General features: G+C 46.5%; 1 protein-coding gene across 3 annotated transcripts; it reads left to right on the forward strand.

Moving 5' to 3' along the window:
* The first annotated feature begins 6,939 nt into the window (after positions 1 to 6,939).
* On the forward strand, positions 6,940 to 60,629 carry PRPSAP1 (phosphoribosyl pyrophosphate synthetase associated protein 1). 3 transcript variants are annotated; one of them, XM_075349578.1, is made up of 11 exons: positions 6,940 to 7,040; positions 14,432 to 14,616; positions 17,857 to 17,909; positions 17,997 to 18,063; positions 18,572 to 18,744; positions 22,143 to 22,258; positions 22,378 to 22,433; positions 29,168 to 29,313; positions 57,062 to 57,132; positions 57,227 to 57,373; positions 59,464 to 60,629. In XM_075349578.1, the coding sequence occupies exons 2-11, from the start codon at positions 14,453 to 14,455 to the stop codon at positions 59,620 to 59,622; spliced, it is 1,152 nt and encodes a 383-aa protein (XP_075205693.1). In that variant the 5' UTR covers positions 6,940 to 7,040; positions 14,432 to 14,452; the 3' UTR covers positions 59,623 to 60,629. The 3 variants fall into 3 exon arrangements, with proteins under 3 accessions (XP_075205693.1, XP_075205694.1, XP_075205695.1); XM_075349579.1 differs by having other exon boundaries at positions 14,442 to 14,616; XM_075349580.1 differs by having other exon boundaries at positions 14,513 to 14,616.
* The last annotated feature ends 1,740 nt before the right edge of the window (positions 60,630 to 62,369 follow it).

Raw genomic sequence — 62,369 nt, forward strand, 5'->3', positions numbered from 1 at the left:
AGATCAGTATGAATTCATAGATACCAAACATGTATAGCTTTTATTTTTCACAAATGTATTCAGAAATTTGTAAAAAAAAAAAAAAAAAAAAAAAAAAATCACCATTTTTGAAGACATAACATTTATTACATTTGGGATCTGGAGATGTGACGGCTTATTGTTTGCTCCTGAGCTGATGTTTTTACTGATACTCTTTTGGGGTACATGTGATGTTTTGATTGCCTCTCATTACATTTTATTAAAATGTGGTGGCCAAAAAATGTAATTCTGGTGTTTTTTATTTTTTTTTTTTCCTTACACTGTTTACTGGTCAGATTGATTTATTTCTTATTTTGATAGATCGGACATTTCTGGATGTATCAATACCAAATATGTATACTTTTTCTTTTTAATGGGGCAAAGGGGTGGTGATTTGAACTTTTGTGGGGGTTTTTTATGTTTTTTTAAACTTTTTTTTAAAAAACTTTCTACTGTATTTACAAGCTTCCTTAGGGGACTTGAAGCTACGATCATTTGATCGTGTGTGTGCGTTACAGAGCAATGCATCAGTGTCTACACTGCTCTGTACAGCAAAAATCATCATCTCCTATGAGGTGACGTGATCAGGGGTTACAATGGATTGCCATGACAGTCGGGGGTCTGTGCCTGTCTTGAACTTTCTCCTGTGAAACTCAGCCCGGGGCTGGCGTTCATAGGAGACTGTGATTTTTGCTGTATAAAGCAATGCTGCAGCATTAATGTCTATAGCACAATCAGATGATTGTAGGTTCAAGTCCCCTAAGTGGGCTAACAAATACAGTGAGAATGAGAAATAAAAAAAAATAAAATAAATAAAAACGTTCAAATCACCACCTTTTCCCCCAGTAAAAATAGAGAAAACAAAAATTTTAAAATACACATATTTAGTATCGCTGTGTTTGTAAATGTCCAATCTATCAAAATATAAAATATATTATTACGATCAGTAAACAGTGTAATAACCAAAAATATCAAAACGCATAAATTACATTTTTTTTTGCCAGCTTCAACAAGAAAAAAAAATGTAATAACAGGTGATCAAAATATTGTATCTACCCCAGAATGGTATCAATAAAACACTGGCTCCGGGTGCCAAAAAACAAGCTATCACACAGCTCCATATCCAAAAAATGGGAACTGTTAGGCTATGTGCCCACGGGACAACGTAACCGCGGATGTTTCTGCAGGTTTGTCCGCAGGCTTACCGCAGCTATCCATTACTGCAGTATATCTGCGGAGTTGTTGCGGTAAACCTGCGGAAAGAGTGCGGATTTCGTGCAGAATACCTGCGGAAGTCCCGGCCCCATCTTCATAGTGGAGGGGCGGGTTTCCGCAGCTATTTCCGCATAAATAATTGACATGCAGTTATGTGCGGCTGCGGGAAATCCGCAGCCGCACATACCGCAACATTTATACAGCACTCCCCAAATCCCATAGGGTAACATGGGGAGTGTTTGTACTTGCTAAAACCTGTGGATTTATCTAGAAAATCCAGATAAATCTGCGGGTTTTCCGCGGCAAAATCCGTGGGTACATTTTCCCGTGGGCACATGGCCTTACGGCTCTTGGAAAATGGTACACTAGCAAACTTTTTTTTTTATGAATTCCTGAATTTTTTTTCCACCACCTAAACTATGCATGTTTGGTCTCTGCTGAATCGTACTGACCTGGAAAATCATATTGCAAGCTCATTTTTACCATAACATGAATGCTGTAAACAAAAATAATAAAAAATCGCGGAATTGTCCCTTTTTTTTTCCGCTATTTCGCCGCACTTTACTTTTTTTTCCCTCACTTTCCAATACATGACTTAATAAAATGGATGGAGTCATTAAAAAGTACAACTTGTCCAGCGGAAATCAAAGCCCTCACACAGCTTTATCAGTGGAAAAATAAAAAAAAAAGTTATGGCTCTTGGAAAAAAGCGAAAGTACAAAAAAACTGAAAATCACCTGGTTGGGAAGGGGTTAAATATTCGGGTTCGGCAAGGATGCCATGGGATGGAAACCCACAGGTCAGCCTGTTTTCACGTGTGCTATAGCATAACATTTATTGACAGGTATACAATCATGTTTTGGTAATTATGTATAGCATTTCAGTTTGCCGTATCTTTTTGTATTGTGGTAGATTTCTTTTTATCTCTGTATCTATGTATATTGTATACATTTCATTGTCATGAGACGAGGATATGATAATCCCGTTCTTTTTCTAAATGTTAGCATCTAAATTATGGTATAAACTTCAAAGAAGCCGAGAGGATGTCATTATATCACTGGTGATCCTGAGATTAGTAATACCGCCTCCACACATCTAGTAATTGACATCTCCCGCTATATATATCCCCCGCCTCTATATATATTATATATTATATATACACACACAAACTCATTGCCCCATCCAGATTCCTTCTGCTTTTTGGATTTTTATCATAAATAACTGCAAATGTTAGTTATCCAGTACCATGCAAAAATAAGGGGGCAACGGGTCTATTACACAAGCTCAAGGGGCCGGCAGCATTATTTGTCATTGAGGAATTGAAAATGTAATGGTGGCATTTCCATCTCAGCCAGATGCTGCCACAACCGCAGCAAAAACGCACGACATGAACATAGCCTGAAAAAGAAGCACATTGGCCATGAGACTCTCATAAGACCACGGCCACATGTTAAGTATTTGATGAATTTTTTATGTCAGTATGTGTAAGGCCTCCTTCACACGTCCGTGTCTCCGGTATGTGCTTGGTCCATTTCCTCACGTACCGGAGACACGGGCACACGTAGACCCATTTAAATCAATGGGTCTGCGCTCACATGCATATTCTGCCATGGACTGTGTGTATGTGTGGAGCATACGTGTGCCCGTGTGCTCTACACGTAGACATGTCCGTCTTTCTCCGGCATCATGGGTGTCACACGGAACGGAAACTGACCACACGGAGGTGTTCCGTGTGACACGCGCAGGAGAAAACACACGTGTCTGAGAAAATAATAAAAAAAACTTTACTCATCTTCCCCAGCCCTCCTGTCTTTGCCGCTGCTGTCACTTGCTTCCGACCGCCGCTCATTATGCTCATTGCATATTCACTCCACTGTGGGCCGGAAGCAGCAGCAGTGGGGAGTCGGCAGGACCGGAGACCGAAGATCAGCACCACGGACAGCGAAGCCAGGGACAGGTTAGCAGAAAGTTCCCGTTCTCCGTGTGTTATCAAGGATAACACACAGAGAACACACGTGTGCCATAAACACGGCTCACGGAGGGCAAAACGCACCTTTGACACGTCCGTGAAAAACATGCGTGGTTTTTCACGGACGTGTGAAAGAGGCCTAAGCCAAAGCCAAGAGTGGATAAAAAAAAAAAAAAAAAATACCGAGTGGTGCCCATGTTTCTATTATACTTTTCCTCAGGTTGTTCCACTCCTGGTTTTGGCTACAAATACTGAGGTAAAAAATGCACCAAATCCTCAACGTGTGACTGTGGCCTTAGTCCCATCCATTTTTCTAGTACTATAAGGCCACATGCACAGCTTGAGTATTCGGTGAATTTTTACCTTAGTATTTGTAAGCAAAAACTAGGAATGGGAATATCAGAAGAAAAGTATAATAGAAACATGGGCACCACTTCTGTTTATTCACCCACTCCTGGTTTTGGCTTATAAATACTGAGGTAAAAAACTCACCAAATACTCAACGTGTTCACGTGGCCTAAGGCTATGTTCACACTAGAAAAATGATTTTTCTTAAGAAATTTCTTGAGAGTGAAGGATTAGCGCACCTGCGTTAAAAAACGCACCAATAACGCAGATGCGTTTTCAGTGCGTTTTTTTTCATGTTGGTCCCTGCGTTTTTTTAATGCCTTTACAGCAATAAAGCACATTGAAAATAAAAAAAAAAATAGATAATACAGAGATAGAGATATGATAGATAGATAGATATAGATATTTAGGGGAATAGATAGAGTATAGAGGGATAGATATAGATAATAGAGAGAGGGATAGATAGATAATAGATATTTAGGGGTATAGATAGATAATTGATAGAGGGATAGATAGATAGATGGATAGATAGATAGAGGGATAGATAGATAGAGGGATAGATAGATAGATAGATAGATAGATAGATAGATAGAGGGATAGATAGATAGATAGATAGATAGATAGATAGATAGATAGAGGGATAGATAGAGGGATAGATGGATAGATAAAGGGATAGATAGATAGATAGATGGATAGATAGAGGGATAGATAGATATATATTTAGGGGTATAGATAAGATAGATAGGATAGATGGATAGAGGGATAGATAGATACATAGACAGATAGATGATTGATCGACAGAAGGATAGATAATATAGAAAGATAGACAGATAATATAGAAAGATAGATAATAGATAGATATTTAGGGGTATAGATAGATAATATAGATAGATAGAGGGATAGATAGATAATAGATATTTAGGGTATAGATAGATAGATAGATAAATAATAGATAGATAAATAGAGGGATAGATAGATAATAGAGGGATAGATAGAGATAGATAATAGAGGGATAGATAGATGGATAGATAGATAATAGAGGGATAGATAGATAGATAGAGGGATAGATAGATAAATAGATAGATAATAGATGGAATTGTTAGATAGATAAATAGAGGGATAGATGGATAGATACATAGATAGATAATAGAGGGATAGATATTCCAGCTTTATTTATCATGTTTCCCCCCACACACTGCACTTCTCATGGCCGGTAGTGTGTTCACATCAGCGGCCGTGAGAAATGTCCTGTAGTTCCCCGCAGCCACGCTCAGGAGCCGCATTTAGCACTCGCTCACTGACCCGTGGAGAACTGTCACACGCGGCTGGAGCAGGGCTGGAAGCGCCGGGGGACATCGCTGTGGATTACGTCGGAGCTGTGTCTGGGAGGGGTTAATACAGTGGAGAAAGAGGGGCTTTGTCTTTTATTCAAAATAAAGGATTTTTCAATGTGTGTTTCTTTACTTTCACTTTCAGATTAGTGACGGGGTGTCATAGACGCTGCCATCACTAATCTTGGACTTAGCGGCAGCTATTAGTTGGCGATAACTCCATATTACCTGGATTGCCCCAGCATCACGGCATCTGGAAGAGCCGGTAACACGCCGGGACTGTCGCATAATGGATGCGACAGTCCCGGGGCAGCTGCGGCTGATATTCTCAGCTGCGGGAGGGGGAGGGGGCATTAACCCTGTCCCTCGCTCTCCCCAGCCTGAGAATACCGGGCCGCCGCTGTGTGTTTACCCGGCTGGAAGGTAAAAATACAGCGGAGCCCACGCTTTTTTTTTTCTCTTCTCCTTCCTCTTCCTGTCCTAGTGACATCACTTCCCTGCAAAACGCAGTGCAGGGAAGTACACTATGTCTTGAAAACGCGAAATAACGCGGGAATAACGCAGGAATAGCGCACATCACTTGCTACCTGCGTTATTCCTGCGCTATTTCATGATTACATTACAGTCAATGGAGTGAAATAACGCAGTTAGCTGCAGAAAAGAAGTGACATGCTCATTCTTTTTCTTAAGAAAATCTACTGAAAGAATTTTCTTAAGAAAAAAACGCAGTGTGTGCACAGCTAATTTTTTCCCCCATGGGTTTTGCTGGGGAATGTCTGCAGAAAGGTTACAAGAATTTCTCAAGAAATTTCTGCAGCAAAAACGGACCAAAAACGCAGGTCAAAAACGCAGTGTGTGAACATAGCCTAATAGTACCACAACAATGGATGTGACTTGGGCCACGTGCACATAATGAGTATTTGGTGAGTTTTTTACCTCAGTATTTACAAGCCAAAACCAGGAGTGGAAGAATCAGACCACTTCTGTATTTATCACCCACTCCTGGATTGGACTTATAAATACTGAGGTAAAAACTCCCCAAATATTCATCGTGTGCACATGGCCTAATAGTTTCAGGAAAAATTAATGGGAGTCAGGCAACATGCACACGATGAATATTTGGGGAATTTTATTTACCTTGGTATTTATAAGCCAAAACTAGGAGTGGGTAGAAAATACAGAAGTGGTGACGAGTTTCTATTATACTTTTCATCTGAGGCCATGTGCACACATTGAGTATTTGGTGAGGTTTTTACCTCAGTAGTTCTCAGCCAAAACCAGGAGTGGAACAATCAGAGGAAAAGTACCATATTTTTGGATTATAAGATACACTTTTCCTCCCAAAAATTTGGGAGGAAAACGAGGGGTGCGTCTTAAAATCCAAATGTAGCTTACTGGGGGGTGGTGGAAAGTGGTCACAGGAGGCAGGGGCAATGCTGTACCGGGGTTATCTATTCTGCTCTGTACACCTCCCAGCATATCCATGTTATAGAATTACAGAAGGGAACTACAACTCCCAGCATGTCTATGTTATAGAATTATAGGAGGGAACTACACCTCCCAGCATGACCATGTTATAGAATTACAGGAGAGAACTAGACCTCCCAGCATGTCTATGTTATAGAATTACAGGAGGGAACTACACCTCCCAGCATGACCATGTTATATAACTACAGGAGGGAACTACACCTCCCAGCAGGTCTATGTTATAGAATTGCAAGAGGGAACTACACAATCCCAGCATGTCCATGTTATAGAATTACAGCAGAGAACTACACCTTCCAGCATGTCTGTTATATAACTACAGGAGAGAACTACACCTCCCAGCATGTCAATGTTATGTAACTACAGGAGGGAACTACACCTCCCAGCATGACCATGTTATAAAATTACAGGAGAGAACTACACCTTCCAGCATGCCAGGCACTTGCCCCGCCGAGTATGCCTGCCGTGCTGTGTAGTCCTCACCGTGCGCTTTCATAGCCGACCACACACACAGGGCAATCCTCTGCATGCGGCAGCACCTCGCCCCTCCCCGCACGTGACCGGTCACATGACCGTGACATCATCGCAGGTCCTATAGTCCCTCCGCTCCGGCATCTGCTCGGGTTATAGGGAAGTTTGTGCAGCCAAACAGGAGGCTTGTGCCCGGGACTCCGGTAGGTACCGCCCCTCCCCGCCGTGCCCCCTCCCCCGCTGGCCTCGTCTCCACTGCGACCCCCTCCCCCGCTGGCCGCCCCCCCCGGCTCTGCGTATTCCCCCGCACAGTGCCCGTGCTCATTACCGCAACCCATCACATCTGTGCCGGACATAGAGGGGTCTCCTTCCAGCCCGAACTCCGCAGTGTGACCGCAGTGCTCCAGTGTGTGATGTCTGCAGTGCGGAGTCATCTCCTGTACAACTGCTCGCCATACAATTCCCCAAACAATGGCTGTCTGCTGTATCCAGTCTGGAGGGGCTTTACCACAGCTTGTGATCCAGGACTACAACTCCCAGCATGTGGAGCGCTGCCATGGCCACCCTCTGCCTGATCTAGGTGTAGGGCCCCTGTACTTTCTTAATGGGGCATGGATGTTGTGATACCCTGGGTCCAGCCACACAGCTGGCAGAATCAGCGCCATGTATACAGGCAGGACCACCACAGCTGTGTGGACACTTCTATGCCATGGGACTATATGAGTGTACACATCACATTAGGACCCTTCATTGGCTAGTGAAATCACTCACTTCATCTGCTCCCCAGATAATGCCCGCAGCCCCCTGCCAGACAACCCAAGGGGCATCCTGCTGTGTAGGGCTCTGTTCACATGGCCAGTTTTCTTCCATTACACACTTTCTGTTTTGCATCTGTTTTTGTCCTCTTTGTAACAGATCCGTATTTACTAAAGACGTCCCTGAACACCTCTAGTGTGCTGGGCATTGGTTAAAAAATGGATCCATTAACGAAGGATGACAGATGAGCAGCCACGATCATCCTTTCTCCTATAAACTTTAATGTTAAAAAATATATATATTTTTTTTGGGGGGGGGGGGGCTGGTTAAAAAAAGTTTTGCAGACTACTTATTTTGATCCAGCTGGATTGCAGTCAACAGGAGGACATTATATGGTCTTCAGTCAAATGAATGGATCCTATTTTATTTCCACATTTGTCATCCAAAAACGAAAATAACTAGTGGACGTGTGGCAACTAAACGTGGCATGAGTCTGTGTACCCTCTCCACAACATCTAAAACCACCCCGAGGAACAACATGTCCTGTTCACATTCTCGGGCTGTTGAGTTCTTTTTTTCTTGGAATTCTTGGGTTTTCGCTATGCCCACTGCCCAACAGGGATTACCCATAAGAAGATACTGGTAATTGTGGTATGACTGCCTGACTAATGCCATTAAGGTGACACTTACACAACGTGTCCCACTCTGTCATGGCATGTAGAGGAAGAACATAAGTTAGGCTACTTTCACATTGCGTGTTTCCCTACGTTCAGTTGGGGTATCCGTCCGAACCTCCCCTCCCCACGCAAAACGTGTTTCAGACGCATGCGCCGACGGAGCCATTGACTATAATGGAGCAGACTACGCTAGCGTGTGCTCTGTCTTGCACCATTTTTGGGCATATACGTATTCTGAAGACAGACACCCAAACGTAGTAGACTACGTTTTGGTGTCCGCCTGCAGAAAACGTATATGCCCGAAAATGGAGCAAGACAGAGCACACGCTAGCGTAGTCTGCTCCATTATAGTCAATAGCCCCGTCGGCGCATGCGTCTGAAACACGTTTTGCGTGGGGAGGGGAGGTTCGGACGGATGCCCCGACGGGACCACTGAACGTACGGAAAAACGCAATGTGAAAGTAGCCTTGGAATTGTAGAATCACATAATGTAGCATCACATCGCATTAATTCAGATGGTTTTGAGTTTGGAGTACTTTGGGTCCAAATTCTGGTGCAGTTCTTTTTAGACAGATTTATTAAACTTTTGACTTGCGTGGCACCCTTTCTTTTCTTTGGCTCAAATGTGGCTAATTTTTTAATTTGCATCACATATCTATCCATCTAATATAATATATATATATATATATATATATATATATATATATATAATATATATATGGCAGGGTTTTTTTACTATGAGGTTAGTAGCGTAATTGTGGAGCGTTCCACACAAGGCTTAGGCACGGGAGAGCCAGCAGTACTACACGTTTGTCAAAGCGACACTGCGATGAAGACCGATTAGGTCAAAACATCGTTCCCTGTCGCCTTCTTCTATTTTGTATGAAGCACATCTACAATTAAAGACTTGCTTTTTGAAATAAGAGTGTGCAGTGATTCTCTCCATACTGCTACTATTGGATGTAGTGTCAGAGTTTCTAATTACAACTCAGACAAAGCGAACAACCACTCCCTGTTTAACAGTGGCCAACTCTGTGAAAAAAATCTGGGTTGGAGCTGGATGGGTGTAATTTTCTATCTGAATATACAGTGGATACAGAGCAGTATATAAACACGCTGAGGTAATCTAACCCAGGATATTTACAGTCAACCTTGTTATCTTACCACTTTGTTCTCAGTGTGATAACATTCCACTCCTCTGGAGCACTCCTCTGCTCAATTTTCGTCACATAATGTATTGCAGATGGTCAGAATACTCCTCTCTGCAATATTTGGGTAGCGCTGATTAGAAAGCCCTTGACGAAGCCTGAAAAAGGTGAAACAGGTCAGCCATGGGAAGCAATTGACCACAGGTTTTTAATCGAGGTGGTGTTTTATTGATATAATTTTGTAAGTATAATATTAATAGAGGGCAGAGATTGTCCTATTGGGAGCTACGCTGTGCTGTCCTGCCACCTTGTAGTTCACTATGTTCTAATGAGCTTTTGCAGTGGCGCATGAAGATCTAGTGAGACACAAAGATCAGCACTATCTAAGCACATAGGAGGAACATTGAGCAGATAAGTGTGCTGGACAGAAGATGAGTGGACGGTTATCACACACGGAGCACGTACTGAGACGACAGCCTTAAATACCACCAAACGCTAATCAGTGACAGCCTAGTGTGAAGGAGACCCGACATGAGATTTCCAGGATAGAAAGTTCTCCCCTAGTAATAGGGATGAACTGGATCCTGACAATAGGGCTCTGTAGAGTTCAGGTGCTACGGCTCCATCTCTGCTCCATTCATTGATTACTAGAGATAGTCAAGTGCCGTAGTCAACCCTCTCGGCAGTCCCATAGTGAATGAATGTAGTAGAGTCATAAGCATCTGCTCTATTCAAGATAGGGCTTTGTGGAGGCACGTTTTGGGATGACTGCCATGGTCTTGCATCTGTTGAGCAGGTATTGGTATCAGACTCTGTACACAAGTGATGGTGTTAGATCTGGGCACCTTGGACATGTGCCCATGTGACTTGCGCAGAGGCAAAGGAATCGCTACTTTCCGTTGTACCACCAGATACCACAGAAGATCACCCTAGTAAATGTCTACGTAGCCAGGTGCTCACTAGTTCTAACCAAGGAAAAGACCCTCTGAAGACCCATTCTAATGGAGGACAACTTGTCTACCATGGTGTCCTGCAATCCATAGCTACTGCAGACCAGAGCAGTCAGTCTCCCTGCTATGTCAGGGCATGTCAGTTCCCGTCATGGCTATCATTCTCATTTCACCTGGCCACGCATGAATGGAGGCACTTCAGTGCGCTCTTACAGGAGAGGAACATGTTTGATGGCACCAAAATAGCAGTAAATAGCCGCAGCAATGCTGGAAGATTAGGTTTCTACATTGTGTCTTGTCCTCCTCAGATAGAGGCTCCTCATCTGCAGCACATCTCACTCTCATAGGTGATGTTCTTGTAGGCCTGCCCTGAGAGTACACACCTTGTATAGAAATACATACATCACATATGGATTGAGGAATGTCTCATTATCAACCAACAATACATAAAGCTGAGAGAATGGGCTGGGCAGAGAATAAAACTATGGAGAACCCCTCTAACACTGCGCAGGGTCACAACAGGAGATGGAGTGAGGATAGAACTATTCAATGGAAAATAATTTAAGGGGAAAAATTACCAAAGGTGTTGAGTAGACCTAACCTATACTAAGAATAGATGATCAGTATCTGATTAGTGGGGGCCAACACTGGGGCACCCCCTTGATCTGCAGATACCTGGTGCAGTGTCTGATGGAAGATCTTTGTATGGAATCAGTGCACCACAGCGCTTTATACAATGTAGTGGCCATTCTAAGGTACTGCAGCTCAGCTCCCATTCACTTCCATGAAACTGACTAGCACACATCCCTAAATAAATAATAAAAATAAATTAAAAAAAAATATATATATATATATTTTAGTCTGTATGCCAGCAATTAACATTTACAGCCAAGATCCCAACTCTTTGAAGAGAACACATTATTCAGAACCGCGCCACTCTACCGTGCCAGGTCGCACATGACGTTATGGCACATGAGCCCTGCAGCCGATTAGCCGCCATTACGCTCACCCTTCCTGACATATAGAAGGAGTCATAGCTGCTGCCACTCTTTAAAGGGAAGCAAACATCAGGATTTTCATGTATAAGGTGCAGCCAGTGCAGTACTGGCACTATCATGAACAGTGTGTACATACCATCAGGGGGCAGCTCGGGTGTTTAGTCAGTGAAATCCAACTTTATAAAGTTTGAAAATTCGTGCACTTTTTGATTGACGTGTGCACCTCTCTCCTAATGTCCGGGCGGGTTATGCACGTGTATCCCCGCCCCCCCCTTCCACCGCCTGTTCCTCCCTCTCACTGGCCGTATGTAAATTTCTCTCTTCAGAAACATGGCGCCGGAGTTGGCACCTGTGCACAGCGCTTATCTCCGGCGCCATGTTTCTGAAGCCTGCAGTAGCTAGTATTACCTGCAGCTACGATATCGTGCCGCCCCAGGACACCGTGACCGGGTCTCGCAGCACTGCCGTCACGGTGTCATGTGAGTCCATTGTGAACTTACCACACCTGACCCCCGATGTCGCTGGCAGGCTGCTGTCGGCTTTTTCCTGTGGCGTCCCGGTGTCCTAGGCGGCTGCTGTGCTGGCACGATGTCCTGGGGCGGCACGATATCGTAGCTGCAGGTAATACTAGCTACTGCGGGCTTCAGAAACATGGCGCCGGAGATAAGCGCTATGCGCAGGTGTAAACTCCGGCGCCATGTATCTGAAGAGAGAAATTTGAATACAACCAGAGAAAGGGAGGAAGAGGCGGAGGAAGAGGCGGCGGAAGAGGAGGGGGGGGGGGGATACACATGCATTACACGCCCGGACATTAGGAGAGAGGGAGGAACAGGAGGCGGGGGGGGGGGATACACATGCATAACCGCCCGGACATTAGGAGAGAGGGAGGAACAGGAGGCGGGGGGGGGGGGGGATACACATGCATAACCGCCCGGACATTAGGAGAGAGGGAGGAACAGGAGGCGGGGGGGGGGGGGACACATGCATAACCGCCCGGACATTAGGAGAGAGGGAGGAACAGGAGGCGGGGGGGGGGGATACACATGCATAACCGCCCGGACATTAGGAGAGAGGGAGGAACAGGAGGCGGGGGGGGGGATACACATGCATAACCGCCCGGACATTAGGAGAGAGGGAGGAACAGGAGGGGGGGGGGGGGGACACATGCATAACCGCCCGGACATTAGGAGAGAGGGAGGAACAGGAGGCGGGGGGGGGACACATGCATAACCGCCTGGACATTAGGAGAGAGGGAGGAACAGGAGGTGGGGGGGGGGATACACATGCATAACCGCCTGGACATTAGGAGAGAGGGAGGAACAGGAGGCGGGGGGGGGGGGGATACACATGCATAACCGCCCGGACATTAGGAGAGAGGGAGGAACAGGAGGCGGGGGGGGATACACATGCATAACCGCCCGGACATTAGGAGAGAGGGAGGAACAGGAGGCGGGGGGGGGATACACATGCATAACCGCCCGGACATTAGGAGAGAGGGAGGAACAGGAGGCGGGGGGGGGGATACACATGCATAACCGCCCGGACATTAGGAGAGAGGGAGGAACAGGAGGCGGGGGGGGGGGATACACATGCATAACCGCCCGGACATTAGGAGAGAGGGAGGAACAGGAGGCGGGGGGGGGGGGATACACATGCATAACCGCCCGGACATTAGGAGAGAGGGAGGAACAGGAGGCGGGGGGGGGGATACACATGCATAACCGCCCGGACATTAGGAGAGAGGGAGGAACAGGAGGCGGGGGGGGGATACACATGCATAACCGCCCGGACATTAGGAGAGAGGGAGGAACAGGAGGCGGGGGGGGGGATACACATGCATAACCGCCCGGACATTAGGAGAGTGGTGCACACGTCAATTGAAAAGTATTTGATTTTTCAAACTTTATAAAGTTGGATTTCGCTGCCTAAACACCCGAGCTGCCCACTAATGGTATGTACACAATGTGCCCAATAGTGCCAGTACTGCACTGGCTGCACCTTATACATGAAAATCCTGATGTTTGGTTCCCTTTAACTTCCACTAGATGTCCATTGCGTCCATAGGAAGTGAGGGAAGTGGTCTATTAGCGGCCACTGATTGGCTGCAGGGCTCACTTGACATAACGACACGCGAGCTCTGGGAGACCCAACATTGGAGAGGAGAGGCTGTTTTTATTATACCTGGGGAAATCTAGGAATTGAGAAAAAGATGGCTGAGAAATGGATAATCCCTTTAAGTCTTTTAGCATTGTAACAACCTAATAATCAGACAATCAACATCTGTTATTGGGGGAATTTCATGGTTCCTCTTCCCCAGTCATAGTTTGCTGATTTCGGCCCCTGCAGTAACAATGGCCGCTTGTGCTGAATGATTAGGTAGCTTCTGTGCTCGGTGAGTGTCTTGCATTGCTGCGGGGGTATCTTTGAGTCTACAGCTATGAGTAGCCAGGGGGCAGGAGGAGGTGAGCGGTGTAATTACAGAACTGAGAAGAGCGTTTCCTGGAGTGCCAGGGACAGCCAAGTGACATATCCATTACAGGCTGAGAAGTGCTGCGGGGGAACACTCCAGGAACGTGCACTACAGAGCGGTACAGTACAGCAGGCCAGCTCTGCATTCAGCGCACACCCTTCCTGGTAACATTCAGCTTCTTGTCACTTCTCAGTAGGACAGGACGCTACTATATGAGCACAAAGTAACAGGAGGCTTCTTCACAGTGCCTTCTTGATCCATATGATCCATTATGTATACACATTCACCATGCACGTCTCTGGGCCGCCCAGTAAGTATCATTGCTCCTACTAATATATATCCTGTCCAGCTAGATCATCACTTTACCCTATAAACACCTTTTTTCCATTAAGGAATTCAGATGCCTCTTAATGAATTATTGGACCAGCTGCAAGCTCTGCATGTAAAGTCCAGTGCCTGGCAAGAATAGGCTATTATAGCCCATGCTTATAGCGCCAGCACGTGCCTTATGTCTGTACCATGTAGGACTGTTCTGTGCCTTTTGCTTGTACATGTTTTGTTGCTAGTCTTTTCGTTGATGAGGGAGCCGTATCAGTGTATTTCAGGTGTCATCGTCATGCCAAGACGGATGCTAATGCCTCACAAGTCTGTTTTCTCTTGCTCCCGACCCCCAAAGTGGCTGAATGGTCCCTGTACTATGAACTCAGCCAGAAGCGGTTACCGGGTGTTCTCTGCCAACTCCACTCCTGCCTGCGTGGAACTGGCTAAGAGGATCACAGAGTAAGTATGGGTTCACTGTTCTTATCTGTCACCAACTTTTTCCTACCTAATCGTAGAAGCGTACAATGTAGAGGCAGAGACCCTGATTCCAGAATTGTAACTTACTGGGCTGCTTCCTGCAGTTTTGATAATTAATGTTTTATCAGTGAGAGCTTATCATTAAAGGGAACCTGTCACCAGATTTGGGGCCATTAAGCTGCGGCCACTACCAGTGGGCTCTTATATAAAGCATATACTTATCTACTTATATACATTATATACTTACCTAAATGGTCACTGCAGTGGAGTTGGGTCATATGGGTGTCTCCTTTCTCCGGCGCCTCTTCTTTCGGCCATCTTCGTCCTCCTTCTGAAGCCTGTGTGCATGATGCGTCCTACGTCATACACACTCGCCGGTCATGCGCAGGCGCACTACAATACTTTGATCTGCCCTGCTCAGGACCTGAATGCCGGCGAATGTGGATGACATAGGACACGTCCTGCACTGCGGCTAGAGAAGAAGGAGGACAAAGATGGCCAAAAGAGGTGGCGCCGGAACCGGAGGACGAGGATGCCCATATGACCCAATCCACCGCAGTAACCGTTAAGTGAGTATTATAAAGTGATTTTTATGTTCTACACCGCGATCTGGGCTCTTATACAGCACTCTAACATGCTGTATATATAAGAGCCCACTGGTGGTGGCCGCAGGTTATAGGCCCCAAAACTGGTGACAGGTTCCCTTTAAAGGACTAATAAACCTGCTGCCATGTAGTCCTACATATTAATGAGCTCTGTATAACCCCACCACTGATTGGCAGCTTTCTGCCTATGTACAGTGTACACACACCTGTCACTCAGTGATGTGGGTGGGATTATACAGAGCTCCATATTCACAGAACTAGTGGTCAAATTAGTGATTTTATTAAAACCGCCACACGCAGCCTAGTAAGTGACACATCGCTGGACTCAGGGTCTCTGTCTATACATTATGATGCTATCAGATGCGAAAACCCGGGACAGATTCCCTGTAACAGTAATGAGTGCCATGTAGCATGCTCTTAATGGCACCAATGGGTGTGTTATTATGCCTTATTATGTTCCTTGTACCTGCAAAGTGTATTGTAATTACTAGTTAGTGCTTCCTTTCTCTCCAGTATTGGCCACATTAGGAATCACTATTCCCCTTCTTTTGTCTGTAGTTTCTGTGTGACATCCTATTTTCTATTCAGCTCATTCTTTCCCATGTGTCGGGGAACGGTGGGTGGCAACTAATCTCTCAATCCACTTTTCCAGGCTCCTGATGGGGTGTTCTCACTGTAGGATTTTAATGCAGTTTGTGAAGCCAATGGCACAAGTGGATTATAATTTAGGGAAATGATATGGAAACAATTTTCCTCCTCTTTTGAATCCACATTTAGATTTTGCAGCAAAAACTGTATTTAAGCGTGTGAAGGCGGCAATGCATCATCAGCTGTAACATGAAAGGCACCTTGGGTGAAATGAATAACATTGATGATTCCATAACAATGGGGTGGAATAGTATTCTCTTTGAAGTCGATGTGTTAGAAGCATAAAAATATGGCAGATGTTAGGATCAGAGCTGCCCTAACAAGGGCCAAATTCTAATTGCTAGAAGACTGGGGACAGAGTGTCTCAAAAATGGCAGGTCTTGTGGGGTGTTCCTGGTATGTAGTAGTTAGTGGTCCATTGAAGACAACTATCGTGTTTTTCCAAAAAATAAGCTGTCTTATAATTTATTTTTTTTTTGCTTCCCCCCCCCAAAAAAAGCACTAGGGCTTATTTTTGGAGTAGGTCTTATTCTTCAGGAAACACGTTTGGTTATAAGTTTAGCCCTCCAAAAAGCAGCCCCCCCCACCCCATCCTTCCCAGGAGACTCATACTTACTAGGGCCCGGACGTCTGCGTGGCCCCCAGGTCCTTCTGTGATCTCTGGTGGGCGCTCCCAGCAGGTATATTCCACAGTAGTCCTCTCCTGCTTCTGGCCGACACACTAACATACATCAGATCGCACGCACCCACGCACACACACACACACACACACACACACACACACACACACACACAGTCACCGATCAAATCGCACACACACACTCACTAGTCACTCACCACATCCGGCGCTACAGAATGCCTCCGGCCGCAGGGAAAGATGAGAGGAAGTTGCGCATCGCCGGTCCTATAAGCATTCCATCCACAGCAGCCGGTTCTTGCGTTCCACTGCACTGCGTCTGAGAATTCTGCTGGCCAGAAGAAATCGGTATCACTGGATGTGGCGTGTGTGTGTGATCTGATGCTTGTGTGTGTGCGATCTGATGGGTGACTGTGTGTATGATCTGATGCTTGTGTGTGCGCGCGCGATCTGATGCTTGTGTGTGCGCGATCTGATGCTTGTGTGTGCGTGATCTGATGTGTTTTTGTTTGTGCAATCACTGCAGTGCCTCCCACCCGGCATCTGGTGAGTGTGATTGCGGAGTGTCCGGTCTTTTTAATGAAGTGTCCTGCAGTATTCTTTAAGTTTATTTTAGCTGCCCAGACACTTCATTATTGAACCATGACTAGGGCTTATTTTCTGGGTAGGTCTTATATGTAAGCCTTGCTCTGAAAATCCAATTATATCATCAATTTTTTTGGGGGAGGTCCTATTTTTGGAAAAACACGGTAGTATCAAGATCTCAGGTGACCCAAGTTCATTGATGAAGATTGAAGTGAAGAAAGACTACCGTAGTCGGAGCCCCCTTGCTGATCCCTGTCTACTACTGGAATAATTTACCATGGGCAGCAGAACATCAGAGCAGTTCTAAGGAGCAATGTAAGACTATGTCCTGGTCTCATATTCTTTTATATAATATGGATGGCCGGGTGCACTTTTATTTGTTACCTGGGAAAGAAATGCCATTAGGCATGCCTTATGGGAAGAAGAAGAGTCAACAAAGGCTGAGTGATGATTTAGGCCATGTTCTGCTGTGGGAAACTTGGGTTCCTTTCTGGGTATGTACAAATAGCACTCTTTACTAGACACCTATTCACATTGGGATTCAAGTACAGACAATAGGTGTGGTATAGAGGTCACATTTGGTGGTTTTAATGTTATGGTTGATGGGTTTATGTCCCCCAATCTCTTATTTGTCCTAGAAGAGCTGTAATGGTGGCTGAAAATGGTTTTTATTTTTTGTTTTTTAATATTCTGTAACAATAATCCAAGGTAGTAAGTAATATATAAACCCATTCCTTTATCTTTTAGGCGGCTGGGGGTAGAACTTGGAAAAGCCGTTGTCTACCAGGAGACTAATGGAGGTGAGATGTCCGGATTCGCACCTTCTGCATCGCAGTGGTTCAGTTTATTAATATTCTTTTCAATTAACGGTGTCATTGTCTCTTTAGAAACCAGAGTGGAAATTCAGGAATCAGTCCGTGGACAGGATATATTTATCATACAGACGATCCCGAGGTGAATAAACCCCTGGGAGGGGGCGCAGCTGGCATAATTCTAGAAGATGACAGCAATAAATGATCATTCTGCCGTATAGGCCAACATATTGTCTAATGGGCTCCTCTGAATCGGCCTAATCTGCCACTCTCGTTCTATCAGTAGCCCATCAGCTGATCACTGCTATTCCAGGAAGCCATATAATTTGGGTATAAGAAGGGATACACCACACACAGGAGACACTCCGCATCAACCTCATTCCTTTGGCATCTGCAGCTGTCAGTGAATAGGGATTAAAGCTAGCATTATTATCTCTGGCCCAGAGAAGGCTTCATGTAATTCAGGCTTGAAGGTCACAGAATTAGAGTGGCAGGTGTGCCGCCTTCAGACTTTTCACAGTCACGGACCGTCAGGCTGGTTAATTTGGAGCTTTCAAGTAGAGGAAAATCTATTGTATCTGATTTATTGGCCTGTAAGTAGCCAATGGACATATTCTAATAGCTTGTTGTATTGACAACTACCTTCACAGGGATGTGAACACCGCTGTGATGGAGCTATTGATCATGACATATGCTCTAAAGACATCCTGTGCCAAGAACATCATTGGGGTGATCCCATATTTTCCGTACAGTAAGCAGAGTAAAATGCGCAAGAGAGGGTCTATCGTATGCAAGCTGCTGGCTTCCATGCTGTCCAATGCAGGTAGGTGGATGTTGCTCTATACCCATTACTATTGAATTGCCAACACCATGGTTATGTTCATCCAAGTCTCAGAGACTGGTGGAGATTCCCAAATGCAGCCCTTGGCTATCTATGGGGAGTTTCATAGATGATGTATGGAGAAGAAGTGCACATACTCAACTGCCCCTCCAATCAAACTGGGCCCTTCAAAGCCACTTTCTCAGCAAGTTATCACCTACGCTATTGATTAGGAACAATTTTAAAAACCTTCTAAACCCTTCCAGTCTGTTGTCAAGAGCTGCCCACTCCACACATGGTAGTTGCCAGCTGTGTTATACAGCCAACATCTGCCATACAGCCAGTAGCGACCAGAAATGGCTCAGATTGCTGCTGTTAACCATTTGCCACCGTCAGTTTAGGACAGTGGCATTTAAGGCGCATGATCCGGGAAAAGAAAAGCCGTCACACAACACCTTTGATGGAAGAGCTTTAATGTTGAGGAAAATGGTAACACGTTACAAATTTATTTTGGGTTGGTTTTTTTTCCCCAAATTTCAGGGGGGGGGGGTTGCCGCTTTTTTTTTTTTCATTACTTACATGAGAAATTAGTGTGGAATTGCCATGATCTTGTTGCCCTAAATACGTAGATTCTAAGGGATGGTTAGCATTGAGAACATAAAAAGGGCCTACAAAAGTGTACGAGAGAAATAATATTGTAGAGAAAATCAAATAAACAGTATAAAATGAATAAAGCAGATAAAAAATCACTAAATGATTGTAGAGTTACATACCAACAAATAATAATAATTCATTAACGTTAGTAATTTTCCAAAAGTCATGACTAGCAGAGCAATATTCACATACGCCAGCCTCTGTCACCAGTCAGTATCTCCTTCAACTATGTCCTCCAATTCCCCACCTCACACTCCCAGGTTCCACCTCATGGTATGGTCCTCCTAGAATGTTTCTCCTCCAGGAATCTCCTTGGTTCAAGGATGTCATTTCCCTGGCATATCTCCACCAGTGACCCCTCCCTGAATGTCTGTCTTCTTCCAAGGACTCCTCTCTGAATAATCTTTTTCTCCAGGAAATCCTTCCTGAACTTTCCTCCTTTATGCCACACTTTGGTCTTTTACATCACTTTTTTTGGACTCCAGCTATTCACTCCTCTCCCAACCTGGAAATGCTATGATCACAGACCTGAATTGGTGAACCTGTGTTTTTCTCTAAAATGCATATAAAGGATCATTCTGATCCATGGATCGGGGAGCACGTATCAGCCTTTTTTAGGGTCAATACTTGATTTTTAATAGTTAATGTCATAGGTGGATGCTCACAAGTGTGATCAATTACGGCCAAATTAACTATAGCACCACCTACCTTAGAAGTTTTCCTTCTTATATCCCAGTAAAATAGCAATGTGTATCATGGCAATGATAAAGGTGTAGCCGAAACGTGTCTTGCCGTGCGCTCTACAGCAGTAATTTTTCATCTCTGCCTGTATTTGTATTATGCTGCTATTGAAAAGATTTTTAATCTATATTTGAAATAAAGAAAAAGATTTTTTATTCATCATAAGCCTGGCTCACTGGAGCTATCCTTCCTTTATATCAGCTGTCAGGTTCCTTTTAAAGGGAACCTGCTAGGTGCATTATGCATCCAGAACCACGAGCAGTTCTGGGTGCATATTGCTAATCCCTGCCCAACAGTCCCTGTATACATTAACAAAGAAAAACAGATCTTTAGAAAAAGTATTTCTCAAGATCATTTCTTATATGCTAATGAGGCCCACGACTAGTCGCAAGGGAGTGAGTTCCTTTGGCTAGCCGGCGAACATAGTACACTCCAGGGGTGTGCTAACATGCTAATGGATATGCAGTGACGCCGCACATACCTCACTCTTGATGGAAGCCGGCGGAGGATGGATGTGCAGTGTGCATGATCTGCAGTACCCGGGACTTCCGGTCATGCACACTAAATTGATGCCGGTTGTAATCTTCCGGCTTCAGTGAGGTACAGTGCGAATGACCGGAAGTGCAGAGGACTCCAGATCATGCCCAGTGCGCATCGATCCTCCGCCGACCGCCATCAAGACTGAGGTATGTGCGGCATTACTGAGTATTCATTAGCATGTTAGCACACCCCTGGAGCGTACTATGTGGGCCGGCTAGCCAAGGGAACTCACTCACTTGCGACTAGTCGTGGGTTTCATTAGCATATACGAAATGATCTTTAGAAATACTTTTCTATAGATCCTTTTATCTATGCTAGTGTATACAGGGACAGTCAGGCAGGGATTAGCAATATATACCCAGAACTGCTCATGGTTCTAAGTGCATATTGCACCTGACAGGTTCCCTTTTAAGACTTGCATACAAAACACCACTCTTAATGGATCTGTGAATTTGCCTCATGTGAATGAAATGCCTTTGAGTGATAACAACCCCGCCCATAGTGATTAGGGAACTGTAGAAAACTCCATATTGTTATACCATCAACTAAATACAAAATGGCTTATACAAATATCTGTGTATCTTACAAATTGGTTGCCATGAAATGTAGAGCCAATAAAAAATATACAATCACCAAATATTTTGCCCTGATTGTACAGATACCCAGTAAGTTCCTAATATATAAGGCGAAGTTTACACTAATAGTGCTCTCCATTGAGCGTAATAAGGAGGTTTTTGTCAGGAACCCCAACAGAGCACCCCGACAGGATGGAGGCCAGACATAGTCCACAGTGAGTTTGTCAGCTTCATTAAAATAATAGGTTTTCGGGATTCCATTGTAAATCCCCACGCAGTACTCGGTGTAGAGCATTGTATATGTAAGAACCCAGCCTAAATTGATGTAGGTGTTTACTGTATAGCTGGACAACCAGGCCATTGTATTCTGTGATGATATCAATTGCGGATTAGTTGACTCATATACTACACACCCTGACCACGTTTTCTTTTCCCTAATATGAGCTAGTGTAAACGGGAGTTGAAAGCAAATGCTTGCAACTGTACATCTGATGGAATTACCATAGAATGGTTACGAGAAGGGGTTTGTCTCTTTTTAGCCCATTGGCACATTGTATGGTTGATGATTCAGCCGGAAGTCCTTTCTCTAATACATATGAGAGCTTGTTCAGCCAAGTGGTTCTGTGGGTTCTGTGAGACCCGCTCCCAGTCATGTCTGGTGGCAGCTTATCTCAGAGAGAACAAAAGGATAGACAGTCCGAAATTAGAGATGTCTGATCCATAACTCTCTTGGCAATCAATTGTCCTGGCCAGTGGCCATCCAAACATATGACTGCTGGCCCACTCATCGTTATCAGTGGCTTCAGCCGACGTTAGTCTAATGTGTATAAGTGGGCTTTAAAACTCCATTGTACTTATACTATATGGCATTGTTTTCATTTGACCCTTAAGGACTCACACATATCATCACAATGGACTTGCATCAAAAAGAGATCCAGGGTTTCTTCAACTTTCCCGTGGACAATCTCCGAGGATCTCCTTTCCTGCTACAATATATACAAGATGAGGTGAGTGGAAACCCAGACGCCACATTTAGACCTTTCCTCCAGTTACTCAGGTGTTCCTTCACGGTCAAGGCATTAGCAAAGACCGGTTTATGATAATCTTTACTATTCGTTATTTTCAGATTCAAGATTACAGAAACGCAGTGATAGTTGCAAAGTCTCCTGATGCCGCAAAGAGGTAAAAAGAAACTAAAATATTAGAAAGTCTGAAGATTTCTGGGAATTAATTTCTGTTGCTTGTAGAAAGTGATCTTAATGGTAGGGGCATGTCTGACTACAGTCCTCCTAATAAGCTTCCATGATTATATTCTATACAGGTATGTTCAGCACTAATTACCATGGGGAGGCTGCCCCTTCCAATATTATTATTTTTCCTTACCCCGCTAGCTTTATCATGTAGTCATGAGACTACAGCATTCTAAACCTTTACCTGTAATGAATGAACTAGCAGGTATAGATGAAAAACGCTATTGTCACATGAGTACTTGATGAAGCTAGTGAGGTGGCGAAACAAGAGTATGACATCTAGGCAATGTGGAGACCAAAGGGGACCTGGTCACAGGATTTTTTTTCCTCCTGTGTCAAGAATGTAAAGAGCTTTTGGTGCAGACAGAAACAAAAAAATGAATCCTTAATTTTTATAGCTAAATTACAAAGCTTTGTATGACAGTTGCTGTTTCTAAACCATTTTCATTTTTCTGGATCAGCGCTTTACGCTTATATGCCTTTTTCTTTGTCGCTCCATTGGGAGACCCAGACAAATGGGTGTATAGGCTATGCCTCCGGAGGCCGCACAAAGTATTACACTAAAAGTGTAAAGCCCCTCCCCTTCTGCCTATACACCCCCCGTGCTCCCACGGGCTCCTCAGTTTTTATGCTTTGTGCGAAGGAGGCAGACATGCACGCACAGCTCCACAGATTGGTCAGCAGCAGCTGCTGACTATGTCGGATGGAAGAAAAGTGGGCCCATATAGGGCCCCCAGCATGCTCCCTTCTCACCCCACTCTTGTCGGCGGTGTTGTTAAGGTTGAGGTATCCATTGTGGGTACGGAGGCTGGAGCCCACATGCTGTTTTCCTTCCCCATCCCCCTTAGGGCTCTGGGTGAAGTGGGATCCTATCGGTCTCCAGGCACTGAGACCGTGCTTCATCCACAACTCCTGAGGAGCCTGCTGGATAGGAGCCGAGTATCGTTCAGGGACATGGCCCTGCTACTTTAAGGTACTCTGTGTCCCCGTGGGGACCGCGCACAGCAACACTCCAGCATTGCTGGGTGTGCTAGTGCACCGGGGACCGCGGCGCTGACCGCGTTTGTGCCATTATACACTGCAGCGTCGCTGAGTGTGTGTGTGTATGGGGACTACCGCGCTGACCGCCGCTGCCATTGTTTTTACTGAGGCGCGGCTGGGACTGTTAGTGCGCCGGGGACTCTGCGCCGGCCGCGCTTATACGGCGGCCACGCTTATAACTCGAGTCCCCGGCTTTTGGGCCTAGTCTCTTTCTCTTCCCGCCCCCAGCCCTGCCAGTCAGGGGAAGGGCGGGACGCTGTACAGCACGGCAGCACTGAGGGCTGGAGCATGCTTTGCATACTCCACCCCCCTCACTGTGCACAGTGAGGCACCAGCTCCCGCACTTTCTGGGTCACGCCCACGGCTCCCTCCTCTCCTCAGGACGCCGGCAGCCATTCCTGTCAGCTCCTAGGACGCTGCAGAGGGGAGACAAACTCTGGGGGACCCAGGCAGGGATTCGGGTGGCCACACAACCGCTTTAAGCGGGCGGTAAGCAGCACCTGAGGTGCTGGCCCCACTTGTGCAGAAGTGTGATTATAGTTTATATGTTTACAGGCTATACTTTACACTGTATGGTGCACAGTTGATTTCTGGCTATATACCCTGTTGTGTTGCTCAAAGGAGACAACAATATGGCGCCCACAAGAAGCAGGGGTGCCAAAACACAGGATTACTATGCTGCCTGCGCCACATGTAAAACCTCGCTACCGGCAGGTTCCACTGACCCTCATTGTATGCACTGTTGGGCCCCTGTGGCACTTACTCAGCCGGAGCCTCTGCTAAGGGGGGCCCAGGGGGAACAACCAGCTAACACTGTCCAGGTGACAGGGACGGAGTTTGCAGTTTTTACTGACAGACTTTCTGAGACTATGGCTAAAATACTAGAAGCTTTGCAGTCCAGACCGGTATCTCAGACCATGGGCACTGTGGAATCACTGCCCCCTAGTCCGCCTCAGTTGGAACAACAATGTCTCCCCGGGGTGTTTCATAGATCCCAGGGTGAGGTCTCTGACACGGACCGCAGTCCCAGACCGCCTAAGCGAGCTCGCTTGGAAATCCCCTCGACCTCATCACATTGTTCAGGGTCTCAGAGAGATGACTCTCTGTATGATGAAGCGGAGGTAGCTTATCAGGATTCTGATCCTGAGGCCGCTCTCAACCTTGATACTCCTGATGGGGACGCAATAGTGAATGATCTTATTGCGTCCATAAATAAGATGTTGGATATTTCTCCCTCAGCTCCTCCAGCAGAGGAGTCAGCTTCTCAGCAGGAGAAGTTCCGTTTCAGGTTCCCCAAGCGTACAGCGAGTATGTTTCTGGATCACTCCGACTTCAGAGACGCAGTCCAGAAACACCGAGTTTGTCCAGATAAGCGTTTTTCCAAGCGCCTTAAGGATACACGTTATCCCTTCCCCCCCTGACGTGGTCAAGGGCTGGACCCAGTGTCCCAAGGTGGATCCTCCAATCTCCAGACTGGCGGCTAGATCCATAGTTGCAGTTGAAGATGGGGCTTCACTCAAGGATGCCACTGACAGACAGATGGAGCTCTGGTTGAAATCCATCTATGAGGCTATCGGCGCGTCTTTCGCTCCAGCATTCGCAGCAGTATGGGCACTCCAAGCTATCTCAGCGGGTCAAGCCCAAATTGACGCACTCACACGTACGTCTGCGCCGCAAGTGGCTTCCATAACCTCGCAAACGTCGGCATTTGCGTCCTACGCTATTAATGCTATCCTGGACTCTGCGAGCCGTACGGCGGTTGCAGCCGACAATTCGGTGGCATTACGCAGGGCCTTGTGGCTACGGGAATGGAAGGCAGATTCGATTGCCAAAAAGTGCTTAATCGGTTTGCCATTTTCTGGCGACCGTTTGTTTGGTGAGAGATTGGATGAAATCATAAAACAATCCAAGGGAAAGGAAACTTCCTTACCCCAGGCCAAACCAAAATTACCCCAACAGAGGAGGGGACAGTCGAGGTTTCGGTCCTTTCGGGGTACGGGCAGAGCCCAATTCTCCTCGTCCAAAAGGCCTCAGAAGGATCAGAGGAACTCCGATTCATGGCGGTCTAAGTCACGCCCTAAAAAGACCGCCGGAGGTGCCGCTACCAAGGCGGCTTCCTCATGACTTTCGGCCTCCTCACACCGCATCCTCGGTCGGTGGCAGGCTCTCCCGCTTTTGCGACACCTGGCTGCCACAGGTAAAAGACCGATGGGTGAGAGACATTCTGTCTCACGGTTACAGGATAGAGTTCAGCTCTCGTCCTCCGACTCGATTCTTCAGAACATCTCCGCCTCCCGAGCGAGCCGATGCTCTTCTGCAGGCGTTGGACACTCTGAAGGTAGAAGGAGTGGTGATCCCTGTTCCTCTTCAGCAACAGGGTCACGGTTTTTACTCCAACCTGTTTGTGGTTCCAAAGAAGAACGGGTCTTTCCGTCCTGTCCTGGACCTAAAACTGCTCAACAAACACGTAAAGACCAGGCGGTTCCGGATGGAATCCCTCCGCTCCGTCATCGCCTCAATGTCCCAAGGAGATTTCCTTGCATCGATCGATATCAAAGATGCTTATCTTCACGTTCCGATTGCTCCAGAGCATCAGCGCTTCCTGCGCTTCGCCATAGGAGACGAACATCTCCAGTTCGTGGCACTGCCGTTCGGCCTGGCGACAGCCCCCCGGGTTTTCACCAAGGTCATGGCTACAGTAGTCGCGGTCCTCCACTGCCAGGGTCACTCGGTGATCCCTTACTTAGACGATCTGCTGGTCAAGGCTCCCTCCCAAGAGGCATGCCAGCACAGCCTCGACGCTACCCTGGAGACTCTCCAGAGTTTCGGGTGGATCATCAATTTTCCAAAGTCAAATCTGACACCGGCCCAATCGCTGACATATCTTGGCATGGAGTTTCATACCCTCTCAGCGATAGTGAAGCTTCCGCTGAACAAGCAGCGTTCACTACAGACGGGGGTGCAATCTCTCCTTCAAGGTCAGTCACACCCCTTGAGGCGCCTCATGCACTTCCTGGGGAAGATGGTGGCAGCAATGGAGGCAGTCCCTTTCGCGCAGTTTCACCTGCGTCCTCTTCAATGGGACATCCTACGCAAATGGGACAGGAAACCGACGTCCCTCGACAGGAACGTCTCCCTCTCTCAGGCAACCAAAGCTTCCCTTCGGTGGTGGCTTCTTCCCACTTCTTTATCGAAGGGGAAATCCTTCCTACCCCCATCCTGGGCGGTGGTCACGACGGACGCGAGTCTGTCAGGGTGGGGAGCAGTTTTTCTCCACCACAGGGCTTAGGGTACGTGGACTCAGCAAGAGTCCTCGCTTCAGATCAATGTTCTGGAGATCAGGGCAGTGTATCTGGCCCTAAAAGCGTTCCAGCAGTGGCTGGAAGGCAAGCAGATCCGAATTCAGTCGGACAACTCCACAGCGGTGGCATACATCAACCACCAAGGCGGGACACGCAGTCGCCAAGCCTTCCAGGAAGTCCGGCGGATTCTACTGTGGGTGGAAGCCACAGCCTCCACCATATCCGCAGTTCACATCCCGGGCGTGGAAAACTGGGAAGCAGACTTTCTCAGTCGCCAGGGCATGGACGCAGGGGAATGGTCCCTTCACCCGTACGTGTTTCAGGAGATATATTGCCGTTGGGGCATGCCGGACGTCGACCTAATGGCGTCCCGGCACAACAACAAGGTACCGACGTTCATGGCACGGTCTCAAGATCCCAGAGCTATGGCGGCAGACGCATTAGTTCAGGATTGGTCGCAGTTTCAGCTCCCTTATGTGTTTCCTCCGCTGGCACTGTTGCCCAGAGTGTTACGCAAGATCAGAGCCGACTGCCGCCGCGTCATCCTCGTCGCTCCAGACTGGCCGAGGAGGTCGTGGTACCCGGATCTGTGGCATCTCACGGTCGGCCAACCGTGGGCACTACCAGACCGACCAGACTTGCTGTCTCAAGGGCCGTTTTTCCATCTGAATTCTGCGGCCCTCAACCTGACTGTGTGGCCATTGAGTCCTGGATCCTAGCGTCTTCAGGATTATCTCAAGAGGTCATTACCACTATGAGACAGGCTAGGAAACCAACGTCCGCCAAGATCTACCACAGGACGTGGAAAATTTTCCTGTCGTGGTGCTCTGCTCAGGGTTTTTCTCCCTGGCCATTTGCCTTGCCCACTTTTCTGTCCTTCCTTCAATCTGGACTGGAAAAGGGTTTGTCGCTCGGCTCCCTTAAGGGACAAGTCTCAGCGCTCTCTGTGTTTTTCCAGAAGCGCCTAGCCAGACTTCCACAGGTACGCACGTTCCTGCAGGGGGTTTGTCACATCGTCCCTCCTTACAAGCGTCCGTTAGAACCCTGGGATCTGAACAGGGTGCTGATGGTTCTTCAGAAACCTCCATTCGAGCCAATGAGAGATATTTCTCTCTCACGCCTTTCGCAGAAAGTGGTTTTCCTAGTAGCAGTCACTTCACTTTGGAGATTTTCTGAGCTAGCAGCGTTGTCGTGCAAAGCCCCTTTCCTGGTGTTTCACCAGGACAAGGTGGTTCTGCGTCCGGTTCCGGAATTTCTCCCTAAGGTGGTATCCCCCTTTCATCTCAATCAGGATATCTCCTTACCCTCTTTTTGTCCTCATCCAGTTCACCAATGTGAAAAGGATTTGCACTTGTTAGATCTGGTGAGAGCACTCAGACTCTACATTTCCCGTACGGCGCCCCTGCGCCGCTCGGATGCACTCTTTGTCCTTGTCGCTGGCCAGCGTAAAGGGTCACAGGCTTCCAAATCAACCCTGGCTCGGTGGATCAAGGAACCAATTCTCGAAGCTTACCGTTCTGCTGGGCTTCCGGTTCCCTCAGGGCTGAAGGCCCATTCTACCAGAGCCGTGGGTGCGTCCTGGGCTTTGAGGCACCAGGCTACGGCTCAGCAGGTGTGTCAGGCGGCTACCTGGTCGAGCCTGCACACTTTCACGAAACACTATCAGGTGCATACCTATGCTTCGGCGGATGCCAGCCTAGGTAGACGAGTCCTTCAGGCGGCGGTTGCCCACCTGTAGGAAGGGGCCGTTTTACGGCTCTATTTCGAGGTATTATTTTACCCACCCAGGGACTGCTTTTGGACGTCCCATTTGTCTGGGTCTCCCAATGGAGCGACAAAGAAGAAGGGAATTTTGTTTACTTACCGTAAATTCCTTTTCTTCTAGCTCCAATTGGGAGACCCAGCACCCGCCCCTGTTTTTTTGTGTACACATGTTGTTAATGTTGAATGGTTTCAGTTATCCGATATTTCTTCGGATTGAATTTACTTTAAACCAGTTTATAATTTTTTCCTCCTTCTTGCTTTTGCACCAAAACTGAGGAGCCCGTGGGAGCACGGGGGGTGTATAGGCAGAAGGGGAGGGGCTTTACACTTTTAGTGTAATACTTTGTGCGGCCTCCGGAGGCATAGCCTATACACCCATTTGTCTGGGTCTCCCAATTGGAGCTAGAAGAAAAGGAATTTACGGTAAGTAAACAAAATTCCCTTCATTGCCACCAAACATTTAGCCCAGTGTACCATTTAGTTAGCAAGGGGAACGTTGCTATTATTTACTTTTTCAGAAGTCTTTTTCCATTTTCTAACTCTTATACCATCTACTAAGGGCACAGTCCTATGCTGAGCGTCTGCGTCTGGGACTTGCCGTTATCCATGGGGAGCCACAATGTTCAGAACATGACATGGCAGATGGACGTCATTCTCCACCCACTGTGAAGAATACCACAGTCCACCCCGGGCTGGAGATCCCCTGTAAGTATCTATTTCTCCCAGTCTATAATGGTGGTGGACAATTATGGGGATTTAAAGTCTTAAGTATACCAGCCAAATACAGTATCTCCCACCCCTGTGGGTCACGTGCGACATGCTGAGACTAGAGGGAGAATTCTAGTAGGTTTCTCATAATGAAGATTTTATTTTCTTACCAGAAAATGTCTGCTCCCTAATAAAGTTGCCATTGTTGGAATTACTTAGGGGTACTTTGCACACTATGACATCGCAGGTGCGATGTCGGTGGGGTCATGTCGAAAGTGACGCACTTCCTGCGTCGCTCTCAACATCGTAGTGTGTAAATCCTAGATGATACGATTATCGAGCGCAAAAGCGTCGTAATCATATCATCGGTGTAGCGTCGGCGAATTCCATAATTACGCTTACGCGACGGTCCGATGTTGTTCCTCGCTCCTGCGGCAGCACACATCGCTGTGTGTGAAGTCGCAGGAGCGAGGAACATCTCCTACCTGCGTCACCGCGGCTCCCGTCGGCTATGCGGAAGGACGGAGGTGGGCGGGATGTTTACGCTCCTATTGGCCGCCTGCCGTGTGACGTCGCAGTGACGCTGCACGACCCGCCCCTTTAATAAGGAGGCGGTTTGCCGGCCAGAGCGACATCGCACGACAGGTGAGTGTATGTGAAGCAGCCGTAGCGATAATATTCGCTACGGCAGCTATCACAATGATATCGCAGCTGCGACGGGGGCGGGGACTATCGCGCTCGGCATCGCAGCATCGGCTTGCGATGTCGTAGTGTGCAAAGTATCCCTTACACCGGCTTAGGACACAATATTTGCATTTCCAGAAAATCTCAAGATTTTCAATTCTGGTTCTGACCAAATAGAATCCAAATATGCAAAACTTGAGTTGTTTATTCACCTATTCCACACACACAAGTTCAGTGTTTTAACCATTGCTTAAAAAAAAAAGACTCTAGCAAGGATCAAAAAATTGCACTTTTGTGTCTGGTCTGGGCTGCTTGCTGTAGTTTTGATAATGTTCTGCTGAAGAAATAGTGATTTTATCACTTGAGAACTAGAAAACCTACTGCCATGTAATTCTCCAAAACTATGAGCTCTGTGTAACCCCACCCCCATCATTGATATGGTGGAGAGGGGTTATACAGGGCTCAGTATTCAGAGAACTGCTAGATCTGCAGTAGAAAAAAACCTGATATTTGTAGAAAGCAGCCTGTAAGTGATACATCACTGGAATCAGGGTCTCTGCCTCTACTTTATGCTGATCTCAGATGGGGGAGCAAAACCTTGTAACAGATTTTCTTTAAGAACAAAGGCTTTGATGTGTTGAAATTCAACATCCCCCAACCTTTCTTTCCCAATTCTGATGTATGGGGAAGTCTTGTCATACACGTTATGGTTGACTGTTCCCTTTCAGACAATGTTCCACTAAAGTGTATGGACACTTGAAGACTTTTATGGTTGAATCAAGGTTTATTAGCAAACATCTAAATGCACACTAATATATCAGTAGTGTTCAATGTTGTGCATACATACCACAATCCAATGCAGATTGATATCAATGATCTATTAGCCAAAAGTCCTGTATGTAGGGCAAATGTATAAAGTCACCTAAAAACTGGTGTAAGTTGTATAAGAATCACACATTTATGGAAATGAAGCAACATTTCTAAGTAGAAAGGAATAATTCAAACAAGCACATAAACCTAACGGAAGGAAGAAGTAAAGTGTGGAGGAGGGGGGAGAGGCAATTAAAAGGGAGGAAGGATGGGAAGAGGGAGATGATATCCGCACACCAAGATCTGGTTTTATTTCCGTATTAATAAGACAGGGAATGTTTCTAGCACCAGTCATTGTTAGATAGGTCCTATTCATAGCTATGCTAAATATAGCAGGGCAAATCGAGAAAGTGCTAAGTCTTGTTGAGAAAGGGGAGAGATGAGTGAAGGCCAGGGTCAGGGTGGTGTAGATGAGCGGGAGAGTGAATGTGATTTAGATCTGTAAATGAGTAAATGGAATGTCTGTAGACAGAGAAGCGGAATGTGGGCTGGTGACTTCCTAGAACTTAATCATCTCCACTCTCTAAGAAGACAGATGAGAAGAGCCGGAACTGGTAGCAAATGTCACCACTACACCAGGATAGGTCTAGATTGGGTACATTGACACTAATTCTGTGAAATAGCATTTATCATGGGGACACCGTTTAAACATTTTAATCCCTCTGATATACAATTACGTCACAGTAAGCAAGCCGGTCATTTTCAAGAGCTGCCTTTTATAGTACATTGTAGTATTCAGTCTTAGGACCACTTTACATGCTGCAATATCGTTACCGATATCGCTAGCGTGGGTACCCGCCCCCATCTGTTGTGCGACACGGGCAAATCGCTGACCGTGGCCCACAACATCGCCCGGACCCGTCACACTATTTACCTGCCTAGCGACGTTGCAGTGACCGGCGAACTGACTCATTTCTAAGGGGGTGGTTCGTTCGGCGTCACAGCGACGTCACTAAGCGGCCACCCAATCAAAGCGAAGGGGCGGAGATGAGCGGGACGTAACATCCCGCCCACCTCCTTCCTTTCTCATTGCGGGCGGCCGCAGGTAAGGAGAGGTTCCTCGTTCCTGCGGTGTCACGTAGCGATGTGTGCTGCCACAGGAACGACGAACAACATCGTACCTGCAGCAGCAATGATAATTGGGAATAGGGGGGCTTTTCACCGATTAGCAATTTTGAACGTTTTTGCGACGATTCAAAATCGCTTATAGGTGTCACACACAACGACATCGCTAACGCGGCCGGATGTGCGTCACAAATTCCGTGACCCCAACGACATCGCTTTAGCAATATCGTACCGTGTAAAGCCACCCTTAGAGGGGACTTCCTCTTTGAAATGTTTGTTCCATGGGTACAACTTCTTAGCCTATGTTCTACTAGTGTGTTTAGCCAATCATGAAGCAGCTCCCCCTTCTCACACAGAGGCTTCTTTTTGGTAGACTCAGATTGCTATATAATGCACTTGAGCTGATATATACAGTACTGTGCAAACATTTTAGGCAGATGTGGGGAAAAAATGCTGTAAAGTAACAATGCTAACAAATAGAAGTGTTAATAGGTTTTGTTCAATCACTTTATTTTTATCAATTACCAAAATGAGACCTATCCACGAGGGGCTGCTAATGAGTCTTTGGCTTTACCCATAAAAAAACGAGATAGGATGATGAAACTTTACATTTATTCCACATACTCTAAACTGATGTCAACACACTTCTTACATTGGTATTCCAAGTTCTGTAAGACTAGCAAAAAGAAGGATTTCGGTTGTGCATCAAACCAGGCATCCGTGGCATCAGAAATGGTGTGAAATTTGGTACCCTTGAGGTGTTTCTTCAGGTTTGGAAACAGATAATAGTCAGAGGTTGCTAGATCTGGGGAATAAGGTGGGTGGTCAACCAGCTGGAAGCCCAGCTCTGCCAGTTTTGCCATGGTCGCTTGTGCAGTGTGAGCGAAGGCGTTGTCTTGCAGGAACAAGATTCCTTTGGACACCTTGCCGCACCTTTTGGCGTTCAGAGCTGGCTTTAATTGGTCCAAACGTTCAATGTAATACCTTGCATTGATGGTGGAACCCTTTTGAAGGTAGTCCACTAGCAGCACGCCCTCCTTATCCCAAAACACAGACACCATCACCTTAGTGGCTGATTTTTGCACCCTGAGCTTTGGACGAGGAGAACCACTGTGCCTCCACTCTTTTGACTGCTCCTTGTTTTTAGGGTTATACAAATAAATTCAGGTCTCATCCATAGTGACTAGTCGATCCAGGAAGTTCTTATCAGTCCGGAAACGCTGACAAATGGAGCAGGACATTGTCACTCGCATTCTTCTCTGATCTGTTGTCAAACATTTGGGTACCCACTTTGCAGATCGCTACCTCATGTCCAAATTTTCATGGATAATGACACAAAAATGTTCACAGGAAATCCCCATGATGTCTGTTATTGCTTTAGCTGAAATTCATCCATTCTCCAGTATGAGGCTGTGCACAGCATCGACGATCTCCGGAACAACAACCACTCTCGGTTGTCCAGGACATTCCTCATTATTGGTGCTGAAGTGGCCCGTTTTAAATTTGGCAACCCAGTTCTTAACTGTGGAATATGAAGGGCATTGATCCCCCAATGTCTGCGACATATCAGCATGAAGATCCTTCTCGGACTTTCCTTGCAGAAACAAGAATTTTATCACTGCTTTGCTCTCAGTTGCTGTTAATATCGCATTAGACTCTGCCATTTGTTTGTACGTAGAGCACTGTTGCCATAAGCAACAGACACAAAATTTTGAAAACATATATTAGACACATAAGGCTTTCATGTGATGTAATATTCGTTACCATAGAAACAAATAAAGATCACAAAACCAAATACTTATCAGCAGCTCCTCATTCAGTAAGTCGAAGGAACTCTACAGAGAGGTTGTTCCAAACATCATGGAGAAGTAACCGCAGATCTTCTGTGAATGTAGTCGTTTGCAATTTGTGTCTCTCCATATTATCTCAGACAGACTCGATGTTGAGATTGGGGCTCTGTGGGGGCCGTATCATCACTTCCAGGACTCCTTGTTCTTCTTCACACTGAATATTTTTTTGGGGTTGTTGTCCTGCTGCAGAAATAAATTTTGAGCTAATCAAAGCCTCCCTGATTGTATTGCATGATGGATAAGTAGCTGCCTATTTTTTTTCCACTTTTTTTTTTCCAATTTAAAGTTTTATTGAATTTTTTAAAGGAATACATTAAGTGAACATGGATCCATGCTGTAACAAATAATGCGAATCAAAAGTCTGTGCGACACCAAACCTTCACAGACTTCATAACGATATGTAAATGATTGGTATAATACATGGATAATCATTTTAAGCCATAGAAAATAATAAAACAAAGTAGAGGGGTTAAGGAGAGTGGTAGTCATGGAATACAATGAAGAAAGGGTAAGTCAGAAAAGGAAGAGAAGAGATAAAGAGTAGAACGCAGCGACCGAGACTGATACATTGTCCGTTGGACCAAGACTTATCGAAAGATTGGTGTATGGTGTCTGAAGGAGAAAGAGCCAGAGTGCCCATCTTACAGAGATTAGATTAGTTCAAGAATTTTTTTACCAGACAGGAATGATTCCCATTGAAACCATTTAGTGGCCGTCTCTACCATCTGCCCGCGCGACTGGGCCATCACCATTTCCATGCGGTGAATCACATTCACCTCCATTACCCACTCATCTAGCGTAGGGGGGGCAGTATCCTTCCAACGCTGTGGAACCACTGTCTTGGCAGCCTAAAGAAGGTGGCCCAAGATGGATTTTTTATAGACCTTTTCCGATACGTTAAAGATGTACAATAAAACTGCCTCTGGGCGACTAGGGACTACGATCTTGGTGACCTCCTGTATGGCCGCTAGTACTTTGTTCCAAAAGACCGACAAGCTCGGGCAGAACCACCAGATGTGGGACATGGTGCCCCCCTGCGCTCCACAACGCCAGCAAGTATCAGGTACTTCGGGGCACCACGCATGAAGGGATGCTGGGACCCTGTACCACCTAGAAAGTATTTTATAGCTGGTTTCTTGCATCCTGGTGGCAACCACGGACCTGTGGGTCAGACGGAAACAACGCTCCCACTGATTCCCAGGGAACGTCTGATTGAGCTCTGTCTCCCATGCCATACAGAAGCGAGGAGGAAACATCCCTACTGCGCTTGTCATAAGCTTGTACACCTTTTGATTTTGCGTGACGCGTATCAGAGGACACAATACAAAGGTTTTCAAAAGGTGTTTGGGGCGACGAATGAGCCATGACAGTGTCTTGGAAGGTTATGAAGTGTTTGAGTTGGGCATATTCAAAATGGAACCGCAGTTTGAAACTACTATTCTCCACAATCTTCAGGAGTGGAAGGAGGGATCGCCCTGGGGCCACCTGGTTTAGTCTCAGGGGGTTCAGTTTCGTGCTTCCCAGAAAATTGTTAGATGATGCTCCCGGTAAAAACTCTGGATTATCAGTTAATGGCATAAGGGGTCCTCTAGGCTGGATCATGAGATTGTGTGATGACGTAGAGTGTACCGTTTTCAATGTTTGTTTAGTGCTATAGGACATCTCAATCTTATGTTTGGTGAGGAGTGGCCTGGTCCACGGCAGGGTCGGTATTGATAAGGGGCATAGATCCTGTGCCAGATAAACCCAAAGCTTAGATCTAGAGCTATGCAAAAGGTCCAGAACTCTAGCATGAGCAGCTGCCATGTAATACCGCCTACAATCTGTCAATCCCGCTCCTCCTGCAATCTTGGTCCTGGTTAAGACGCTACTCCCTAGACGGGCGCGCCTCTTTGACCAAACAAATTGATTGAATAAGCGCTGTATCCTGGCCCAATAGGCTGCCAGAACGTAGAATTGTATCAAATTGTATCAAATACAGCAATCTTGATAAGGCAGTCATCCTGAGAGCACTAATCCTGCCGAACCATGAAAGATTACCCCTTTGCCATCAGGCTAAATCTCCCTCAAGTTTTGACAGAAAACTTTGATAATTTAATTGAAAGAGCCCGTTCAGATCAGATGGAATCTTAATGCCTAGGTATCCAATACTGCCGTGGGGTGGCCATCTAAAGAGGAAGTTTGGTTTTATAGCATTTACTGTTGTTTGGGGCAAGGAGATATTTAGGGCCTCAAAAATTGATTTTAAAGTTGGACCACTTGCTAAAGCGGTTTAGCTCCAACATTAGGGACGGGAAGGATGTGAGGGGATTACACAGATATATATATATATATATATATATATATAAGGAGATCGTCGGCAAAAGTGGCGCATTTATGCTCCTGATTGGCAATCCTAATTCCCTATATATCCGGGTTGGTCCTAATGGCCGACAACAAGTGCTCCATGACTAAAACATATAGTAAAGGTGATAGGGGACATCCTTGCCGGGTCCCGTTCCGGATGGAGAAGGGTCTCGACAGTGTGCAATTAATCTTAAGGTATGCAGTCGGAGAATGATATGAAGGAAAGAAGCATTAAGGGTGCTAACTGTTCTGAAAAGGCTTTGTAAAATTTGGCGGGGAACCAGTCGGGTCCAGGACTCTTATTACCAGGTGTGTCGCGAATCACCGCCAATAAATCATCCGATAAAAATGGGCTTTCTAGGTCTTCAATTATAGATCTGTTAAAACGTCTAAAGGGTGAGGGCATTGAAGGACATCTATCACTCGACTTAAGTGGGCTTTACACGCTACGACATCGCTAATGCGAAGTCGTTGGGGTCACGGAATTGGTGACGCACATCCGGCCGCATTAGCGATGCCGTTGCGTGTGACACCTATGAGCGATTTTGCATCGTCGCAAAAACGTGCAAAATCGCTCATCGGTGACATGGGGGTCCATTCTCAAATATCGTTACTGCAGCAGTAACGAAGTTGTTCCTCGTTCCTGCGGCAGCACACATCGCTCCGTGTGACACCGAAGGAACGAGGAAGCTCTCCTTACCTGCCTCCCGGCCGCTATGCGGAAGGAGGTGGGCGGGATGTTACGTCCCGCTCATCTCCGCCCCTCCGCTTCTATTGGGCGCCGGTTCAGTGACGCAGCTTTGACGTCGCTGTGATGCTGAACGAACCGCCCCCTTAGAAAGGAGGCGGTTCGCCGGTCACAGCGACGTCGCTGGTCAGGTAAGTACGTGTGACGGGTCTGGGCGATGTTGTGCGGCACGGGCAGCGATTTGCCCGTGTCGCACAACAAATGGGGGCGGGTACCCACGCTAGCGATATCGGTACCGATATCGCAGCGTGTAAAGCCCGCTTTAGGGGGCTCGACAGGAAAATTATATAGCTTGGAATAAAAGTAGTGAAAGGTATTTGAGATGTCAGGGGTGGCATAAAGTAGTTCGTTGCGCGAGTTCTTGATGCACGGAATGAGGGTATGAGCTCTCCCTTCTCTCAGCGCGTTAGCCAACAATCTGCCGGGCTTATCCCCAAACTCATAAAACCTCCCCTTCCCCACCTGTATTAGGCGCTTATATGAGGAATCTAACAGGTTTTTTTTACCTCTAACCTAGCTTGTAGAAGAGCTTGTAAATTTGTGGCCGATAAGGCTCGTTTGTGGATGAGCTCCCGTTCAGAAACCCTATGAAGAGCTTTTACTATGTCTTGGGCCCTTTTCTTTTTTGATTCGGGACCCATGTTTAATAAAAAATACCTCGTAGGACACATTTCAATGCTTCCCACTTATAAGTGGGGGTTGTGTCATCCACTGAGTGGTCCTCTATGAACCTTGTGATAGAGGTCTGAACATCGGTAACACAAAGCTCATCCAGCAGCAACGACTCATTCAGCCGCCACGACCCTCTGGGGGCCGAGAGAGAGGGAATCTCAATCGTGCAATAAACCGGCGCGTGGTCTGACCGCAGTATGTTATCCTTCCTAGTATGTTGGATCGAAGGGAGAGCATTGTGCTGTAGTAATATATAGTCTATGCGACTGTATGAGTCTTGAGTGTGGAAATAGAAACTATAGTCTCTGTCCGACGGGTGTTTTAGTCTCAAAGTGTCGAACAATTGAATGCGCAATAAAGCTTTTTTGATACGTTTAAGGGTAGTGTATGCAATGCTAGATTTCCCCCTGGAATTGTCCATTGTGGGGTTAAGAGTGACGTTGAGGTCGCCACATAGAATTGCTGTACCCTGTATCAAGGGGATCGCGGCGTCGACCAGACGAGTAACAAAGCTGTCCTGCTTTTGATTTGGGGCATATGCATTAATTATTGTGAATGTTTGATCCCCACCTTCAGTGAGAGGATAATATATCTTCCAAGACTATCTGTCGTGCACTTTAGGATTTGATGTGGGAGGGATTTATGAATGGCGATCACCACACCTTTAGAACGGGAATCTGGGTTGTCTGAGGATACCCATGTCTGATAATACTTATTTTTAAGAATGGGGGCATGTCCTTGTTTGAAATGGGTCTCCTGGAAACACACTATTCTCACCTTCCGTTTATGAAGGTGGTACAGTATCTGTGTCCGTTTCTCCGGAACATTGAGGCCCTTGGCATTAAAAGAAGCGATGGTTAGGTCCGCCATCTATAAGAGAATGAGACATTAGAGATATATAAGAGAAGGGATCGAACACGATCAGTCCAGCCGCCAAAGATAGAGAGAAGAAAAGACTTGAGATAGGTAGAGTGTAGCGGGGAAAAAAACAAAAAGAACAGCAGGCAAAAAGACCTTGCACAATAGACTAAAGGCCGCTTTACACACTGCGATATCGGTACCGATATCGCCAGCATGCGTACCCGCCCCCATCGGTTGTGCGACACGGGCCAATCGCTGCCCGTGTCTCACATCGCCCGGACCTTCCCTGCGACGTCGCTGTGACCGGCGAACTGCCTCCTTTCTAAGGGGGCGGTTCGTTCGGCCTCACAGCGACGTCACAGCAGTGTCACTAAACCGCCGCCCAATGCAAGCGGAGGGGCGGAGATGAGCGGGACGTAACATCCCGCCCACCTCCTTCCTTCCGCATTGTGGCCGGGACGCAGGTAAGGTGAGGTTCCTCATTCCTGCGGTGTCACACGGAGCGATGTGTGCTGCTGCAGGAACGAGGAACAACTTCGTTACTGCTGCAGTATCGATATTTGAGAATGGACCCCCATGTCACCGATGAGCGATTTTGCACGTTTTTGCGACAATGCAAAATCACTCATAGGTGTCAAGCATAACGGCATCGCTAAAGCGACCGGATGTGCGTCACAAAATCCGTGATCCCCCACAAGATCACTTGAGCGATGTCATAGCGTGTAAAGCCCGCTTAAGTCCGAACAAACGTTCCTAGGGAACATATCCGCCTCAACTAGGCAGGACAGAGGATCCCGACCTATTTGGGGAAAAAGGATGTCAGACATAACCAAGCAGAGCTCTGGATATACTAAAAACATTAAAGATAACCATAAACACCGGCAAAAGTATCAAATGCTTATGCAATACGGGCGATGAATAGACTTTAAGGCAACATATGAAAGTAATTTAATTTAAATAACTGTAAGTTGTATAGGTCATAAAGGCGTGCGCGGCCTCTGAGTCTATCTATGTCGGGTACCGAGGACGGCCTGCCCTACGACCCCGTTCTCCTCTCGAGGGTAGCTCCCTGTTGGACTCAGAAGGTGGATTTGGCCTGGAAGAGGTGATTCTTCCCCTGGGGACCCAAGGCTGGAGCAAAGAAGTTGGCCAAGCTGAAATAGAGATTGTAGGCAGACCCAGGCTCTCGGTGAATGCGGGGAAGTCCTCTGGGGAGCGTAGGACCCACCATCGTGAGTCCTTCTGTACCGATAATGAAAATGGGAATCCCTACCGGAATGGTAGACCCCGCTCTTTTAAGACATCCAGAAGGGGCTTAAGAGTAGCACGTTGGGCTAGGGTGTGCCTTGAGAGATCGGGCATTATGCGGATAGCAGAGCCATTGTATGATAGGTTCGTTTCTTCCTGGCTGCTTGCAGAATGGCCTCCTTTGCAGCAAAAAAATGCACCCTGCACACAACATCTCTTGGGTGGATGTCCTCTGGATCCGGGGGACGCAGAGCCCTGTGGGCTCTGTCAAGTTCAAGGGCGGTTCCTGGTGGCCTCTTTAGCAGATTATTAAAAATGGAACGGAGAACAGCAGTAATATCAGGAGCAGCAATTGATTCAGGGAGACCTCTAACACGTAGATTGTTCCTTCTGTTTCTGTTCTCCAAATCATCTACATGTTGTTGAAGGGCAAATAATTGCTTGGACTAATTCTGTACTGTCTCTTGGATAGAGTGAATAGAAACCTGAGAATTTGATTGCTGCTCAGCAAGGGTGTCAAACCTATGAGTAAGTGAGGAGAGTTCAGTCCGCAGTTGGGTAAATTCCTGTTTACACTCCGCCACCACTTGATTAGCCAGTGCAGCAATGTCATTCTTGGTGGGGATCGCTTGTAACAGTGACCGTAGAACTACCAAGGATGCCGGGCGATCCTCGCCCATCGAGGCAGCAGTGTGAGACATGTTGGAGTATGCACAAAAAGAGTCCTGTAGAGCTGGACCATATATCATTTTCTGTGTATTTTGGGGGTTGTTTATGCCTTCCCATGCCTGTGGCACGGCCGCAAGACGAAGTGGGGGAGACCCCAGCACCCTGGGCACTCTGTTCACGGGCATCAATGTACCCCTCTCAAGGTCTCCGTCTGGGCCTGTCAAGCTCTCAGCCCAGGAGGATCCCGTGGGCCAACTATCTGGGGAGTTGGGGGGTGCGTCCCTCTGAGGTATCCCCCAGGACTCATTAGCAGACACCAGAGATTCATATGGCCCCCCTCCTACCCCAGATTTCCCTGAGGGTTGTTTGACCCCTAGTAAGGGAGTGTGGCTGATGTTATTACCACCACCCCTTGCTTGGGCCCCTTTCACCAGGTCCCCCCATCGTCCCTGCACCTGAGACTTATATCCAGGCAGTCCTTCGGGGTTAGCTGCAGCTCCCTCCTCTCCCCCGTCCACAGCACCTGTATGTGGGGATGATGGCTCCTGCACTTCAGCTGCTCCGCGCGGCGCCTGCTTCTCCAGTGCCCGGGGCTGCAGCGGTGAGTCATCGCCTGGGCCCGAGCACACGTGCACCCCGCACTTGCAAGCCACAACCCCCCGTCTCCACTGGCGCCGGACGCGGGTAAGTTGTAAGGGCTCACTGGACCCAGCAGAGACGCAGCGGAGCACGAGGCAGGCGAGGCTGCGGCCGCATGTGTCCCGTCCTCCAGCACTGATCTGCAGGTCTGCTTCTCAGGTTTGCGGACGCTATCTTGGAATGGCGCAGCTGGGTGTACCGTTTCTCCCGTAGCGGTGTTTCCGCTGGTTCTCACCGCCGCCGTGAGTCCGTCGGTGATCCCCTCATACCACGGGGGGTCTTTGCTGCTTCACCCCTCCTCTGGGCCTGCAGGATTGCCACCTCCTCGGGCACCAGGACAGGGATCAGTTCAGGCTCTGCAGGCCGCAATTCCCGCCCCGGCTGTAATATTGTCCCAGGCTCCCGGGAGCTGGTGAGATAAGCCCCGATGTTACTCTAGGTTGCAGGAGGTCGTCCTGGGGTGCAGGGCTTATTTTTTTTGGTGGTAGATTTGCCCATTTTATAGGTAAAAAAAAGTTTTATGGGGGATTGTATAGAAGAGCTCCAGAAAACAATGTCCTCACTCAGCCATGTCCGGCTCCGCCCCCTATTTTTCTCCACTTTGACTACAACTAGAAATGGGAAACATTGAGAATCGTAAATGCTGTGGTTAGACAAGGAAACTTGGTGAAATAGATAAGACACATCATTCTTACTTTCCTTCAAAATCGGAGGATGTCCGCCTCAGAACTGGCAGCAAGCAGTGAGACCTATCTACACCCACCTACTGTTAGAAAAAGCCTGGGGAGAAGTGGTGTTCATGAAAGAATTGTCGTCATAAACCATACCTTGGAAATGGAAACATTGTCAGCTGGTATCTGGACTGATAAGTCAATATGTGAACAGAATGCAGTTTGTTTGCCGACAGACTGGAGAGCAGTACAATATTGAGTGTCTGTAGTAAGTGGTGAAGCATGGTGGAGGTTCCTTGTAAGTTCTGGGCTATGTTTCAGTTAATGGAATGGATTTGGTCAAGAATAATCATGTTCCTAATGCTAAGAAACACAAATTGATCCATATCCATCAGGGAGTCTTCTGAGTGGCTCCAAATTTATTCTGCAGCAGGACCACCCAAAACCTATAGCCAATGTCATTAAGAGCTATCTTTAGTGTGAGGAAGAACAAGGAGTCCTGGAAGTGATGATGTGGCCCCACAGAGTCCTGATCTCAACATAGACTGTGTGGGATTACATAAGAAAGATGCTTTTGCACAAGCCTATATCCACAGACCTGTGGTTAGTTCTCCAAGATTTTTGGAACAACGTTCCAGCCAAGTTTCTCCAAAAACTGTGTGCAAGTGCACGTAGAAGAATTGATGCTTTGATGGCAAATGTTGGTCACACCAAATGTTACTTTAAGGTTTCTCTTTTTTTTTTTCTTTTCCCCTTACTTTGCATTTTCATAACTGATAAAAAAAAAAATATTAACTCTTAAAGTATTTTTACTTTGTAGCATATTTTGCACAGTGCTATAATACTATTTTTTTTCTAAAACTGCCACAGTAGAGTAAAGATCTACCTGACTTTATCATCTGCTTGTAAAATTAGCTGTTTGCTGGAGATATTGGGAGCCAGATTGGCAGTTATGGCTATAGTGGCCATCAGATAGACAAAATCAGCATTTAAGAAGCCCCTGCAAGGGCTAACGTACCATAGGATTCTTTACAACTTGCTATGGTACACTTAAAATCCTGAACGTGCAAGTGTATATATGTATAAAAGTTTATTTAAAGTGTATAATGTAAGTTGTTAATCGCTTTACAACATGGATGGGCAGATTTACTATTCTAATTGCTCCTTTCCAAAGGGGTAACTTTAAGTCTATGTGCACCATTGCTTATTTGCTTCCTGTGCTTTTGATATTAGGCAAACGGCAGCCCCTGTATCCAGGCATTGAACTGCCAAGTATGGAAAATATTTTGCTGTTTGCTGTGCGTATGCTGGGTGCCTGTTCTGCGTGGGACTTGCCGTGCTTCATTTCTCACTGTGTGCTCTAACCCACCTATCACACTAATATAAGTCATCAGTGTGTCAAACACTGAGCTGCAGAAAAGCCTATTATAGTGCCAGGCTAAGGCCGTGCTGGCCTGACCAAAGATGAACATGAATGGAATAGGTCTCTAATATTTGCTCCTCAATGCAAGAATTCAAAACAGAAGAACCAGACGGTCCAAATGAGAAGGACAAAGAAATGAATATTGGAGTATTAAAAAGTAAAAAGGATAAGGCTAACTGTCTGTAAAAACATAACAGAATTAGGAGGTCCTATTCTTTTTATTTTTTTTTTTTTATTTTTTTTACAATTTATATATATATAATTATTCACACACACACACACACACACACACACACAGTCAGTCAATATGGCAGTTACAGTTGGCACCCTTGAAATTGTTCCAGAAAATGAAGTATTTCTCCCACAAATTATTGCTATTACACGTTTTGTTACACACATGTTTATTTCCTTTTTGTGTGTATTGGAGCAACACAAAAAAGACTGAGAAAAAAGGCCAAATTATAAATAATTTTACACAAAACCCCAAGAATGGGCCAGACAAAATTGTTGGTACCCTCAACTTAATATATAGCTGCATACCCTTTGGAATATATAACTGCAATCAATCGCTTCCTATTATTATTATTATTATTATTATTTATTTATAGAGCACCATTTATTCCATGGTGCTGTATATGAGAAGGGAGTTACATACAGAAAACATATACAAGTTACAATAGACAGACTGGTACAGAGGGAAAAGGACCCTGCCCTTGCGGGCTTACATTCTGTAGGATATTGGGGGAAGACAGTAGGTGGGGTGTAGGTTGGGCAGCAGCGAACTCCAGAAGACGGGATGCTCGGGAGAAGTCTTGGAGGTGGTTGCATGAGGAGCAAATGAGTCAGGAGGAGAGAAGCCGATCTTGGGAGGACCAGAGATTACGTGTTGGAGTGTAGCGGGAAATTAGTTCGGAGAGATACGGAGGAGACAGATTATGGATGGCTTTGTAGGTCAGTGTTAAGCCTGCTTTACACGTTGCAATTAGTTGTACAATCGCATTTGCGATGTGACACGCCCAGGTTGCATACGGGATCTTATGAGATTGCACGTAGGTCGTTCATTTGCTGTCACACGAGCGTTAGTAGTCTATGTTAAATTGATCAATTTTATGTGCGATCCTTTAGATCATGTGTTCTGTGACGTATGCATTGGGCACTTTTTTTTTTTTTTTTTTTTTTTTTTTTTTATTTATTGACTTGACAAGCATGTGTAATGTGTAGAGATGCGTTTTTACTATGTCATCTGCCATTCAGCTCTGCTACATGGCCGCTAACAGCAGACACAGACAGCCATGTAGCAGAGCTGAATGGCAGATGACAGCAGACACAGAAAGAGCCGCACTGTCAGAATGAACTCGGGTGAACCTCACCCGACTTCATTGTCATGCTGCGGCTCTGTCTGTGTCGCGTCCTGATTAGCGGTCACCAGTGAACACTCACCGGTGACCGCTAAACTCCTGAGTTTAGCAGCCCTCTCTCATATACTCACCGATCCCCGATCCCTGGCGCTGCACGGCATTCACACTGCTCCGGCGGCTTTTACTGTTTTGAAAAAGCCGGCCGCCCATTAAACAATCTCGTATTCCCTGCTTTCCCCGCCCACCGGCGCCTATGATTGGTTACAGTGAGACACGCCCCCACGCTGAGTGACAGGTGTCACACTGCACCCAATCACAGTAGCCGGTGGGCGTGTCTATACTGTGTAGTGAAATAAATAATTAAATAATTAAAAAAAACGGCGTGCGGTCCCCCCCAATTTTAAAACCAGCCAGATAAAGCCATACGGCTGAAGGCTGGTATTCTCAGGATGGGGAGCTCCACGTTATGGGGAGCCCCCCAGCCTAACAATATCAGCCAACAGCCGCCCAGAATTGCCGCATACATTAGATGCGACAGTTCTGGGACTGTACCCGGCTCTTCCCGATTTTGCCCTGGTGCGTTGGCAAATCGGGGTAATAAGGAGTTATTGGCAGCCCATAGCTGCCAATAAATCCTAGATTAATCATGTCAGGCGTCTCCACGAGATTCCTTCCATGATTAATCTGTAAATTACAGTAAAACACACACACCCGAAAAATCCTTTATTAGAAATAAAGAACACAAACATATACCCTGGTTAACCACTTTAATCAGCCCTAAAAAGCCCTCCATGTCCGGCGTACTCCAGGATGCTCCAGCGTCGCTTCGAGCGCAGCTGCATGGAGGTGACCGGAGCAGCAGAAGACACATCCGCTCCTGTCACCTCCACGCAGCTAATGAAGACAGCCGCGCGATCGGCTGAGCTGTCACTGAGGTTACCCGCTGTCACTGGATCCAGCGGTGGCCGCGGGTAACCTCAGTGACTGCTCAGCTGATCGCGCTACTCACCGCCGCTCCTCTCACCTCCACGCAGCAACTGAGGTGAGTAGCGCGATCAGCTGAGCAGTCACTGAGGTTACCCGCGGCCACCGCTGGATCCAGTGACAGCGGGTAACCTCAGTGACAGCTCAGCTGATCGCGCTATTGCATTCATTAGCTGCGTGGAGGTGACAGGAGCGGCGGTGTATTCTGCAGCTCCGGTCACCTCCATGCAGCTGCGCTGGAAGCGACGCTGGAGCATCCTGGATTACGCCGGACATGGAGGGCTTTTTTGGGCTGATTAACCCCTTCAGCCCCCAGCCTGTTTTCACCTTAAAGACCCGGCCATTTTTTGCAATTTTGACCAGTGTCACTTTGACAGGTTATAACTCTGGAACACTTCAACGGATCCTGGCGATTCTGAGATTGTTTTTTCGTGACATATTGTACTTCATGTCAGTGGTAAATTTAGGCAGATATGTTTTGCGTTTATTTGTGAAAATTTCGGAAATTTGGCGAAAATTTTGCAATTTTCAAAATTTGAAATTTTATGCCCATAAATCTGAGAGATATGTCACACAAAAAAGTTACTAAATAACATTTCCCACATGTCTACTTTACACCAGCGCAATTTTTGAAAAAAAAAAAAATTCCGTTAGGAAGTTAGAAGGGTTCAAAGTTCATCACCAATTTCTCATTTTTCCAACAAAATGTACAAAAAAAAATTTTTTAGGTACCACATCACATTTGGAGTGTTTTGAGAAACCTAGGCGACAGAAAATACCCAAAAGTGACCCAATTCTAAAATCTGCACCCCTCACTCTGCTCAAAACCACATCCAAGAAGTTTATTAACCCTTTAGGAGCTTCACAGCAACCAAAGCAATGTAGACGAAAAAATGAAAATTTTACTTTTTTAACACAAAAATGTTACTTTAGCCATAAAAATTAGTATTTTCACAAGGGTATCAGGAAAAATGCATCATAAAATGTATCGTGCATTTTCTCCTGAGTACGCAGATACCCCATATGTGGTGGAAATCAAATGTTTGGGCACACAGCAGGACTCGGAAGGCAAGGAGCGCCATTTGAATTTTTGAGTGCAAAATTAGCTGCACTCATTAGCGGACGCCATGTCGGGTTTGAAGACTCCCCGAGGTGCCTAAACAATGGAGCTCCCCCATAAGTGACCCCATTTTGGAAACTAGAGCCCTCAAATATTTTTTCTAGATGTTTTATGTGCACTTTGAACCCCTGGGGGCTTCACAGAAGTTTATAACGTTGAGCCGTGAAAAGAAAAAATTTTTTTTTTACCACAAAACTGTTGCTTCAACCAGGTAGCTTTTTTTATCACAAGGGTATCAGGAAAAAATGCACCATAAAATGTATTGTGCATTTTCTCCTGAGTACGCAGATACCCCATATGTGGTGGAAATCAAATGTTTGGGCGCACGGCAGGACTCGGAAGGCAAGGAGCGCCATTTCACAGCAAAATTGGTTGGAATTATTAGCGGACGCTATGTTGCGTTTGGAGACCCCCTGAAGTGCCTAAACAATGGAGCTCCCCCACAATTGACCCCATTTTGGAAACTAGACCCCTCATGGAATTTATCTAGCTGTTTAGGGAGCACTTTGAACCCCTGGAGGCTTCACAAACGTTTGTAATGTTGAGCCGTGAAAATATTTTATTTTTTTTACCACAAAATTGTTTTTTCAAACAGGTAGCTTTTTTTCCACAAGGGTATCAGGAAAAAATGCACCATAAAATGTATTGTGCAATTTCTCCTGAGTACGACGATACCTCATATGTGGTGGAAATCAATTGTTTGGGCGTACGGCGGGGCTCAGAAGAGAAGGAGCGCCATTTCACAGTAAAATTGATTGGAATTATTAGCAGACGCCATGTTTCATTTGGAGACCCCCTGAGGTGCCTAAACAATGGAGCTCCCCCACATGTGATCCCATTTTGGAAACTAGACCCCCCCCCCATACAAAAAAAATTAGTTTGGCGAAATAAAAAATACAGACATCAGTAGAAAAAAAAAAAAAAAATGAGCGCCTGCCAAGACCAGTGCCAAACGTGAGAGCAATGCACGAGTCTCGCATCGCATCATCCACTGCAGTCTGGAAGCGAGCAACTGCGCTGGATAATGCGATGCGAGAGGGCGGGGCGGCAGATGAGAAAGGGCGCAGCGGATGGAAGATGGGAAAGGGCGCAGCGGATGGAGGAGCGGCACAGGATGGGAAAGGGCGCAGCGGATGGATGATGGGAAATGGCGCAGCGGATGGAGGAGCGGCAGAGGATGGGGGGGGGGTGAGATGGGGATACCTACCTTACAGGATGGATCTAGGCAGCAGGATCACAGCAGACAGAAGAGGCAGCAGATGAAGGAGGCAACAGATCAAGGAGGGTGAGAGGGGGCAGTAGATGGAAAATGGGAGAGAGCAGGCAGCAGATCGGGGAGGGGGGCAGAGTCTGATGGGAGAGAGAGATGGCACATGTAGGGGAAGGGAGGGGGGCTTGCAGCACATGTAGGGGGAGGGAGGGGGGCTTGCAGCACATGTAGGGGGAGGGAGGGGGGCTTGCAGCACATGTAGGGGGAGGGAGGGGGGCTTGCAGCACATGTAGGGGGAGGGAGGGGGGCTTGCAGCACATGTAGGGGAAGGGAGGGGGGCTTGCAGCACATGTAGGGGAGGGAGGGGGGCTTGCAGCAATGTAGGGGGAGGAGGGGGGCTTGCAGCACGTAGGGGAAGGGAGGGGGGCTTGCAGCACATGTAGGGGAGGGAGGGGGGCTTGCAGCACATGTAGGGGGAGGGAGGGGGGCTTGCAGCACATGTAGGGGGAGGGAGGGGGGCTTGCAGCACATGTAGGGGGAGGGAGGGGGGCTTGCAGCACATGTAGGGGGAGGGGGGAGGGAGGGGGGCTTGCAGCACATGTAGGGGGAGGGGGGAGGGAGGGGGGCTTGCAGCACATGTAGGGGGGAGGGAGGGGGGCTTGCAGCACATGTAGGGGGAGGGTGGCTGGCTTGCAGCACATGTAGGGGGAGGGTGGCTTGCAGCACATGTAGGGGGGAGGGTGGCTTGCAGCACATGTGCTGTAAGCCAGCCATCCTCCCCCCACATGTGCTGCAAGCCAGCCAGCCACCCTCCCCCCACATGTGCTGCAAGCCAGCCAGCCACCCTCCCCCCACATGTGCTGCAAGCCAGCCACCCCTCCCCCCACATGTGCTGCAAGCCAGCCACCCTCCCCCCACGTGGGGGGAGGGTGGCTTGCAGCACATGGAGGGATAGGTGGTGTGGCGATGGAGAAGGGGCAGCCGATGAAGGAAGGCGGCGGCCGCCGCCGATCGGGGGCAGCAGCGGCTGAAAAAGGTGGGTGCGACGGCGGCGGGGACAGTGGCAAGCATGGCGGCGGGGACGGTGGTGGATCGGGAGCGGCGGCGGGGACGGCGGTGGATCGGGAGCGGCGGCGGAGACAGCGGTGCAGCGGGAGCATGGCGGCGGGGACGGCGGTGGATCGGGAGCGGCGGCGGAGACAGCAGTGCAGCGGGAGCATGGCGGCGGGGACGGCGGTGGATCGGGAGCGGCGGCGGAGACAGCGGTGAGCAGCGGGAGCATGGCGGCGGGGACGGCGGTGGATCGGGAGCGGCGGCGGAGACAGCGGTGCAGCGGGAGCATGGCGGCGGGGACGGCGGTGCAGCGGGAGCATGGCGGCGGGGACGGCGGTGCAGCGGGAGCATGGCGGCGGGGACGGCGGTGGATCGGGAGCGGCGGTGGAGACAGCGGTGCAGCGGGAGCATGTTGGCGGGGACGGCGGTGGATCGGGAGCTGCGGCGGAGACAGCGGTGCAGCGGGAGCATGGCGGCGGAGACAGCGGTGGAGCGGGAGCATGGCGGCGGAGACAGCGGTGCATCGGGAGCATGGCGGCGGGGACAGCGGTGAAGCGGCAGCAGCAGCGGGGCGATCGGAGACAGCGGCAGCAGCGGCGGGGCGATCAGAGACAGCGGCGGGGACAGCGGTGAAGCGGGAGCAGCGGCGGGGCGATCGGAGACAGCGGCGGTGAAGCGGGAGCAGCGGCGGGGCGATCGGAGACAGCGGCGGTGAAGCGGAAGCAGCGGCGGGGCGATCGGAGACAGCGGCGGTGAAGCGGGAGCAGCGGCGGGGACAGCGGTGAAGCGGGGAGCAGCGGCGGGGCGATCGGGGACAGGGGCGGGCGGCGGGGCGATCGGGGACAGGGGCAGGCGGCGGGGACAACAACTTACCGCTCTCCTCGGCTTCCAGGGACGGTCACAGGCCGCAGATCCACATTGATTGGAGAGAGCGGTCACAAGACCGGTCTCTCCAATCAGAGCTGGGGGCGGGTGAAGCATCGATCACCCAGCTCCAGCCAATGGCCAGTGCTACAGCAGCACTGATCAGGGCTGAATTTCAATGTTCCAGCCATTTTCAATGGCTGGAACATTACAGTGGCTGTAATTGGCTGAGCGGCGTTCGTCAGCCAATCACAGCCTCTGTAGGTTCGGGGAGGAGGCACCACCCCTCCTGAGGTCAGGCAGAGGTCCCCTCCTTCCCGAATCCACCGTTTAAGTAAATAAATTTCACTCCCCGGGGCTCCGGGACCGCGATTTCGCCAGGACGTACTGAGTACGTCATGGGTCCTTTAGCACCATGTCACCATGACGTACTCAGTACGTCCAAGGTCGTTAAGGGGTTAAAGTGGTTAACCAGGGTATATGTTTGTGTTTTTTATTTCTAATAAAGGATTTTTTCGGGTGTGTGTGTTTATTTACTGTAATTTACAGATTAATCATGGAAGGTGTCTCATAGACGCCTGACATGATTAATCTAGGACTTATTGGCAGCTATGGGCTGCCAATAACTCCTTATTACCCCGATTTGCCAACGCACCAGGGCAAATCGGGAAGAGCCGGGTACAGTCCCAGAACTGTCGCATCTAATGTATGCGGCAATTCTGGGCGGCTGCTGGCTGATATTGTTAGGCTGGGGGGCTCCCCATAACGTGGAGCTCCCCATCCTGAGAATACCAGCCTTCAGCTGTATGGCTTTATCTGGCTGGTTTTAAAATTGGGGGGGACCGCACGCCGTTTTTTTTTAATTATTTAATTATTTATTTCACTACACAGTATAGACACGCCCACCGGCTGCTGTGATTGGGTGCAGTGTAACACCTGTCACTCAGCGTGGGGGCGTGTCTCACTGTAACCAATCATAGGCGCCGGTGGGCGGGGATAGCAGGGAATACGAGATTGTTTAATGGGCGGCCGGCTTTTTCAAAACAGTAAAAGCCGCCGGAGCAGTGTGAATGCCGTGCAGCGCCGGGGATCGGGGATCAGTGAGTATATGAGAGAGGGGGATAGACTGACATGGACAGAGAGTGAGGGACAGAGATAGTGACCGACTGACAGAGATTAGTGAATGACAGACATTGTGAGGCGCTTCAGAACGCAGCTTTTCATCTGCGCTCTGAAGCGGACCTTTTTTAAGCTGCGGTGCAGAGCGCACACCTGCGCACATAGCATCAGACACCAAAATCGTATTAGGGATGTCACACGTTACAATTGACTAGGTTCGTGCAACAAAACGCTCAATTCTAGACAAAGATACGATGTGATTGCGATCAACGGTTTTGCGTTCAATCCTGATCGCACGTAGATGTCACACGCAGATACCTCACAAACGATGCCGGATGTGCGTCACTTACAACTTGACCCCAACGACGGATTGTGAGATATATTGAAGCGTGTGTAGCGGGCTTTAGTAGTTTGAATTGGATACAGTGGAGGATAGGGAGCCAATGGAGGGACTTGCAGAGGGGAGAAGTGGGGTGGTATTGAGGAGAGAGGTGGATCAGTCAGCAGCAGAGTTAAGGTAGGACTGTAGAGATGCAAGAGTGTTAGCAGGGAGGTCACAGAGGAGGATGTTGCAGTAATCGAGGTGGGAGATTATGAGGGCATGCACTAGCATTTTTGTAGAATGAGAATTGAGGAAAGGACGGAGCAACAAGCTTCTTACACCTCTCATCTGGAATTTTGGATCACTCTTCTTTTGCAAATTGCTACAGGCCTCTCATATGTGAAGGAGCCTTCTCCCAACAGCAATTTTAAGATCTCTCCACAGGTGTTCAATAGGATTTAGATCCGGACTCATTGCTGGTCTCTTCACTATTCTCCAGCATTTTGTTTCCATCCATTTATGGGTGCTTCTTGAAGTACGTTTGGAGTTATTATCTTGCTGGCAGTATCAATCTAACCAGGCACTACTATCTGGTAAAAAGTGAAGTTTATTTATGAACGACAGGTAGTCCAGAAACGAGACGTTTCGATCCTAGATCAGACCTTCATCAGTTAGAACCTGCCGCTGGTGAGAAGCTGCCTCAATGTGGTGCTCGGGGTAGACCGCTGGTTGTGATGGGCGCCCTTCAATATTCACTTATTATACCACATACGAGTGCCTGGTTATATTGATACTTGCACTATGGGTTTGTACGCTACCAATGCACCCAAACTTAGAAGTGCCATGCTTTGTATAATATCAATTGTCCTGCTGGAAGACCCATGAGGCAAACCCAGCTTTCTGACACTGGGCACTACATTGTGACCCAAAACCTTTTTGGTGATCTTCAGATTTCATGATACCTTGCATACTGTCAAGGCACCCAGTGCCAGAGGAAGCAAAAGAATCCCAAAGCACATCTGAAAGTCCACCATATGTGACTGCAGGTACTGTTCTTTTCTTTGTAGGCTTCATTCCAGTTTCCAATTTCAGTAAACAGTGTAATGATTTGCTTTACCAAAAAGCTCAATCTTGGTCTCACCTGTCCTTAAGACGCTTTACCAGAAGTATTTTTGGCTTACCCACGTACATTTTGTCAATCTGCAGTCTAGCTTTTATTTCCCTTTTTATGTCTGTATCAGCAGTCAGGTCTTCCTGGGTCTCCTGCCATAGCGTTTCATATCATTCACATGACGACGCATAGTTCACACTGCCCCTGAGCCTGTAGGACAGCTTGATTTCTTTGGAACTTGATTGGGATTGCTTATTCACCATCCAGACTTTTCTGTGTTGCAATCAATTTTTCTCTGCTGTCTGTGTCTAGGGAGGTTACCTACCGCTTCATGGTTTGTAAACTTCTTGATTTATGTTGTGCACCGTAGACAAAGGACTATCAAGATTTCTGGAGATGGACTTGTAACTTTGAGATTTATTGATACTTTTTAACAATTTTTGGTTCTAAAGTCCTCACTGTTTTCTTCTCCTCTTCCTGTTCTCCATGCATAGTGTGGCACACACAGACACACAATGCAAACATTGAGTCAACATCTCCTCTTTTTATCTGGTTTCAGGTATGATTTTCATATTGCCCACACCTATTACTTGTCACAGGGGAGCTTGAATGAGTATCACATGCTTTAAACTAAATTGTTTACCTACAATTTTGGAAAGGTTTGGTTTTTTTTTTCTGGCCCATTTTTGGAGTTTTGTTTTGATATAATTTCCAATTTGACTTTTTTTTGTGTTATTCCAATACACACCAAGGAAATAAAGATTTGGATATCAAAGCAATAATTTTGTGGATTTTTTCATATCCTGGAACAAAATCAAGGGTGCCAAGACTTTTGGCGCTAATTTGATATACTGTATATATTATATATCTCAAGCCATCCACTTGAGACTTAGGAGCTGGATGTTAAATAATGAAATAAATATAATATATACTTTTTTGTTTATTATTATTTAACATCCAACATGTATATCTCTAGCAGATGGATTGTATATAGCGTGTGTATGTATGTGTGTGTGTGTGTGTGTGTGCGTGTGTGTGTGTATAGATAGATAGACACATACATACCATACATACACACACACACACAATATATATATATATATATATATATGTATGTATGTATGTATGTATGTATATGTATATGTATATGTATGTGTGTGTGTGTATATACAGTGCCTACAAGTAGTATTCAACCCCCTGCAGATTTAGCAGGTTTACACATTCGGAATTAACTTGGCATTGTGACATTTGGACTGTAGATCAGTCTGGAAGTGTGAAATGCACTGCAGCAAAAAAGAATGTTATTTGTTTTTTTCTTTTGTTTTTTTTTTTAAATTGTGAAAAGTTTATTCAGAGGGTCATTTATTATTCAACCCCTCAAACCACCAGAATTCTGTTTGGTTCCCCTAAAGTATTAAGAAGTATTTCAGGCACAAAGAACAATGAGCTTCACATGTTTGGATTAATTATCTCTTTTTCCAGCCTTTTCTGACTAATTAAGACCCTCCCCAAACTTGTGAACAGCACTCATACATGGTCAACATGGGAAAGACACAGGAGCATTCCAAGGCCATCAGAGACAAGATAAGGAGGGTCACAAGGCTGGTAAGGGGTACAAAACCCTTTCCAAGGAGTTGGGCCTACCTGTCTCCACTGTTGGGAGCATCATCCGGAAGTGGAAGGCTTATGGAACTACTGTTAGCCTTCCACGGCCTGGACAGCCTTTGAAAGTTTCCTCCCGTGCCGAGGCCAGGCTTGTCCGAAGAGTCAAGGCTAACCCAAGGACAACAAGGAAGGAGCTCCGGGAAGATCTCATGGCAGTGGGGATATTGGTTTCAGTCAATACCATAAGTAACGTACTCCACCGCAATGGTCTCCGTTCCAGACGAGCCCGTAAGGTACCTTTTACTTTCAAAGCGTTATGTCAAGGCTCGTCTACAGTTTGCTCATGATCACTTCGAGGACACTGAGACAGACTGGTTCAAGGTTCTCTGGTCTGATGAGACCAAGATCGAGATCTTTGGTGCCAACCACACCCGTGACGTTTGGAGACTGGATGGTACTGCATACGACCCCAAGAATACCATCCCTACAGTCAAGCATGGTGGTGGCAGCATCATGCTGTGGGGCTGTTTCTCGGCCAAGGGGCCTGGCCATCTGGTCCGCATCCATGGGAAGATGGATAGCATGGCCTACCTGTAGATTTTGGCCAAGAACCTCCGCTCCTCCATCAAGGATCTTAAGATGGGTCGTCATTTCATCTTCCAACAAGACAACGACCCAAAGCACACAGCCAAGAAAACCAAGGCCTGGTTCAAGAGGGAAAAAATCAAGGTGTTGCAGTGGCCTAGTCAGTCTCCTGACCTTAACCCAATTGAAAACTTGTGGAAGGAGCTCAAGATTAAAGTCCACATGAGACACCCAAAGAACCTAGATAACTTGGAGAAGATCTCCATGGAGGAGTGGGCCAAGATAACTCCAGACACCTGTGCCGGCCTGATCAGGTCTTATAAAAGACGATTATTAGCTGTTATTGCAAACAAGGGTTATTCCACAAAATATTAAACCTAGGGGTTGAATAATAATTGACCCACACTTTTATGTTGAAAATGTATTAAAATTTAACTGAGCAATATAACTTGTTGGTTTGTAAGATTTATGCATCTGTTAATAAATCCTGCTCTTGTTTGAAGTTTGGAGAAAGACGAGTAGAACTGCTTCGCAATATATGTTTTTTTATTCTATATTATTATCTTACTTTATAAAAGTTGGTAGACAAAAACACAAAACACATATATGATGTAAATACAATAATGGAGAAAAAAGAGGCAAAGAGGAGGGATGTTAAAAATGGGTGACTCACTGCGCACGCGCGGGCGCCATGGAGACGCGTCCCCGCTCCCGCGCGTGCGCTGGGGTTATGACGGTGTGTGGAGGTTTCCGGATCCCGGGGATGCCATACGCGCATGCGCCGGCAACATCCTTTGATAGGATACAGCTGATCCGAGGGACTGAGCGGCTATTTAAACCAGCCGATTCAGTATGATCAGTCACTCCCTGATGAAGCAACCGCGCACAAGCTAGGTTTTCTGTGAAACGTACGTCGGAGTTTCTGGGGGATTTAACCCTTCCACACCTGACCAAGCCTTCCTGACTGGACTTACACTCACTGATTGCACAGTGTGGTATGTACGGGGCCTCCGCCTATGTCTGTGTTTCCTTTACTGCAGTAGTATGAGGTAACTTCCTTTTAATGCTGATCCAGTGTATTCACACATGATCAGTAGTAAGGGACACTGGAATTGGCGGAACTCCATTCATAACCACCTCATTGTCATGGTTTATATGCCTATTAAGCTGAATGAACGTACATGTGATTTTCACATTAGGTGATAAATGCCGTACTGATATATAGCCAGCCTGGCAGACCCCCTTTACACCCTTTGTTTTATATATGTAAAATGGGCTACTTACCAATGGTGCCTGCTGATGGTGTGGTTATAGGCTTGATGAAATAAATGTACACATGTGCGTTTTTTTTGCTCTGGGCATTTTAGAGGTTATATTGGACACATAACTGGCATAGATAGATTTTTTTATGCCCTTCTGTTTCATCCTCTCCTGTGTGAGATTGCTGCACTGTTGTAATCACATATAGGTGCGATACTCATACATGATAGCACACAGAAAAGGGGCTTGTCAGCATTATTGTTCATTTTGTCTGATATAGCCTCTGTGACAATATTATGGTATTATGATAGTATTTTTACAATTATTCATGAAGGTTTTGTCTGTGCCTCTTTTTTAACATCCCTCCTCTTTGCCTCTTTTTTCTCCATTATTGTATTTACATCATATATGTGTTTTGTGTTTTTGTCTACCAACTTTTATAAAGTAAGATAATAATATAGAATAAAAAAACATATATTGCGAAGCAGTTCTACTCGTCTTTCTCCTGTTTTCATTTCTACCCTTGAGTAGCTCTGACACGCAATGCAGCATCCCAAGTGAGGGGCAGCTGCTGTGTGTCTCTTATGTAATTTTGGACTCTATGTATCTAACTCTTGTTTGAAGTTTGCAGGCTCTAACTTATTTGCATCTAATCAAACCTGCTAAATCTGCAGGGGGTTGAATACTACTTGTAGGCACTGTGTGTGTATATATAATATATATATATATATAATATATATATATATATATATATATATATATATGTATTATACATACATACATACATACATACATACATACATACATACATACATAAGCTAACAGGGAAGAGGAGCCTCAAACCGTTCTAAAAAGCCATGGCAAACACAGCGAGAACTGGCCTACAGAATATCTGAGGGTCGGACATAACTGAATGGCTAGAGTAAAGGCCCTGTCACACACAGAGATAAATCTGCGGCAGAGCTGTGGTTGCAGTGAAATTGTGGACAATCAGTGCCAGGTTTGTGGTTGTGTACAAATGGAACATGTCCATGATTTCACTGCAACCACAGATCTGCCAAACATTTATCTCTGTGTGTGACGGGGCCTTAAGATTTATATATTGGTGGTCTGAGTTTTACGAGGAAAAAAATAATCCGATTGTTTTAGTCCCAGGATTCCCTGTATAATGTATAGCTTATTGGTCACCAGCACTATTTTCCCTGACAAGTGTTACCTGTATCTAGTCTGCATAGACACAATTGTTTGGAGGATTAGGGCACACTAGGAATTAATGCTCAGTCCTGCCCTCTGCCCAGCATGCTCCTATGGCAGATTTCCGCTAACATTTCTGCTCTCATTGGCTGGGTTTTGCATGTTCAATGTCCTATTGCTTTAATTAACAGTTTCTTTCCCTGTTTCAATAAAGTGATGATAGCCAAGGAAAAGCCACCAATCAGCGTGGTGGGAGATGTGGGTGGACGGATCGCCATCATAGTGGTAAGAGTACCTTCCAATTTCTATACTTGGCCATACCTTTTTTCCTGACAACTTTCTGATCTTAAACCTTTTTTGTGTATGTGCTTGACTTCAGGATGACATCATAGATGAAGTGGAAAGCTTTGTAGCTGCCGCCGAGATTCTCAAGGAACGTGGGGCATACAAAATTTTTGTGATGGCCACTCATGGTATCTTGTCTGCAGATGCTCCTAGCCTTATTGAAGACTCCTTAATTGATGAGGTCAGTGCAAGATGTGGCGACCATGTCCATCTCGTGTAAGGCATACACTGGAGATCAAAATTAGAGAACAATGTATGTTTTTTCCCGAAATAATGTAATCTACATTGATCAACATTTGAAGGTTTTTTTTGTAAGGGTACACCATGCCACTAGAACAGTGTTTTACAAAAGATCCAAAGTTTATCAACATAAAACCTTTATTTTGCCCAAAAATGATGATCATAAATAGAGAACAGCCATGACTGTAGCACAGAGGAAGATTATAACAAAACTTTATGAAGGTAACAACCGCCACCAATCAGTAGGAAGTGTACAGGCCTTTGCTATTAATGACTTCAGCACATTTGCAGCCACAGGACATCACTAGTCTCTCACACTGCTCTGGTGTGATTTTTGTCCACTCTTCTTCCAGTCTTCTTCCACAGTTCTTTGACTGTTGTTTGTTTCTTGGCCATAACTTTATCTCTAGGGATTTTCCAGAGGTTTTCTATTGGGTTTAGATCAGGACTCTGGGCTGGCCATTTCATTGTTTCAATGTTTTCTGTTTCAGCAAACTGCTTTCCCCGTTTTGTTGTGTGACGGGGCATTGGCTAGCATGAAAATTGCTGGCTGATTGAGTGATGAACACAAGTAAGGAACCTCGTGTTGTTGAAGAAGGTTCTGATCCACACTTGCATTCACTCTGCCACGTAACGGTATGAGATGTCCAACTCTTGCTGCAGAAAACATTCCCCAAACCATGACACTTCCTCCACCACCTTTCACTGACTTCCTAACACACTTTTGGATCAGTCTTTTTCCAGTTTGTCAACAAACTCAATGTTTCCCATCAGACCCAAATAAATTACATTTTGCTTTCATCACTAAAATGAACTGTGGACCACTTCTCTTCTGTCAACACAACATGCTCCTCACCAAAAGTGAGTCTAGCCTTTTGATTCTTTCTGCTAATGATAGGTTTTGTTACTGCAAAGTGGGTTTTCAGTCCAAATGCTCTTAAACGTTGACACTGTATGGTGAGGCAGATCCTTACCCTGTTCAGTACTGAAGTGGCGAGCAATTTCAGCTGCAGCGCTGAAATTCTTACCCATGGAGATTCTCCACATTATCCTGTCCTCTCTTGCATTTGTCTTTCGAGGGCGTCCAGTCTTGGGAGACTTGAAAGCATTTGTGATGTTGTAAAGATGCAATATTCTCAAAATTAAATACTTGGAACGACCAACTTGTATTGCTATGGCTGATAGGGTCATCGCTTTGACCTTCATTTGGACAACCTGCTGCCGGAGGGTTTCAGTCACTTTGGAATGGCACAACATTGTTGCAAAGTCAGTGCAAACTGGAAAGTTAGGCTGTCAGTTACATAGGGTTTGTCAGATAATTAGGGAAATTCGTGCCAGATTAACACCAATAACTTGCAGGCATCTGAAATTGTTCTCTAATTTTGATCCGTGTTCTTTTTTTATTTATCTCATTTACATTATTATTATGTGATTAAGAAAAAAATCAATTTATGAAATAAGCTTAAATACTGCTAGTTTCCTCATGTTAGGATATAATCACATAGGACTACACAATGATATGACCGCAAGATTTAGGAAATTGTGTGTTGTCTAATTTTGATCTCCAGTGTATGCTTACAATCGGTGATGTATATTTGCTTAATTTTTAGACAGTCATCTGACTGTGGGGGTTGGGTTGAGCATAGCGCACGCTTAGCATTTTTTCGGAAACAAAATGGAAAACTTGAGAAAAAATTTTTCTTCCCAAAGGTGCTTTTTTATTTATGTGCTCTAACAAAAAAATAGATGTAGGACATGTTGTTCAATCAACGTTTCGGCTAGTAACGTTTTCCAAGATAAACATGTCAGTTGTTCATAGCGCTAGTTTTCCATTTTTTTTCTTATTGAGTGCCGAAGTTTAACTTTGAGCTTTTTCTGCAATGTCACGGCCCCTTCCAACAGGATCTGACTTTTCTCACCAATCTTAAAGATAGACCATTAATATTATAGTTCGTGTAGACCCCATTGCTGAATGAAATGATTGTGAATGCAAAACATCACCTCTTACTACTCTACTCTGTGTTTCCCAAGGTTGTGGTGACAAACACCGTTCCCCATGAGGTACAGAAACTACAGTGCTCAAAGATCAAAACCGTGGACATCAGCCTGATTCTTTCCGAAGCAATCCGTCGGATCCACAATGGAGAGTCCATGTCTTACCTCTTCCGCAACATCGCAATGGATGATTGAAGGGTTCTACCCACCTTATCAGTCAAGTGCTGGATATGTGCCAGTCACAAGTGGGTGGAACTCCACGTGCAGAGAAGGGTAGACACCGATTGGGGAATCCCATCCTTTTTTGCATTCACACTACAGGCACTGCCACTTTACTGTTTGGGATGAGGGGAACCCTGCATTAGCTATCTCTCTTTTTGTGGATGAGAATGGGGATACACCTGAATTGGGGGTTTTGAAAGGATATATAGCTTGGGTTGGGAGATTCCCTTCAGTCCTTCAAGAACTGAATACATTAAAGGGGCCGTCCCACCGTTGACATTTATCACCTATCCACAAGACAGATTATCAGTCTGATCGCCAGGGCACCACCAATGAAGGGGGAACTCCAGTTCTGGTAGATTGGTGGGGCCCCACCAGTTATCCATATTATAATAGGTGATCCATTTCAGTCATGGGAAAACCCCTTTAACCCTTTTTGTTTCCTTTCGGAAGCAGATGTTTTGAGCCTTTTAACAACAAAGATGGTGGTCTTATTGAGATAAACCGAAACAACCTAACTGCTGCCATAAGAGGCAGAAGTATTACTGAGCAATACAGACTGGCACAATCGAAATATATACTAACATAGATAAGCCAGGGCTACGATAATGACCTGCAAAGTGGTTCCAGTAATGACCAAATTGTGCGCGTTGTCCAGCCACGGGATGACTTTGCTGGGCAGTAGGCCGAGAGCGTCTATGGTCCCAGCCCAGCCCTAGCTGTACCATTAATTGACAGCGTGAGCATGCCCCTGAAACAGACATGCAGCCATGTCATTAGCACGTAACGGTCTGCGTGTATACCATATCAAAAATCTATGGTGTGTACCTACTTACAAATGTGCATGAATATATACATGAAAAACAATGTAAATAGTTAGATGACTAAATATGAAAACTGCAAATGTTTAGATGGCTGTGCTGTTAAATCATCAAGCGCTTTCACTTAATTCTGATAAATGCAGATGTCGGGGGCTTTTATTTGATGGGCAATTCTTAAGACCGCCAGCGATTAGCAGAATAAAGAGGACAACCATCTAACCCTGAGCTGCAGTACCAGGTACGGCCACATCCGTATGTGTGGCAGTGTGCCTGCATAAACAAAAAGGATGCCTCATAGTATAGCCCAGCATTATGGGTCTAAGTAGCAGGATCCCCCACCATTCATTCACTGATGGCCTGTGCTAGGAAACTAAAACATCTATCATTCATATACTTGTCCTGTCTTCATAGCATTGTGACTGGGAGAGCTGAGGATCTGGCTATGCTGTTGGCTATCACCGGGCGTCCCAAAAACCGACATAACTAAACTATTGCTAAATCTAATAGTATGTAAACTGTGAGTGACAACCCGTCAACAGATCCTCAGAGTGAGTTATTATGGGATTGCAGATTCCTGAATATATCCTTTACCCCACCCCTCCACTGTCTTTAATACCCTTTGCCCTTAAAGGGGTTGACCACTATCCCCTTATTAATAGATCTATTAATGTTAAAAAAGAAAACTGATACTATCTGGACTGATGCCGTGTCCACTGCTGGGATCAATGTACTGGAGGGGGTGGGGGAGTGTGTTATAAAGCGCTGCAGCCAAATTCTATATGCTGATCAGCTGCAGTGGTCACATAACGCCCCTGCCAAATGTAGTATCAATTCGGGTCTTTTTCACCTCCCTGAGTCCATTAATAAAGGGCTGTTCAGCAGTGGATAACCTGTTTAAGGGTATGTTCACACAACATTTTTGGAGGCAGAAAAATCTGACTTATCTACAGTTGCCCAACTCAGTATCCATGTGGTTGTTTTAATGAGTTTTTTTTTTGTTGGTGTTTTTAATGCGGTTTTAAAGCCATTATAACTTTGAATCCTTAATTTCAGACTCCCTCCATGGTCCTGGCACCTTTTCTTCCAGGTTTGTTCAGACACAGGCGCTTCCCTTCTTCCCTGTGTGTCAGCATGCAGTGAAGAGGGCTGGCTGTCTAACTGTTTATGAGCAAAGCCAGCCCTCTTCTTTATCACAGCGGATCAGGGATGAGGAAGAGAGCAGGCTGTCTGTTTGAGCAAAGCCAGCCCCCTTCTTTATTCTTTATCACAGCGGATCAGGGATGAGGAAGAGAGCTGGCTGTCTGTTTGAGCAAAGCCAGCCCCCTTCTTTATTCTTTATCACAGCGGATCAGGGATGAGGAAGAGAGCTGGCTGTCTGTTTGAGCAAAGCCAGCCCCCTTCTTTATTCTTTATCACAGCGGATCAGGGATGAGGAACAGAGCTGGCTATCTGTTTGAGAAAAGCCAGCCCCATTCTTTATCACAGCGGATCAGGGATGAGGAAGAGAGCAGGCTGTCTGTTTGAGCAAAGCCAGCCCCCTTCTTTATTCTTTATCACAGCGGATCAGGGATGAGGAAGAGAGCAGGCTGTCTGTTTGAGCAAAGCCAGCCCCCTTCTTTATTCTTTATCACAGCGGATCAGGGATGAGGAAGAGAGCTGGCTGTCTGTTTGAGCAAAGCCAGCCCCCTTCTTTATTCTTTATCACAGCGGATCAGGGATGAGGAAGAGAGCAGGCTGTCTGTTTGAGCAAAGCCAGCCCCCTTCTTTATTCTTTATCACAGCGGATCAGGGATGAGGAAGAGAGCTGACTTGGCAAATAAACAGAGGCAGGCAGCCAGCCCCCTTCTATAATATGTCAGCATCGGGACAGGGGGCCTGAAATAATTCAGAATTAGTGTG

This window comes from Anomaloglossus baeobatrachus, chromosome 5, assembly GCF_048569485.1.
Source record: "Anomaloglossus baeobatrachus isolate aAnoBae1 chromosome 5, aAnoBae1.hap1, whole genome shotgun sequence".
Lineage (NCBI taxonomy): Eukaryota > Metazoa > Chordata > Amphibia > Anura > Aromobatidae > Anomaloglossus > Anomaloglossus baeobatrachus.

Bases quoted from the DNA above. Each gene is read 5' to 3' on its own strand.
- PRPSAP1 (XM_075349578.1), top strand. From the start codon at position 14,453: ATGCCAAGACGGATGCTAATGCCTCACAAGTCTGTTTTCTCTTGCTCC. The intron at 18,064-18,571 runs GTGAATAAACCC...CTACCTTCACAG, and splicing joins ATCATACAGACGATCCCGAG to GGATGTGAACACCGCTGTGA. The intron at 57,133-57,226 runs GTAAGAGTACCT...GCTTGACTTCAG, and splicing joins GACGGATCGCCATCATAGTG to GATGACATCATAGATGAAGT.